The following is a 66035-nucleotide window of genomic DNA, read 5'->3' as shown; positions in this document are numbered from 1 at the left end:
ACTATTTAATTATATATGAAAACAACAATTTCTTTAAAAAAAGCAGCACAAGAAAATTATTATTTTAATTTACTCAATATTGTGATGAAAAATCACAATCAATGAATCCATTTTTTAAAAGATTAGATAGACAAATTGGTTTTTTGCACAAAGTCCGAACTATACTATTATTGTTAATATTATTATTATGTAGATGATGCTGTTAATGCATTTGTAGATGTTTTTTTCTGTCTAAAATAATAAAAAAATAAAACAGAAAATATATATCAGATAATTATAATAAAAAAAAATTGAATTAAAAAACATTATATCGACCCTTTATTTTTGCATACGAAAGTAACTCATTTCATACGGGGTATGCCGTAAATATAATCATGTAACTTAAAAGTTTGTCAAGGTTTTACCAATTTCTTTGCAGTTTCTCTGGTGGAAATATTTTAGCGGCATTACTCCGTTTTTGACCTATTTCCTGAAAAATTACTCCAGCATGACATCACTGACAGAGAAATTACTCCGGCACGAGATCAATGCTGGATTTTTGTCTCTTTCATCTCATGTCGAATTTCGCAGATACTAATTTCATGCCGACGAAATTATTCCGGCATCAATCTCATGTCGGAGTAATACTTCCACCAGGGATTCTTCCGTATTTATAACCTGTTAAGGAAATCACATTGCAAGCAGCGAGAACTCGAGATGACTATAGAAGAGACGCCGGGCCCGGGATTGCCAAACGTAGAAAATCTTGCGAACAATTCCGAACTGAATCGAAACCCCGTCGCTGACTACTTATTTGATATTTTTGTTTTTTTTTTTAAAATTCTAAAAATAGAAAAAAAAAGAATTCTATGATGATTCACGTGGTTCGTACGTGATATTGTGATAACGCATTTTATCATTATATATTTTCAGGCTCAAGTTGCATCGAAGAACGAAAAAACAAAATGTCTATCAAAAAATATGAAGTTAAATGTTAACTTGATTAATTCAATTATTATAATTTTTAAATAATTGACAAAGTAAATTTTAAAGTTTATATAATTGTATTATTTATTTATTTTTTTATATATATTATTAATTATTTATGATTACATTCAACACGGAAAAAAATTTATAGTTTTTATTACTATACTTATAGTAAATTCGGACAGTGACAAAAGTATGGTTGAATTTACTATACCGTATAGTAATAAAAACTAAAAATACAATTTTGGTTACTATACTAGTATAGTATATACATGAAAAAATGTTAAAAAGTACAGTTACTATTACTATACTGTATCGTAAATATTACCATACTGTATGGTAAATATTATTGTACTGTATTGTAATCATTATTATACTGGTACAGTTCTTTATTTATATGAATAAATTTATTTAATAAAAAAGAAAATTTTTACCAAATAAACCATTTGAATAAGTTGCTTAAAAAAAACAAAAAATAAATTTAAGGCAAGACATTCAAAAATATTTAATAAAATTTAAATTTATTTATAATAAAAAAAAACTATAACGAATAATTACTCGAATTTGTAGTTTTTTTTTTTTTTTCTTCAATTTTCTTAGTTTTATTTATAATTTATCTCAATTTATTATTTGATTACGTAAAAAATTACAAGTGAATTTAGAATTCCGTGTCGCAAAAATTCAACAATATTATTTCATATATAAAAACACTTTGTAAATAGGAGAAATTGTTCAAGTGGGCTGAATTAAATTGCAATAAAATATATTGGTCACATCGTAGTTTTGAAAGACATCGACTGAGTGATCATGACACTGATCAACATATTGAAAATATAAATAGCCATATATAAAATCTGTTTCAAAAAAAAATTTATCAATATAGATTCTGATAAATTAGAAGAGGATAGCTCTGATGAAAGATGTGATGAATTATTAAAAAATTTTCTATTTAGATTTAGATAAACAAACAACCTTATTCGTTTCTAAATTATATAATCTTTATGAATTACCACGAGTCAAAATTACTGACATTATTATTGAAGTGAAAAAATTATTAAAACTGGAAGCTACTAATATTTGAAATCAGTTAACTAATGAAATATCAAAAACTAATTCTCTATGGAAAAAAAAATTTAAAATATATTTTTTGACGTATATCTGAATTACTCAATTACAAAAAATAAAATAAATCATTTCCGTGCTGGGGGCAATAACTTCTTAATTTATTAACAATATTCATGACAATTGGTTTATTCACCACTGGAAAAATTTGAAACTAAACAACGTGCTTTTGAATTTCGTAAACAAAATAATATATATTTTCCTCGTAATGATTCCGTTTAAATTATTCCATCAGAAAAAGGACCATGTTTTTATTTGGTATACATTGTATATCATATTAAAAATTGAAAATAAAATTTGTATTGTAGTAAAAAAAATCAATTGATATTGAATGAGATGAAATTAAATGAGATTTTGTCAGGTAATGCAGTTATTACGTACGTAATAACTTTAAACAATCAGAAAAATTTTATACCTAAGCTGTAGTTATACATGCATGTATAAAATGTATAGTTTTTTAATGAATATTTTTTATTTTAAAAAGTAAATAAAAAATATATATTTTTTATATTTGATTTAAAAATTTATCGAATCCCATATATTATCAACATTGTTTTTTCTGAATATTAATATTTATTGAATTTTATCTTTATTATTATTTAACTAATAGAAAACATTTCAAATATATATTGAATATAAATTTTTTTTTTTTCAATAAACTATAATGTTTTACTTTGTTAAAATATTTTTTTATTTTTTAATTAATTTTTTTTTAAAAAAAGCATAAATTTACTATACTGTATGGTAAAAGATACTATAAGTACAGTTAAATTTACTATACCAGTATAGTAAATCTGTATAAAATTTTTGTTTTGTTTTACTATACCGGTATAGTTTTAATTACCATACCAGTATAGTAATCTTAACTGTACTTTCTAGTAAATCTAATTATACTTTTGCCGCTGTCCAACTTTACTATAAGTATAGTAAATTTAATCATAAAACATAGTAATAAAGACTATAAATTTTTTTCCGTGAATGAACAAAGATTTAATTATTATTATAAAAATATTATTTAACTTTAATTTTCTTCTTGACGATATATATTTTTGGACGACTATTAATTTTTAAAATAGAATAAAAAAATAATTACATAATAAACGATTAATTTTAATAATATTTTTTAAATTCTTCAGTGTATTTATTAAAACCAGTTGATTTACTAATCTTCTTGACACTTTTATTTGGAAATAATTTGGAATCATCACCTCTGATGTATAAGCCAACTGGCAATACAACATTTTTGAGATCGTAAAAATCATTCCATACAATACTATTATTATTTATTGATGATTGTAAAGTGCTTGATGTATTTTTTTTCGAATATAAATCATTTGGTCTTTTTTGATGATAATTTTTAATTGATGATGGTGTTTTTTTTTTACAACCACAAAACACTTTCGATGTATCTACACTTTTATCACTATTTTCAGAATAACTTAGAGTTGAGGTATTTTTAGCAGAATCAATTGAATATGTTGGAGAAATCCAATGATTTTCCAAGTCTTGAGCATTTCGTAAAGTAAGCTTAGCAGCTGGTGTTTCTTTACTAATACCAGCATCGAAATAACCAACTGATGGTGACAATATATTTGTTGATTTTTGATGATCTACATCAATGCTTTTATCATTTATTATTCTTGTTGTTAAATCACGTATATTTTTTTTATTTTCATTAAGAAAATTAGAATAATCATTTGTTTTTGATAATATCTCAAACATGTTTTTTATTTTATTAAAATTATAGTGTTTTTTGATATTGATAATGGATTGCCTTTGTTTTTTATGGTTATTATTATTATTATCATCATTTGGAAATTCTTCTTTAATTTCATAACAAGCATTACGTTTTTCAACAGCTTCAATCATAATTGAACGATTAACTTCATCTTCTTCAATTAAAAATGATTGATCTATTGAGCTATGATCTAAAGTTATTGATATTCCAAAATCTTCAATACCATTAGAATCATGCTCATTTGCCAATAATTCTCCCGGTATATTATGACTAATATTTGCATATTTTTTAGATAAGTCACATTTCTCTTCATCAATATAATTATTTAAATCATCATCATCATCATCAGATTCTTCGTTATTATTATTATCATCAATTTGTTCAACTAATCTTCTTAAAAATGGGTTAATTGGTTGTGACTTTTCATCACTATATTGATTAACAAGAGTTAATAAAGCATTACTATTTGATACATCAGCTAAATGAGCTGCTGATGTTGATTGACTTGAGCATGAACTTGATGTATTATTATACTTTTTAAGTGGTTTAAAATATTGACAACTAGCTGAATTTGTTACTGATTCTTTTGAGCTAATATCTAAATCGTATGATGGATCATCATACAATTCTGTACTGTTACATGGACTTTTTTCAATTTCATTACGAAAATGCATTCCAAATAAATTTCCAGCTAATATTGAACCTCCAACTGTTGTATTTGGCAATTCTTGATTACTGTCTTGATTGATATTTTTAATTCGTTGACGTTTTTCAAGTACCATTAAATTTTTGCACGAGCACATATCTGTCAAGTAGTAGCTACATCCATTCATATGAATCTTTTGTTCACTAAATGATGATAAAATTTTTCTGATGAATCATTTGTTCCATTATTATTAGATGATTTTAAAAATTTACGATGTTCAGTACTGCTGTGGTATTCACGTCTGACACATGGTGATGATGGAGTTTTTAAAGACATGTATTGATTTGATGGCGAATTTGTGATATTCTTGAATGCTGATGTTTTTCCAAAAGAATCAATGTGTATTCTTGGTTTTGGCTTTGGTGATGATTCTTTATCTATAGACATGTGTTGTCTTGATGGTGAATTTGTGATATCCTTGAATGCTGATGTTTTTCCAAAAGAATCAATGTGTATTCTTGGTTTTGGCTTTGGTAATAATTCTTTACCTAAAGATAATATAAAAAATTTATAGAGTCTATACCTATAGTTTAGCTGCACCAGCAGCAAGATAAAATAAAATAATAAAATAAAAGACAAACCATCAATTGGAGGTAAATTCTCAGATCTTTTAGCTCCTCGACGATCCATGTTTTTATTTCTTTGAACTCAGATCATTCTATAAACAGATTTTTTAATTATAATAATATCTTTTGTCATTTGTATACAAATAGACACTATATTATTTTTTTTTTTATAAATATTTTAAAAGTATTATGATTAAAATTTATATTATTATTATTATTATTATTATTATTATAAATAATTAAATGATTTACCTTGAAAAATAAATGCTTGGTGAACTTTTTCTCATCATTTCATTTGACGAATATATTGACCATCATTTTGTCTGTATGAAATTGATTGTAAATGTCTGTCACTCACTTTGTTGAAAAAATAAAATAATGATTGCATGAAAAAACGTGTGACGATGAAAAATTAAAAAAATCGTTTTGTTTTGTCAATTAAACTCCACAGTTTAATATTAATACACAGGTAATAATGATATAAAATAACTGATGTTTACAAATAAATCATGTAATATTGTATGTCAATAAATACACCACCAGAGTTGTCATAATTAGGGTCAAATTTTTTTATATCAGGAAGCCACTGCATTGAAATAGTTTATTCATGTTCTGAGTTTGGTTTCAAGGCCTTGAAACACAATGATTGACGAATAAATAATTTTGTTTTTAATTTATCTGCAAATATATCTATGGAGACTATGCATAGTCTGATTTTAATGAAGGTTCAATATCAAGAAGACAACCTTCATATAGTCTTGCTTTAAATAATACAACTGAACGATTTGTATAAGCCAATGATAATTCATTGGATACAACTGGTGCAAAAGCTCTTGGTCTATGCTTCATTTAATTCACTCAAATAATATTTATTTCTTTTCAGTAATGTATTATTTGTTACCAATTATTGTACGCCAAATTGTTGAATCATCAACTGTCTTGTTTGTTTTTTTTCTATAATGTTGAGCACAATAGTCTGTTTGAGCTATAAATTTCCATAGAAGTTCGAATGCATGTTCAAATGTTTTTATTTCATTTTATTTATCTTTTAGGTCGAGGTATGCTTTCTTTGAAGATTGATTAAATATAATCAATTAATACTTATAGTATGTCAAGACATCATCATCATCGAAATCATCGATATATTGTTGAAAAATTGAAAAATTATAATAATTTATAGTAAAAATAAAACAATAACAACAATTAAACAAAAAAACTAAAAATGAAATTATCATAGTTTGAATATAATTGTAAATTGTACAAAATAATTTTTTTTATTGTTATTTGTGTTAAAAATATTCAAACAATTTATTGAGAAAAAAAAAAAAAACTAAAGCTTAAATATGATATAAATAAAAACTTACTTGATACTTGATTTTGTTTACTTGAAAATTTAAAATCAAATTCAAAATAGTATCGAGTTGTTATTTATTCAATTTGATAAATTTTAATTGAACTGTTTAAACTGAGTTACAAAAATCTACGAAAGCCTTGTATTCAAAAATATATCACGCACAGTAGCCACAGTTTTTTTCTAACGTTTCTCCAACCATGGTTCATTTTCGTGAAAAGGTGGAGAAAGTTGAAAAAATATAAATAAATATGTGAAAAAAATAATTTTACCGCGGAGAAATTCTTCCGAAACCAACGACGAGAAGAAAATTTTTCCGCTCATTTCGCCGCATGGGTTAATTTGGGAGAAATTCGGAGTAATCACGGAGAAGTTCGGAAAAATATTTTCACCAGAGATGGAAAAAAAAAAAATATAGGTATATTTCACAATCAAAACCTGGTAGTTTCTTCAATTTTTATTTTTTAATTATTTTATATAAATTTATTTTATAAAGTCGTCATTTTTTAAAAAATTATTATTGATAACATGTTTTTTTTTTTATTTTTCAGGTAATTTCAGATAAACAAAATGACTTTTCAATTTACTCCTACATCAATTATTGATAAATTAGTTGATAAACAAAAGTGATGAAACAATGAGTGGTTACATACGCATCTTACATTGTGTGAAATCAAACTATCGTCATTATTACAAAAATGATTTAATTGATACATTGACGGTACAGGTATCCAAAGACACCGTGGATGGCTTTTTCGGTATTACTTTTTTTTGAAAAGATGCATTGGAGTATATTTCTCCGAATTTTTCCGAATTTCTCGGTGATTATTCCGAATTTCTCCCAAATTGACCCATGCGGAGAAATGAGTGATAAAATTTTCTCCTCGTCGTTGATTTCGGAAGAATTTCTCCGCGGTAAAATTATTTTTTTCACATGTTTCTCCGCGTGTGTTTTTTTTTCGCGGAGAAATATTTCCGAACGTTCCCTTACCCCAAGTTGATTCGAAGAAATGACGGAAAAATTTCTCCTCGTTGATTTTAGAAAAAAGATCTCAGCAGTAAAATTATTTTTTCATGGCGGACAAATCTCTCCACTCTTTCTCCACCATTTGTTCAATTTTTTTCTAACTTTTTCAATTTTCAATTTTTCCAAAATAAAAAATGACTAATTATTAATTGTTACATAACGCAAAGCATAATGTTGTTTGTTTTTTTGAAAAAAAATGTAAAACAATTTGAATTTAAATAAAAGACAGGACCAGTATTAAATAATATTAGTACTGATATATTTAATATTAAATAAAATAATAATTAAAATAAAAAACTCATTAAACATTGGTCTTTTTAGGGAATTTTAATTTCCTATTGTTTTCGCTTTTCTTCTGGACCCCCCCCCCCCCAACCATGGTAGACACCCCCCCTAAAAAATTTTCTAAGTCCTTTAATCTCAACCATGGTAGACACCCCCCAAAAAATTTTCTAAGTCCCTTAATCTTAACCAATACAATATATATGGAAAATATAAAGAAAAATATAGAAAAGTCACTGAATATAAAGAAAAAAAAGATAAATATGGGAAAATATCAAAGAAAAATCGGTAAATATAAAGGAAAATATAGAAAAGTGACTGAATATGAAGAAAAAAACGATAAATATGGGAAAATATCAGTAAATATAAAGAAAAATAAAGAAAAGTGACTGAATATAAAGAATAAAACGATAAATATGGGAAAATATCAGTAAATATAAAGGAGGATATAGGAAAGTGACTGAATATAAAGAAAAAAACGATAAATATGGGAAAATATCAGTAAATATAAAGAAGAATATAGGAAAATATCAAAGAAAAATCGGTAAATATAAACGAAAATATAGAAAAGTGACTGAATATAAAGAAAAAAACGATAAATATGGGAAAATATCAGTAAATATAAAGGAGAATATAGGAAAATATCAAAGAAAAATCGGTAAATATAAACGAAAATATAGAAAAGTGACTGAATATAAAGAAAAAAACGATAAATATGGGAAAATATCAGTAAATATAAAGGAGAATATAGGAAAATATCAAAGAAAAATCGGTAAATATAAACGAAAATATAGAAAAGTGACTGAATATAAAGAAAAAAACGATAAATATGGGAAAATATCAGTAAATATAAAAGAGAATATAGGAAAGTGACTGAATATAAAGAAAAAAACGATAAATATGGGAAAATATCAGTAAATATAAAGGAGAATATAGGAAAATATCAAAGAAAAATCGGTAAATATAAACGAAAATATAGAAAAGTGACTGAATATAAAAAAAAAAACGATAAATAAGGGAACATATCAATTTGGCCCCCCCCCCCTCCCCGAACATTTTCTAAGTCCCTTAATTAATCTAAACAAGATGAATATGGAAAATGAAGAAAAATATAGAAAAATAAAGAATATATAAACGAATAAATGAAAATATAGAAAAAACACTGAATATAAAGAAAAATACGATAATTATAGGAAAATATTAGGAAAATATGAGTAAACAAAAAGAAAAGTATAGCAGAATATCATGGAAAAATCATATTTAACAACAAGATTTTTCAACAAAAAGATTTAAAAAAAAATTATTAACATGATAAATTATTAAATATTCAAGTTAAACAAAATATATACGATCATTGGAGGATTAGTGAGAAAAATTAATGAACAATACCCATCAATAAATAATAAAGAAATAATGATACCAGTAGAAGCTAATATAAAATTCGATGACGATGAGGAAAATGAAAATATACCAAAAATTAATTTCGAGATTAAAAAAATACAAGAAATTGTACATCTACCAATTAAATCATTTGCAGGCAAAATAATTTTAGCGAAAAAAAAAAAAAAAAAAAAAGAGAACTATTCAATAATAATAATGACATTATTTAGATATCATCGCAATCATAATAGCAATAAATAAAGTGGAATTTATATATGCAATGTCAGTACGGTTATTAAAATAAAGAACAATAACATTAGAAGACGACAGTGATTATGAAGTAAAATAAAATTTAAATGAAAAAAAGTTTGATTAAACTAAACAAAGATAATAATTTTACCAAAGGAAATATATTTTAGATTGGACTAACTTTATGGAATGAAGAGGCAGAAAATTTCTAGCGAAAAAAGGGTGATGTGATAGCATCAAAGGAATTGAAAATAAATGAATATAAAAAAATTAAAAATATAACGACGACTTCAGCAACAACTAAAACGTTAAATCCTTATTCAACCGAGAGAAAAAAGTAAATAAAATAAATACAATCGAACTCGACAATTTCGTAATAAATATTTAACATTGACAGGCTAAAATCATAGTACAACAAAATGAATAAAAACGGAGAGTTTAAAAGGTTAGAAGAAAGCGATTCTGGACATGGAGATGACCCATTAGAAGGAACAAGCAAAATGAATGAAAATTAAATAAATTTTAGTTGTAACAATAATCATTGTAACGATAGAGAATGAAATAAATTTGCAGTCACGAATTTCGATATATATTAAAGAAGAAATTAAAATTCCCCCCGCAGGGAAGGCACAGTTGCTTCAGCAACTGTATGATCATTTTTTTTTTATTCTAAAAGTACTCGATATTCGATATATCGAGTACTTTTCAATCCGATGTATCGGATAACCGATATTTGAAAAAAAAAATATCCGATATATCGATACTGAAAACTTTTAAAAGTATCGCACATCCCTATGCGACAGAGAGATTGTCTGCACCGTAATGAATCCGAACAAAATCATACCCTATGCGCAATATAGTAGTATTAAATATATATGCATAAAACATACACATTGTAAAAAATTAAATTTGAGCTCTGAGGACGTTCAAGCAAGAGGGTAGTTCTTATCACATTGAACAAGGAAAAAATTCCTCATTGTTTTGAGAACATGTAATAAATGAGATAATAAAAATGTGCCTGCAAAAAGAAGGCGAGCTTTTGTGAATTTATATAGCTTTATGATGTGTTTAATGACAATTAACTCGATCCAACTGCTCTTGGTGTATGCTTTAATTTATTTGCTCATATATACTCTCAAGATACGTACGCTTCTTTGAGCTATTAATAGTTTTCTCCGAGATTTTCCCTCATTGCACATCAATCTCTTTCTATATACAGATTTTCGAGCTTCAATGCTGCAATAGCAACAGTGAAAGGTCAGTGACGATAGTCAAAATTACATGAAATTTAACCCCTGAATTATCATATTTTTTATTATCGTTATCATCATTAATGTCAATTCATAACTTTTACACTTATCGATTGTATCGAAAAATTCATTATCATTACTTGATTTACTTGTAATAAAATATAATGATGATCTTGAACAATTATTATTTATTATCTAAAAATTTCAAGGAATTTCTTGATACAGTACTTACAGTGTTTAAATTGTTTTTAATTTTTTTTTTTTTTTAATGAGTTTATGTATTGATAAAGAACAATTGTTAAAAAAGAAAATATTATAACTTTAAATTATTTTTTGACACTAAAACTCAAACACTTATTAAAACGGCTAAATTTTTTTTCTTTTTCTTAAAAAAATTATAATTATAATTATAGTATATTAAATAATGCAACGTGGAATAGAGAGTTGATGATACATAAATCTCAGTAACTGTGAAAATACAGAAGCTTCTTGGCAAGGTAGAGTAACGTGTTGATAAAATTTATTAGACATTTCAGCCAAAGTGTCTTTTATTTTAAGCAATTTTTCGGCATCTCCTTCATCAATAAGCTCAAGATAATCAGCTAATTTAACCATGAAACGATCGAATTCTCTTTGAATTTTATTCGACAAGTTCAAACTCTGAAAAATGAAAAAAATATAAGCTTTAAATTATAATCAAATTGCTAATAATGATTTATAAATAATCTAATTATTTATTTTTAAAGAAATAAAAACTTTACCTTATAAGATGGAAGATATTCCATCAGTGGTAAATCTTGTACACATGCTGGACATTTGCATGGTGGAAGATTAGATAACGCCATTTTGATTCGACGTTCAGATAATGTTACGTGCTGGTAACATCCAACTGATGAGACACATATCTAAAATAAAAAACACAAATATAATTAATGGTTTCATGAGTTGATATTGATAAATTAAAATACATGTTGTTTAAAAGAAAACAAGTACTTTTTCTCCTTTTTTGATTGGTCGTTCAGCTAAAACTGCAACATTCGATTCATAGCTGTACCAGTTGACATGAGGATCACAATTCTGTACCAACATGTGTTTAAATGGCATTATAATAGCATGAACCAACGACTCCCCTTTTGATATATCATCATTGCACTAATTTATAAAAAATAAAATCATAAGTTACATTAATAATTACAGTCTTCTAATTATTTAGAGAATGAAAAATATTTTATACTTACATAAACAACATTGTGCTTGACAATCATAAAATACCTGAGTATCAAACCTCCTAAAATTGTTGATTGTTTGTTTGAATAAATTTCAGCAATTTCCATTTTTTGACCAAATATATTTGTTTCAAGACCAAACATTAATACAGTTTCCAGAATTCGAACTACTCGAGGTAATGAACATTCATCATATGTTTGCTTGCAATAATCAAGACGATGAAAATTATCAATAGTATTAAACTCAAAAATACCATCAGTATAAATCATTGATTTATCTTTCATTGAATCAACATCATTAATTTTTTTATTCAATTCATCAATACCACCAGCAGTTTTGAGTGCTTTTGATAAAATTTTAATTGTTAATTGGAATTGCCAATCGTCTCCAATACTCATTTCTAATTTCATAGAAAAATTTAAAAGTTGACATTCAAGATCATGGTATTCATTCCAAGCAATATCTTTACATTCTTGTGAACAAAATACTATACTTGGACATTTGTCACATGGTACACCAGCCAACGTTTGACGACAACAATGCCAACAAGTGTTGTAACGTTTATCATCACAAGTACTCATTTCAAATGGTTTATTGATGTAAATAAATTCACCAGATTTAATATCTCTTGTTGTTACAATATACTGTTTATTTTCATTTGTTTTTTTTAATTTAATTGCATCAGATCCACCAGCTATTATTGAATTATTATTTTTAATTATTGGAGTGAATTTAACAATGTTTGTATCACGAGGTTCTTCAAGTTGATTCATCATTTTTAAAAATTCATCTTTGATGTTGTAATTTGGATTGTTTTTTTTTAAATTAGGTAGCCATTGCTTTGCACTGGCCATTGGAATATCTGTTTCAAGTTTTGAGTTTGGTTTCAAGGCCTTGAAGCACAATGCTTGACGAACATATAATTTTGTTTTTAAATTATCAGGATAGCCTGCCTCTAATGAACGTTCAATGTCGAGAAGACAATCTTCATAGAGTCTTGCCCTGAACAATACAGCTGAACGATTTGCATAAGCCAATGACAATTCTTCGGATCCAACTGGTGCATAAGCGATGCTCTTGGTGTATGCTTCGATTGACTTGCGTAAATAATCTTCATTTTTCGCAGTAGTGTATACTTTGTTACCAATTTCTCTCCACAACTTTGAGTAACTAACCTTTTTATCAATTTTATCACTATTTTCTTCAAAATATGGACCAACAATTGAGTTCCATGCCACTTCAATTTTATCTTCAAATGTTTTTGTTTTGGAAAATAGTCTTTCAGCAGTTCTTATAGCATCACCAGGAATAGACATTCTACAAGAGAAAATTAATAGTTTACATTTTTTGTTTAAACAATTTGATTATTGTATATTTTAAATGAATTTAAATGTATTATTTTATTTTCTTCTCCTATCAATTTAAAATCAATTTTAACAACTGATAATTGAATAAGAATAATTTTTATTTGTAAATTAATTTTCGATCTTTATTGTATGAATAATAATTTCAAATAGTTGATGTTAAAAAGAAAATCATTAAATAATAAACAATGTTAATAAAAACTTACTTGGTCTTTGTTGATTTTTACTTGAAAAAATAAATATTTTTTAATGAAACCAAATATAAAATTGCAAAAGAAATTTATTAATCCACTTTGGTAAATTTTTTTTTGATGAATTGTTTAACCTTTTAACAGAAATCAACTGTATAACAGTATTGTTGTTAGTTAATGTGAGATGGATGATGTAAATAATGAGACACTTAACAAAACCACTTGACAGAACGTTGCATAAAAAAGAAAAAACGAGAAAAAGCAGAATATCAGAACTGCAGTGATGTACGGGGGGCACTACAGGGTGTTTATTTACCTCTTTTTTCAACAGCGATGCTAGCGCCAATAAATAAATCACATTTTCTCTCTAACTCTCTCTCTCTCTCTCTGATTATATTACTATATCTAGAGTACAATAAACAATAAATATATTATAGTAATAAATTTGATATAATATTTGAGAACTATTTATATAATGTATATTATCATATTTCAAATGGAAAAAAATATATTTAATTTCATCAGTTGAATATAAATTTTAATAAGGAACCTTGTTTTTTCTTTTTTATCGCAATACACGTTGATAGTAGGGCTTCATGCGGTACGAGACGAGACGAGATTCAGCGAGTCTCGGTATCGGTCTCGCTCGTTCGCACCAGGGGGGCTATTCTCGAATTCATACGAGTCGACTCGTTCACACGGATCGAGGTCCGTTGACGGATCTTGCCTTGAGTAGAGATGTGAGATCCGTTCACTGACCTCGGTCCGTGTGAACCAAGGTCTGTAGATTAATAGACGGCTGGGATAAGGTCGTCGCACAAGCGTCAAACATGGCCGACTTTTAGGCGCGCATTATTTAAACCATCTTTATAGCTTACATCTGGTCTATTACAGAAACAGTATACAACAAGAAGTTAACACTTAATTTTTTTCAATTAATAATTAATTAAATATTCTGAAAAATTGACAAAGTTATCAGACAGTTTAATATAAATAGTTGTAAAAAAGTGAAACAAAATTTACTCGAATAATATAATTTTTTCTTTTTCAATATAAAAATAAAATAGTCGAATACAATTTTTTATCTGACAACAAAATATATTTTTCTGGCTTTAGTAGGCTTTTGCCTGTCGCATACTATAAATAAGTGAATAAAATAACTCAATTAAAAGGTTTTTTAAAAATGGACAATTTTCCGAATACATTAAGAAGCTTGTTAAACTTGTTTTTAATTTTTTCTCGTTGTCTTTCTGACAGTATCCTTTTTTCTTATTCAACTCGTAATTCGCAGTCTAAACTGATATTTATTTTTTTTAAGCTTTCTACTTCCTAGTTTAAACTCGAAATTTCGTGGTGATAAAGACAATGTTGATTTTGAAGCATGAAATTAAATTTGATAACTCCTTCATTATATTTTTTTATTATTTCTGCTTGTAATTCATCAGCAAGAATTGATACTATATGATCCTTATCCAAGTTTACTAGTGGCAATTCAATCTGCTGCTCATCACTTGTAAACATTTATTGGTATTATTAGACTTTGGTAACTTGAATAAACTCTTTTTGTTGTCAGTGGTATATTTATCTATGATTACATCAAGCAATGGTCTGAAAAGATTCATCTAAGTTTGTTGATGAAAACTGCTTTAGTGATTCACATGAACTCTAATTAACATCATGTTCTAAAAAAAAAATAACTATTAATATTTTTTTATCAAGACAACTTTAATATAAGTTAAAATTCAATGTTTATTCTTACTCACGTCACTTGTATTTTGGTGAATTTTACTTAAAAAAACTATCAAAACATCACCAAACAAAGTTGGTACTGCATTTGGTTTTAATTTTTTTTGAGCCATCCTGACGATGTTGTTCATATTGAGATTCATTATGTTGGATCTTTATAAATATATCTGTAAATATCAATATTTTTTAACTAGTAAACTAATAATTTTGATCAGGAAAAAGAAAATCATGTGAAGAAATAATCTTACCTCACATAACGTTGAGCTTGGTTTTATTTGGCTCACACCAGCACCAGTAGATCATTTTCGACGATGATCTGAATCTCTGGGGGAAGCAACCGATCGCACAACGTTGACGTACAATATTTATTCAATAAATAAATGATTAAATTTTGATGTTGAAATTTTTTTGACATGCCATACACTGTTTGTTTACATTGTGTGGTGAACATTAGGAGTGGGGAATAGCATCAAACATGGCTGACCGCGCATGCGCACTGAGTCATGCGACGACCTTATCCCAGCCGTCTATTAATCTACAGACCTTGGTGTGAACGAGTCGACTCGTATGAATTCGAGAATAGCCCCCCAGGTCTCGGTCTCGGTCTCGGTCTCGGTCTCGGTCTCGGTCTCGCCTCGCAAGTATCGCCGGGTTTCGCTTTTATACTAATATTTTTTCGTTAAGTAAAATATAAAAGAATGGAAACCAATTGGTTTATTTATATATTATTCAATCATTTAAATGATTGAATAATATATAAATATTTTATTAAAAATTCATATAAAATAAAAACAATTAATATTATATTATTCAATATTTTAAAATAAAATTGATAAATTAAATCATACAAAATTATAACATAATTTAATAATTTTTAGAATTTCTAAAATAATATTTCCGAAAAAATATAAAAAGAAAGAATGTTCGAAGTTGAAACTTCAAATTTTAAAAATCAATGAAGTAGTTGGACAAAAGTCTTTAGAAATTTCATAAACAAATAATAGATTTTTTTCTTTTTTTCTCTTCATTAATATGTACACGGAGAAAAAAAAACGACAAATATTGTTGAGAAAACAAGACAAAAATTGTCGTGCCGCACAACAAAGTAGAGGCGAAGTTGAAACTCTATAATATTTGTTCTGCCGGTAGTACAGTTTTTGTTCATCTGGCAGAGTAATAATTACCGTGCTGTTTAACAAAATTTGTCATGCTCCAAACAAAAATTAATAGACATACAACAAAATTTGTTATGCTCCAAACAAAAACTGTTGAACATACAACAATTTTTGTATTTAGTTTAATAATTTTTATTATTCCACATAACAAAAATTCTAAAACCATATTAAATTTTTTTTTTTTCAAAATTACGAAATAAATTTTCATTATGATAATTAAAAAGAAGAAGGAAAACAATTAAGGAACAAATTAATTCAAATTAATTAAAATGACAGATGCAGGTTATGTTTGTCATTTTCATATAATTTCATACTTTATTGTTGATGTGATTTGTTAAATATCAAGTTTGGTTATTTATCTAGTTGCTCACAAATATTTTAGTTTATAATTCAATGATTAAAATGTTATTAAAACTTGACATCTTGGGATTAATTAATTTATTTTTAAAACGTCAGTCACACCAAAGCTGATCTCAACTTATAGACTGACTTAGAAAATTCCACACAATGCCATGTAGATATACCGAGGCACACGAACAAGACCGAGTCTTACCGATAACACCCGAAAATTAAATTGTTGTGCAGCACGGTAATATTTGCCTTGAAACTGGACAATATTTATTGAGCAGCCGAACAAATATTATTAAGCAACACAACAAATATTATTGGATGGTAAAAATTGTTGTGCAGCTAAATAAAATTTGTTCAACGATACAATAAAATTTGTTGTAGCACAACGAATTTTGTTTAACGATAGAACAATTTTTGTTGCAGCACAACAAAAAGCGACAGGATAGGATTTCGCCTCTAGTTTGTTGTGCTCTCACAACAATTTTTGTGGTTTTTTTTTCTCAGTGTATTTTTCCCTTTCCACGAAGTAAAATACTGCTTTTAAAATATCAGATACAAAAAATATCAGTTTAGGAAAATATAAGTGGCGTAACTTTACAATTTTCATAGGTACATAAGGCTTGTAGATATCTCGTTGTGACTGTAGCGTCAATGTCTTACTGTGCAGTGTCTTACTGTGCAGTATTGTACTGCATAACAGTTCTTCTTTTCAATACGATTCGTTACGAGAAAGAAAAAAAAAAAAAAAAATTCGATCTGAAATTTTCAAAGTCTCGCGATACCGGCGAGACTTTCAGTCGATACTCTCGGTCTCGGTATCAGTATCGTTTTATTGACTGAAGGCGATCTCGGTCTCGGTACCGCATGAAGCCCTACTTGATAGTTGTTATTTTTTAATTAAACTACATCTAACTAAAATCTCTCATTTAAAAATCACTATAAATTGTAATAATAATTATGCAATACCAAACAACTGTTTTATAAACTATTCATCTAAATAATAATTATTTTTGTATAATAAATTTTCTTGAAGTCTCAGTTTTTTACACTGGGCCCAACAGGCTAACGACATTATACGCGAAGTATCATCGAATTCTCTGCCTCGATCGGGAGACTGAAAATTCTCTACTTACACTGATGCCGCTTAAATTAATTAAATTAGAAAAGAGTAAAATTACACTCATCCTTAATAGAATATCACAATTTTTGGTCAGAAATTGATATCCTAGAATTAGTGTAATTATGTTGATGATGATGATGATGACGACAATTCAAGTTGAAAAAGCTGTAATCATAAAATGATAAAATTGTTAATACATAAATATACATGTATATAGGTATAATACTTGAAAAAATATAAAAACAAAATTATTTACTTTATGTCGAAAATTTGAATGACCGTTTAAAACGATTGAAATTATTTATAAAATTTTCAGGCAATAACCCTGCTCTTATTAGTGCAAGAATAAGCATGCTCCTCATGCATGCAACCGAAATTTACTCCAACTTTTTTCTAACTTTTCTCCAACCATGGGTCATTTTTGTAAAAAGGTGGAGAAAGTTGGAAAAAAGGCGGAGAAAGTTGAAAAAAGTTGGAGAAATATTTCTACCACGGTGAATTTTTTTCACAAAAACGTTGTTCTTTATCTTTTTTACCAATATCAGCAAGTGATTGAACTTTAATACCAGCCATTGGACATCTTGCTCCAGGATCAGATCCAATAAATGATACATTATCATTCAATTGTGGTAATTCCATTGTTGTATTATCATCATTTATTTTTTTTCATTTCTTTTTTGCATGTCAATGATGCAGATACACCATTTGTTGAAAAGAACAATGCAAATTTTTTTCCTATCGAATTTTATGGTCTTCTATCGAACCATGACTGCCACAATTCTTCTGGTGTCTTTTTATTAACTACTGCGTATGTTATTTTTTCCAAATCACGAAGAATTTCTCTCAATGTAGATGTTGAGGTTCTTATATTTTTTAATCCACAATTGTAAGTTGGTATTAATAGAAAATTGTTATTTTTTTTTTGCATCTTTAATAAAAATGGTAAAAATTTCCACCACGTACTCTTGATTTTTTTAAAATTGAGATGAGTGCAATTTTCAAATACATCTACATTTGGTGAATTAATATTTTTGGTAAATAAATCCTCCATTAATTTAAACCAATTTTTTATTTTTAACTTGAAACGTAGACGTACCATTATACGTTGCCATATATGGGTCGTTACATTTGTTTCTAAGTTTGTGTCATATTCAACGCATAAGTTTTCAAACAATTTTCTTTTACCTTGTAAATAAAATGAAGGTTCAATGTTTAAATTATTGTCAGTCATAATTTTGTCAAATTCTTCTTTTAAACATATCAATTCTTCTGGCACTTCCTTGACTCTGTTTTGATCCATATCCGTGCGTAACATATTAAATACAAAATTGATTTTTATGTATTTATTTTGGCTTGCAATATAATTGACAAGTCATTCATTTTTATGATTGATTGAACATTCAAAAAAATAACTTACCATTATGGCAAATTTTGACATCAATTTAACACTGTTTGTTATTGTTTGGTACATCATTAGTTTTTTATTATTATTATCCATCTCCATTTCTGGTAATAATTCAATAAATTTTTTAGACCCATTTGAATAGTCAAATGTCTTGTATTTTTACTATGAAATTTTTCTTCACCAGCTGATAAATTTAATCTATATGATGATTTTAATGTTGATGTTTGATCAGAATTTTGTGAATTATTCACAAAAAAAAAGTGTTGTACATCTTGATGTTGATGGTGTTGTTTTTGTTTTTGTTGCTGTTGACTTATTTTTAAAGTATTCATCATATTTTTCACAAATTTTATGGTTTTTTTTGATGACTTTGTTTTTTACAAGCTTAGCATGGAGTCCCTGGTGAAAATATTTCTCCGCGATATTTCCTAAATTTCTCCGCAATTACTCCGAATTTCTCCCAAATAGACCCATGCGGAGAAATAAGGGAAGAAAGGTATCAAAATTTTTTACAAATTTTCTCCGAATCGACTTAAGTAGAGAAACGTTCGGATCGTTTCACATTTTTTTTCAATTTTTTTTAACAAGAAATAATTCATTTAACCAACATTTCGATATTGAACCAATTTTTTTTAACCAACCCTGGTAGAAATATTTCTCCAACTTTTTCCAACTTTCTCCGCCTTTTTTCCAACTTTCTCCACCTTTTTACGAAAATGAACCATCGTTGGAGAAAAGTTGGAACAAAGTTGAAGTACACTTTAGGTTGGAGAAACGGCGGAAAAAAGTTGGAGAAAAGTCGGAAAAAAGTTGGAGTAAATTTTTGGTTGGAGAAATTTGTCCGCCATTTCTCCAACCATGAGTCATTTTCGTAAAGAAGTGGAGAAATAGCGGATAAATATTTCTACCAGAAAAATTGTTAATAATTTACCACTATCATGTTGTTGTCCGATGGTAAAATTATCTGGTAATATTTTTTTAAAATATTTATTGTCAATTACTATGAATTTTTTATCTTGCTTCATTAATGCATCGAATATACTTTTTATATAACTTAATAACTTATTGACGTTTAATGTATTGCAGACTTTTAATTTTTCATGTAATACATTTAATGAAAACAATCCTTGAATTACTGAATTAAAATAACAAGTATTCTCTGAATTTTCAATACCCGTATTTCTAGACATTTTTGTAGTATGTATATAACAACAATTATGTAGATGAGTAAAATATCTGCAACAATCATTAATAATTAATAAAATTTAAAAATAATAAATCTCAATAATGATAATAATAATTAAATTTACGGGGCTGAAGTTGGCGGCCACTTTGGCGGTCTAATCAGGGACGAATAGGGTGCTGGGGCCCCACTCATGGAAATTTTAGAAAAATCAAGTAGAAATGATAGAATTTTGTTAGTAAATTTTTCAAAGCATAAAAGACATAATTATTAATTTTTTAATACCCTCTGAATAACACTTGGGGGTGGAAAATTCACTGAACTAACATTTTTCCCCAGTTATTATTTTTAAATTGAATAACTATCCACAGCTACCTCTTTTTTTCCTTTGTAATTGAAAGACAGTCATAAAATACACGTTCAATAGTTTTTTGAGCCCCCCCCCCCCGGTGGTATTAGAGGGTAAGAAAAATTAAAAACCAATTTTTTTTACACTATATTAAAGTTTTATTTAAAAAAAAAAAAAACTATCCATCCAGCTACATTTTTATTTTTACGGCAATTGAAAGAGGGTAAAAAAATACGTAATTGAGAATTTTTTGACCCCCCCCCCCCCCGGGTGGTACTAGGGGGTGGGAAAAATCAAAAAGTGATATTTTTTTACTTTATATTCAAACTTTATTTTTTTTTTGAAAAAACTATCCATAGCTACGTTTTTGTTTTTACGGCAAATTTTCACGCTTGCCTCCTCACTCCACTGGCAAACAGTGATGAGCTGGCTCTGCGTATGTGCGAGAAGAGGACAGGAATAATAAAAAGTCGGGGCCCTCAGATTATTCTATGAATCCCTGCATATTGGGATTTCGGCCGCTAAAGTGGCCGCCAGCTTCAGCCCAACTTAAATTTAGGGGTCTTCGATTTTTGCTGTCCTTTTACTCGATAATTTATTTTAATTTAATAAACAAAAATAAATAAAATCCTATTTTTTTTTTTTTTAATATTTCTAATTTTTTAATAAATATATATACCGTCATGGCACCAATACTCGGATGGTAGAGGCGTGATTTAAACTATTTAAACTTTAAAAAATATATTTAAAAAAAAAAAATCATTATTATTTTTAAATTATTTATAATAATACCTTTAATTAAAAAAAAAATAAAAAAACTCGAATAAATTATAAATTCAATGGAAATTTAAATAATTAAAAAATTTTTTATTTTCTCCAGTATCCGGACATCTGAAATTAATGAGAACCAGTTATTGCACACGTTAAGTACCAGTTTCTAAATAGGCAAAAAAATATTATTTATAGTTATAAAATTTTTATCAATCGGAAAATTCAAACATTTTTACGGAAATTAATATCAAACACTAAAATTAATTATATTTGATAGGCGCATAAATTGATGGTTTAATTAGTAGCAATCACTCGACGACGACTACTCACAGTGCTCTCTGAAGCCGTTTCAGTCTCACATAATTTTATTCTACTTTTAATATTTATCTAAAAATATTTCTATTATATATATAAAAAAAAGAATATGAGACGTAGAAATATTTTAAAAATTTTTTTGAATTTTAAAATAAAAACTATCAGCATAATTACTGAATAACAGCCAAGTGTCTGACTACTAGGGGGTGTCCGAGTACTGGTGCCATGACGGTAGTTAAAAAAAATAGAAATATTATAATTAAGAAAGTAAATTAAAATAATAATATTATTGGGTAAATAAAAGAAATGATAAAAATTTAATAAATATTAGTATTGGGTATACAACAAAGTGTTTGTCAGAAAAATAACATATTATAAATTGTTTAGATATAGTTTTTAAATTTTTTTTTTGGTTGTCTTCGAATTTTTTTTTTATTTAAAAAATAAAATGATTAAAATGTAAATTGGGAATTTATTTAATAATGTTTTTTTATAGATTTTTTTTTTGATATACATTTACAATAAAATAATATTTTATGAATTAATATAATTGATGAAAAACTAATAATGAAAAATTCAATAGTTAAAAATTTTATGGGCATAGATTATCAAAAAATAAAACAATATAATAAAATAAATAAATGAAAGTAATAATTATATTGAGCTAAAAAGTTGAATTTTTTAAATAAAAAATTAATTTAAAGATAAATACAAGAAGCGACATAGATTCTCGAGGAAATATTTATTCAAGAGGGGATATATATTTTAGAGGATAAGTTCTGTTAGGGGTTGATACCTCGTCATCTACTTACAGTAAATTCAGTATACTTAAATGTAAAGAAATTATTAAATTTAAAAATGTATATACTATTAATAACATGGGCGTAATAAAAAAGACATATAGAACCCTGGTGGGCAAAATCATAACTACTCAACATTGTACATTAAAATTATCTTATTTAATTTTATTTAGGGTGTTTGTCAAAGCAAAAAAAAGTTAATAATTGTACATAATAAATATACTTATTTATTAAATTTTTTTTTAAATAAAAAATTATTATTTTTTAATTTATTGTCTGTGTTTTTAATATAATATTTTAATAATAATAGTAATGTTAGTTTATGTACTATGTAACAGAGGGCGAGAAAAAAGTAATAGACAGCAACAAAAACTGAACACTAACCTCAAAATTAAATGTCAAAACAAATTGTAAAATAATAATTGAAACATGAATATTATATTTCATTATTCTCTTAATCAATCCCTGGTAGAAATATTTCTCCAACTTTCTTCCAACTTTTTTCCACCATTTCTCCACCTCTTTACGAAAATGACCCATGGTTGGAGAAATGGCGGACAAATTTCTCCAACTTTTCTCCAAACAAAAATTTACTCCAACTTTTTTCCGAATTTTCTCCAACTTTTTTCGGCCATTTCTCCAACCTGAAATTTACTCCAACTTTTTTTCAACCTTTCTCCAACCAAAAATTTACTCCAACTTTTGTCCATTTTTTCTCCAACCATGGGTCATTATCGTAAAAAGGTGGAGAAAGTTGGAAAAAAGGCGGAAAAAGTTGGAGAAATATTTCTACCAGGGATTAATAAATTAATTATTTATATTTAATTAAATTCTCTTAATTATTCAGCTATAAAATACCATGAAATATATCTCAATCATAAAAAAAAATAATAATAATTTCTTAATACATTAACGTTTTGAATCGTCTCTTAAAATAATTCTCGTCATCAAAGTTGATTCAATACTTGTCTATATAAATTATAAAAAAACAATTTAAAAAAAAAATTAAAAAATAGAAAAAAATAAAATAGATAAAAACTTTAAATGTCTTTAAAAATAAACATTAAAATAAAACATTAATTTTATCTATATATAAAACTGCACTAAAATCATAAATCAAATATAAAAAAAAAACATATATAAATTCTTAATATTTTTTTTACATATTGAGCATCAACTGTATTCCCTTTTTATTATTGAATGACAATAAAATGTTTTTTTTTTTATAAATTATTATTGAAAATAATAAATTTATTTATTACAGAAAATATATTTAAGAATTGCAAAAGTTTGTAAAAAAGATCCAGGTAGTAAACCAATGCTGAAAGATGTTGTAACGTGACATTTTTGCATGTTACCTTCTCGGACTAATTATCAAGTATTTTATTTGGTTTATTTATTAATTTATCATGAAATACAAAACTAACCAAAACCAATATCCAGAAACGTAAATTATTATTATTTTAGTGTTAAAATCGTGTAGTTTTCAATTCACCCTAAAACTCGAAAAAGGTATGAGCTAAAATCAATGAGGTTTTCAATTCGCCCTAAAACTCGAAAAAGGCATAACACATTCATACCAAAAATACCCAAATAACGACAATTAAATCCAACAACCGAAACAAAGACCAAAACAACCAAATAGCGTATCAATAATTAGCCTAGAGGGACGCTAGAATCACTCAGTGTGCTGGTTATGGTAGAAGGGCCGGATAAAGTCACAAGGAAAAATATTTAATACACAAATTAAATAATCAACAAAACACATTATTATTTTTATACTCAAAAACCCAAAACGTGATATTTATTATCCAAAACTTAAACGTAAATCCAAAATGATTCACACGGCCAACGCCCCAAAAACTAACCTACAAAAATACACATGTCTGCTGTGTCTCCAGCTAGACACATGAGTACCCTAATAGGTGTATTCTTTCATGGCGGATTTTCTGGCGGATTTCCACCTCGACTAGATGTCCCTTCTTTTTTTTACCCCTTCTTTGAGTGTTTGAGCATAATTAGTTGAGAAGAGGAGCTCAAACGCTCAAAGTAGGGGTAAAAAAAAGAAGGGACATCTTGTGGAAGTGGAAATCCGCCAGAAAATCCGCAATGAAAGAATACACCTATTATACGTAAAACAAGAGCTGATTACGAAGCGTGTGCATCTTACCACGTCCCACAGCCAAGAGAGAGAGTTCAGCTCAAGATATTTTGGAGCAACTTGGATCTACCTAGCTGTCCCCACTCAAAGCTATCCCTCCTCTCTTTATCTTGATAAAAAAAGGGGGAAAAATACACAAAATAATAATAATAATACAAAAAGAAAATATTACATAATAAAACATATATATATAATAAATAAAAACGGAGTCGTTGGTTGAAGGATTCGTCCGCTTGGTGTCTTTACGTGTATAAGGCAGTGAGAATCACTACAATGTATGGATGTCTTTTAGCAAAGCTCGATTGAATTGTTCACAACCTGGTGAATTTCTGATTTATTATGATGAGATACAGGGTGCTGCTTACAGTCCTAATGAAGGATCACAATTCTGTTTATGCAATCATCACTCCGGAATTGCTCCAGATTACTCCAGACTATTCCGGAATTGCTCCGGAGTATTCCGAATTGCTCCGAATTACTCCGGATTATTCTGAACTGCTCCGGATTTTTCCAGAATTGGGTCACTTCGAAAAAATTCGGAAAAATACGAGAAATCCGTAGCAATTACAAAATACTCGAATTAATGTGTAAAATGAAAGAAAATAAACGACCAAAAGATTTTAATGGGCCAAATCCGGAGCGATACGAAGCTTTCCGGAATTTTACGGAGTATTTTCGGAATTTTACGAAGTTTTTCCAGAATTTTACGGAAAAATTATTTCTACCAGGGATCAATTGAATCATCATTCAATGGTTCATTCAAACATCAAGAACATTCTGGTGTAGCATGGGAAAAAAAACGTGTACCAAATCAATATAAACAACATTGTGATGTACCAGTAGAACGTCATCAAGTAATGGATAATAAAGAATACCAACTTATGGATGAAGCTGTACAAGGACCATTATATTCAACGAAAATGAAAGAAATACACATTTGATGAAACGATCCCGGAAGTTTTGTAGTCCAAGCACCTCAGGTATATCAATTTTTTTGAAAAAAAGTGACCTCGAATTTTCATTTTTTTCGAGGGGGAAGTCACTTGTGTAATCTGGTGTACATCGAGAGAAGAATCTTCAATAATCTCTTGTAATCTTACAGAACTGATTACGAAAAAATCGTGTCATCGATGTAATCTAAGGTACTCTTGTAATCTTTTATAATCATCAATAATCTTCAAAAATTTTATGTAATCACCAGTAATCTTACGTCGTATATCTGTAATCTGCGAAAACTTCTTGTAATCTTGACATGATTACAGAAAATCTCAGTAATCTTCCCTCCTCGTCTTCAAATCGCGCATGCGCGTGCATACATGCACACTAGGGTGTTTTTTTTTTTTCGATATTTTTTTTTCTCTTCACCCATCTTTATACAAGTTCATACAACTCTAAATCATGCCCAGTTTGACTCATTGAAAATATTTAGAGGTCATGGTTTTTCCGATTATTTAATAATCCACTATTTTGATCATGGAGGCTTTAATTTTCGACCGTTCAAGTTCACGTTGGTCTCATTTGATAGAGTATTAAATTCTATATATGCTATAGCATATCATATTCATAGTTTTGATCATTTACAATTAAAAAAAATAGTGAAATAATGCTTCAAAAAGGTAGTATTTACAATTTTTTTGAAAAACAAAATTGTAAATGATCAAAACTATGAATATTATATGCTATAAAATTCAATACTCTATAAAATAAGACCAACGCGAACTTGAACGGTCAAAAATTAAAGCCTCCATGATCAAAATGGTGAATGAAGTGTATTAAACCCATGTTAATCAAATGGAAAAAACAAATGACCCCTGAACCACCTCTAAATATTTTTCAATTGAGTTCAAATTTTTTCTGGGCATGATTTAGAGCTGTATAAACTTGTATGAAGATGAGTGAAGAGAAAAAAAAATATCGAAAAAAAAAAAAAACACCCTAATGCACACGTATAGTATGCTAATTTTTTTTTTTTATTAGTTTTTCATTATTTTTTTGTTTATTCTTTGAATTTTAAGTGTAATCATAAAAAATTACAGGGAATCTTTGTGATTACCAAAAAAAAAAGTAATCTTGTGTAATCATTAGAAATATTGCATGATTACAGGTAATCTGTAAACTGGTGTAATCTTCAATAATCTTCAATAATCTCGTGTAATCTTTTTGAAATCTTTGAATTTTAAGCGTAATCATAAAAAATTACTGGGATTCTTCGTGATTACAAAAAAAGTAATCTTGTGTAATCATTGGAAAGATTACATGATTACTGGTAATCTGTAATCTGGTGTACACTAAATTTTGGAGTGACTTCCCCCTCGTACAAGTATAATTATTTTGTGACTTTAATAAATACCGGTTGTCCTCGTTCGATTGGTTTGACAGCATAATACCCAACATTTGAACCCACATAAGTCCAATTGACGTTAGGATCACAGCTTGGTTTTATAATCCTACAAAATGATATCAAGGCAGAGGACCAAATAACATTATCCGTGTCTACAAATCTACAAACTGATAAATTTTGTTTAAAATATAATAATTTTGATAAATACTATCGATTGATTTATTATCAATAATAAATTAAATAAGTACAAACCGATAGACTATTGAAACAATCAATCATCATATATCGCAATAAAAGTTCTCCAAGAATGAGTATTTTTTTATTTTTACTTTTAAACAAATTTCTCAATGTCATTTTTTTACCCAATATATTTGTGTTTTGACAAAAAATTGTAACAATCACTACCACAGTTAATACTAAATCAAGAGAACACATATTTGATATTGGTGCATGATAATCAAGAAGAAGAAAATTATCAATCGTATTAACATCAAGAATACCATTGCTAAATATCGATCCTTGATTTTTTATCGAGTCAATGCTATCAACTTTTTTTTTCAATGCAAGTAAACCACCAGCTGAGTTTAGTGTTTTTAACCAAAATTTTACTGTCAGACTTTTCTCTGTATTAAAAATGTCAAGTTTTATAAGTTGGCCTAATACTAAACATTCAGTATTATGATATCTATCCCATGCTTTTTTTTTACAATTTAATTGCATCAGATCCACCAGCTATTATTGAATTATTATTTTTAATTATTGGAGTGAATTTAACAATGTTTGTATCACGAGGTTCTTCAAGTTGATTCATCATTTTTAAAAATTCATCTTTGATGTTGTAATTTGGATTGTTTTTTTTTAAATTAGGTAGCCATTGCTTTGCACTGGCCATTGGAATATCTGTTTCAAGTTTTGAGTTTGGTTTCAAGGCCTTGAAGCACAATGCTTGACGAACATATAATTTTGTTTTTAAATTATCAGGATAGCCTGCCTTTAATGAACGTTCAATGTCAAGAAGACAATCTTCATAGAGTCTTGCCCTGAACAATACAGCTGAATGATTTGCATAAGCCAATGACAGTTCTTTGGATCCAACTGGTGCAAAAGCAATACTTTTGGTGTATGCTTCAATTGATTTGCATAAATAATCTTTATTTTTTGCAGTAGTGTATTCTTTGTTACCAACTTCCCTCCAGATCATGGATTGACCAACTGTTTTATTAAGTTTATCACGGCTCTTTTTAATATATGGAGATATGAAATTCCATGCAACTTCAAATTTATCTTTAAATGTTGTTTTTGAGCAAATTGTTTTTCGGCGATTTTTCTAGTTTCACGAGGAGGAAAACTATACTACATATCTGTAACAAACAGTTTTTATAAAAGCAAAATTAAATTACAATTCTTCTATAATTGTACAGAATAAAGTTATTTTTTGATTGTTATTATGTCAACAATATTTGAACAATATTGATATTTTATTGATTAAAAAAATAAATGATAAAATGATTAACATGGATGAAAAAACTTACTTGATCTTTAATGTTTTTTTCCTTGATAAATTAAAATAGAAATTTGCAACAAAATTTTATTCATTGATGCTCAAACTGTGTCACTGAAATCACTTGTTAATTTTTAATTGTCGGTCAACTTAATTTATTCTAAATTAAAAATAGATGATTAAAATAAGAAGAGGAATGGTTTCGTTCCTTTTTTTCTTTTTTTTTTTTTTTTTACCTAATGCTCGAATATGAAATAAACAGAAACCATTTGTTTTGTGATTTATACAGACGAGTAAATTGAATTAATTGAATCAAATTTAATTGTCGGCCAACTTAATTTAATCTAAATTAAAAATAGATGACAAAAATAAAAATGAGTTAGTACAAAAAAAAAAAAAGAAAATTGATAACCTGACGATGCACAAAACATAGAAAATAATCAAAAAGCTATTTGTTCAATAGTTATTGCAGTATTGACTTGTATATTAATGTAAATATTTATCAAATAATAAATTAATTACTTTAATTTTTTATTTTAATTGTTTAGATAATTTATTTGTTATATTATGCACTGTTAGACACTATCGTGTAGAGACCTTGGGCAAGTGTTATTATGTTGTTGATATTGTTTTGCTTATTGCAAATTCGTTACTTGTTGGTCACTGGTTGGGTGGTGCGCACCCAAACACGAAAAAAAAAAACAGCGTATGCGTATAGCACGCAGATGTCCCTCCAGGATGCTTCAGGGCTTCCGCAGAAATGCAAGTCATCATATTGATTGATGCTGATATTGAACAGTTAAACAGCCCAGATAACCGAAGACTGGTATATGTACCAGTAATTTAATGGTACGCAGTACGCACTACGCTATACATATGTGGTACTGTATTACCAATGTGTTATCTGGGAGTACATCACAGATCTATGTTTAGGTGGCTTAAATGTTTATAAATAATGTATTTAATCATTTAAAAAGGAATGGTTTCATTTCGTTTCGTTTCGTTTTTTTTTCTTTTTTTTTTTTTTTTTATGAATGAAATAAACAAAAACCATTTTTTTTGTGGTTTATACAGTCGAGTAAATTCAAGGAATAAATGTGTCTGTATATATCAACTAAAAATGATCGATGAAAGATGGCTAAATAATTTTTTTAAATGTCATTAATAGCTCAACATTTTATTGTGCAATCATAAACATTAAACTGAAATAAAAAACAAGAAAAAACATTTTTTTTATTTTTTTAAATAATTGATTTAGTACTTTTATTGTAAAAATTATTTTTTATAAATAATTGTACGTATTGATCGTTGATCAATTTCAATGCCAATAATTTTATTTTCATCTTCATCAACAATATTCAATTTTTTCTTTCGGTTAGCTCTGAAAAATATTAAATTGAATAATTTAGAATTTTTCTTATCAATTAAAATAATTAAACGAAATGATTTATGAATTGACTTACGGATTGTGAAGTAAAATGACAATATTATTGTCAGGTGTTTTAAATGCTGTTGATTGAACCCATAAATTAAGGCCTACAATTTTTATTCTAACAGAACCAGGTGGTACAAATTTACTAACGTGAGCAAGAGCATAGTACATTGGTTGTTTAAAAAATTCGTCAGTCTCAGGATTAACAATAATTGGAGAATCCACAATATTATTTACCCAAGTTGGACCACCATTTCTGTCAAGAACCAAATCCCAATCTACCCAACCAGTAATCCAATGATTCATGTCCTTAAAAAAAAAAAAATCATCATAATAATTAATTTTAATATTAATTTAAATAATTGATAAATTACTTCAATGATTGATTTAATATAATTTTCTCCTCGTTCCCATGATCCTAATATAACTCCTTTAGGTTCAGGAAAAGAGCCAGAACAGGCTTCAGACATAAGTAGAAATTTATTTGGATATTTTTTATGAATTTTATCAAAAACATTGACACTTGAAATTATATCACCGTACCAATGTACTGCAATACCAGAAATATATTTATCTATATTTTTATTTGTTTTATACATTTGATCTATTGCCCATGGTAAAAGAAAACGTTGATCATCAAGTGCTAGAATAATTGTTTCACTGGAATTTGAATGTTCAAGTGTTGGTCCAAAATTATTTACTACCCAATTGGTAACACTTGCAGGAGTCCATAGCATATCATTTATTGGTACAAATGGAATAAGTGGATCTAGTGGTTCATTGCCTGTTGATATTGCCCATATGGGTAAATTTTGATTTTTATAAGCTTCTAAAAATTTAACTAAATAATTGGCATATATTTGATAATATTGGCTTTGAAGTTTTCCAAGAAAACCACGAATATTATTATTTGTTTTCATCCAAGCTGGAGCTGACCATGAAGCAGAAACAAATTTTAATTTTGGATTTATTTCCAACCCTTTTTTCATATATGGTATTTTGTATTCATGGTCTTCATTTGTGAGAGAAAATTTTTCAAGTTTATAATCATCTGGTGAGTCATCCAGTGTATATGGTCGTGTTGAAAAATCTGTACCACCAACTGGAACTCGACAGAGTGAATATGAACTCCCTCTTTTACTAAAATATGTTCTGAAATTTTTGAAAATAGCTAGAGTTTTTTTCCGTTTTTTAAAAATATAATATAATAATTATTTTTAATTTATGATAACTCACTGTAATAATTGTTCTCGAGTAGCATTACTTAGTTTATTGATATTAATTCCTGTTGAATCAGTAAATGCACCACCAAATCCGTTGATTGTTTGATAAGTTCTTGTTGAACTTAAACTAAATACAATTCCATCATTTGTTATCTCAGTGCTAAAATCACCATCTTCAACCTCAAATCGTTTGCCATCTTTACTCGATATATAGCTTCGAAATTTTTCTTTTGGTGGAACATCAATTTCTATTGAATCGCAATATGTCGCGTTACAAACACAGACTATTCCATCTGGAAATTTTCGAGGTATACAGTTATCAGCTTTGCCTGAAAACAAATAATGCATTTTATCGTTTAAAATATGTTTTTTATTTTTTTTTTTTAAATTTAATTTTCTTTTTTTCACTATGTTTATATATACTCACTGAATTCGATGATGCAAAAAACCGAAATAAGCAGAAAAACATCCATCATAAATGATTAAAATAAAATGAACTATTTCCGTAAATACGTTGCCATGAATTTTACCTTAAAAATATTAAACAATAAATTTTTAATGTAAATTAAAAGATTTCAAAAACTTTCCTTATCTCTTTCGTCACATTAGTCAAATGTTTTTCAGAAAATTATTATTAATAAAAAATAGACAAAAATAGTCTGATTGATAGTCTGAATTAAAATAGTCTGAATTGATCGTTTGTGGATATTTTATTATTTTTTTTCTTTAACTATATATACATTTTTTTAATATTATTATTATTACAATCAATCGTTTACATTATTATAAATTAATTTTTTTTTCATTAATAATGTGAAACTAGTATTATTAAAATTAAATTTGCCAAAAATGGTATGTTGAGACGGGGCGTATGCGCTGCTCGCTCTTGCTACGCCTCTGGGCAAAAAAGCCACTACGACACTACCTCGAGGTCGTTAGCTTCAGTGCAAATGAAGTTTTTTTATTTTTTTTTTTCTACGATAATATTCATAAGAACCATTCTTATCTTTGAAAGTTTACACAACGTTAGGAATAATTAATGTTCAACTTGCTGGTCAATCAACAAATTATTTCAAATGTATAACGTTTTTTTCTTTTTTTTTTTTTTTAACCGATAAATTTTTCATTATAACAGTATGAAAATAAAAAATAAAAAAACATTTGATATTAAAATGATTATATCATCATCCTTATATATATATTATATACATATATATATAAACCAACCATAGTTTTCCAATCTCACCTATGCCGGTATGTATTCCATCATTTTCATAATTTTTTTATTTTTTTATCAAGATCATAATTTTTATTAAAATATAATGATACTTATCGATGGAAGCAATAACCATTACTTTATAAATTGTTTTTTTTTTTTTTTTTTGTAATATACTTTCTTTACATTTTTTCTTCCTGATTCATGGAAACTCTAGAAAATCGCTCTTTCATTTGACAGATTAATTTTTCATGAAATAATAGTGTTAGAAGTTTATCTTTACTTCAATATATTGATTATTGAATTTATCGGTATCATTTTTGAACGATTTTTATGAAAGTTACAATTGATTAGAGTAAAAAATAAAAAACATTCAATACCTTATTTTTAGGAATTACTTTTGACAATAATGTATTGTGTGTATTTGACTAAGTTCAAATAATCAAAACTATGTTATTTAAAATTTAAGTTATATAGTATATTTTGATTATCTAAAAAACTAGTTTTAATACCATAAGAAGGGCAAGCATAGGGATAATGCGGTATATAGCAACTGGCGACCAGTGTTGTTATCTAGAGCAAACAAAAGAAAAATGGAAAGAAAGCTGCCATAGGAATTCGAACAATAATTAACAGTCAAATGGAATTGCAAATTTATTTTAAAAAAGGTTCTTGAATTCAGGTTGTATTCATAGAAGAAATAATTTCTGGTAATGATGATGATAAATTACAATTAATTAAATTAAATTGTACAATATTCAAATGAATTTTTCATCAAGTATTTATGTCTTCGGCTATTAGAATAATTGATTTCAAGTGAATTAAACTTTTATTAATAAAAAATATATCACATAAAAAAATTAAAATTTAGTTCATTATTTCAATTATTGAGAATAAATATATCCGTGTTAAATAAATATACATCCAATCACAGTGTATATATATATATAAATAATAGTAATTTATTGAATTACCGTCATTGAAAAGGCCGAAAACTTTTGAATATTCAGACTATTCCTTTCTTCAGACTTTACCTATTTCAAAATTTTTAACCTCAAAATTTTTACATAAACTAAAATTTAATCGTAGCCTAGTAGGGTTTAATTAGTAGAGTAGGGTTACATAGTAAAACATTCAGGATGGATTGAAGAAATGAATATTTTAGATAAGTATTAGTAAACGCGGCTTTATACTTATACAAGTAAACTAAAATAAAGGTTATTTAACTTAAATCTAGTAAAAAATATTAAATTAAGGATTCAAAAAGAAAAAAATTGTACTGAAGAATCCATCCACTTTTTTACAGGAATTACACTGTAAAAAAAAATTTCTGCGAAACAGAAATTTTTGTCTAGGAAAAAAAAACATTTGAAAGAAATAAAAAGCGGTTTGATTGAAGAAAACAATATGTCTTCTTGAAAACAAAAAAAATCCTCGACTATATATTTTTAAAGTCCAATTCGAGTATTAGAAACATTAAATACTGTAAAAATAAATTTATTTCAAACGACTAATATCCTTCATTTGAAACAATTGCAGGTATTGAATTAATTTTTTTTTTTCTTATTTAATAAATATATTTGTCTTGAAAAGAAACAAAAGTGTCTAAATTTTAGGCAATGTCGTCTTGCTTTATAACATACTTGGTTTTATTCATAACAATATTGTCTAAATTTTAGACAAAGTCGTCTTGCTTTATAACAGATTTGGTTTGTAGTAAAACAAAATTGTCTAAATTTTAGACAATATTACGTCTTGCTTTATAACAGATTTGATTTGTATTAAAACGAAATTGTCTAAATTTTAGACAATGTCGTCTTGTTTCATAAATAATTTGGTTTAATTCAAAACAAAATTGTGTAAATTTTAGACACTATTTGTCTTGATGTAAATACTTGTACGCCTTGATTTATGAATAAAGTCCCTCAATTTTATATACAATTTGTCTTCTTACATGCAATAATATTATATTATATAAAAAAAAAAAAAAATTATATATTTGTGATTATTAATTAGTCTTTATTATATTGATGTCTATTCAATGCCTACCTATCATGAAAAAACCTAAACCTATTGTTTTGTCTTAACCGGGAACCGAACCAACTATCTTCTAATTTCTAAACGCATATCTTAGCCCGCGCGGCCATCGCAAGATTATATTTTCAATGTGATTTTTGTAAACTTAAAGTACACGTTGGCTAACATAGAATAAATTTGCGAAGTTTTGTAATAAAAAAAATATTTAATTATATTTTATTGAACAAATTTTAAATCCTTAAAGGAACAAAATGTTAGGTGTCTTAATTTGAATTTATAAATTCGTTTAATCAAATATTATTTCCAGACTAAATTTTTTTTATTATTTAAAATTCAACCATAAATTATTTATCATTGTTGAGTTAAATTATTTTTAATGTCAAATTTGTTTCATTATAAAAAATTATAAAGAATTACCCATGTCTAAATATTTATAATTGATCATAAACGAATAGTTCTTTCAATAAAACAAATTTGACATTAACAAATAATTATATACATAATAATTATTACATAATAATTTAACGAATCAAATTAAGACACCTAACATTTCGCTCCTTTAAGGATTTAAAATTTGTTCAATAAAATATAATAAAATATTTTTTTTATTACAAAACTTCGCAAATTTATTCTATGTTAGCCAACGTGTACTTTAAGTTTACAAAAATCACATTGAAAATATAATCTTGCGATGGCCGCGCGGGCTAAGATATGCGTTTAGAAATTAAAAGATAGTTGGTTTCGCTTCCCGGTTAAGGTTGTTTGTAAATATTTGAGTTTCTACTCGATTTTTTTTTAATTAGGCTTATTTTTTAAATGAAATAATTATCTATCTTGACAATTTATTTCAATTTTTTTTGCCTCGGCTTTTTATAGATAATGAATGTCAAAGTTGACAACTTTTATACACGAGAATAGTGCGAAATAATTTTTTTTTTCTTAAACAGCATATAGTAGATTCGTTGTCTACTCGAAAACTTTTTTTTTTCTATCAAATTGTAGATAAGAAAAAAACGAATATAATTTGAAAATATAAGTTATGTTTGCCACGGATTTTAAAAGTTATTCAAGTTTTAAAAAAAAAAATATTTGCTTTCTCGCGGCAAGTGATGCGCACAGACGTGACACACACAAGCATATAATGTAGCTGTGTACTGTACTTGCTTGCTAGCAGTAGTGTTAGTGTCTGTCTGTATATGCACGGACACACTTAAAAGCCGGTTTTCGAGACAGAAGCGCAACAAAATTTTGGGTACCCGGGCATGAGATATAGCGTTACGATATACAGGCCCCTCAAACTACAAATATTGGTTCGACGATGTCTTTTACAAACAACCTTAAGGAGGTTATACACAAATTACTCTTTTTTTAAAAAATATAATGAGAATGTTCTGAAATTTTGTATACAAGTAGATCTTTTCATTCTGAATACAACGGTATAATTATTTTCTTATGTTGATCGGTTAAATTTTTTGTAATTAATTATTGAAAATAATATTTAACATTGGCTCTTATGGAGATTTCAACCATTTTTTTCGAATAGAAAAAATGATGAAAAAGTCTTGAAAAAAATCACACATATACTAGAAACTTATTTTTACAGTATTTAATGTTTCTAATACTTGAATTGAACCTAAAAAGTATATAGTCGAGGGTTTTTTTTGTTTTCAAGAAGACATATTTTTTTCTTCAATCAAACCGTTTTTTATTTCTTTCAAATGTTTTTTTTTCCTAGACAAAAATTTCTATTTTGCAGAAATTTTTGTCTTAATTTCAACTAAAAATTTTTACAGTGTATACACTATCTCAATATTATTTAAATAAAAAGAATAACTGCTTAATTATTCATTTATTTATTGAAAGCCAGAAATTGCAAGCATGAAACGCTATGATTTTCCGCTACATTCAAATATAATGATAACCAAATACAATAATGAAAACCCAAAATTTGGTCAAAAAAAACTTCACGCTAGACTTATTTCCCATATTATCAAGTAAATATAGGTTAATAATTGAATTATTTTCACTGGCTGCGTAAAGAAAACGAAAAAATCTAGACTAAAATATTTTGACTTTTTATTTCAATAATTATAAATTTATCAAGATTCTTTTCAAATAAAAAATTAACAGTATCAAAATTTATTTATTACATTCAAATAAATAAACAAGATAATAACATGTGAGATAATTTCATCTCGATAAAAAAAACATCAACTTTGTGCATAACTATACGACTAATATTAAGCGTCAAAAAACTCGTCTCGGTCTCTTATTCTCTTGAATCTAGTGTAAAATATTTGATGATTTAATAATATCCACTAGAAGCGTAAAAAAACAAAAAAACATAGACGAAAATATTTTGGTTTTTTATTTAAATAATTATCTATTTATCTAGTTTTTATTCAAATAAAAAATTAACCATACAAATCTTTATTTATGACATCTAAATAAATGAATCTGATAATTTCACATGAGATAATTTTACCGTGATAAAAAAAATATCAACTTTAGTGCAGTCACATCCGTGATCCGACTAATATTGAGCGTCAAAAAACTCGTCTCGATCTCTTTTTTCCTTGAATCTAAAGCAAAATATTTATTGATCAAATAATTATCACTGGAAGCGTAAAAGAAAATAAAATATATATACAAAAATATCATTCAGAAAAAATTTCATATTCTGTTTTGGAAAATATTTTTCAGACAAAAAAAAACCATTGAGTATACAAGCTTTATTCAATCAAACAAAAAGAAAGTGCGAATTCGTTTATGGATTGATTAGTGCTAAAACTTATTTACAATGTATGGACTACATATTCTTGTCCATCAGTGCTCATGAGCTTTATTATTTTACAAGGTTTATAGACAGATAATGTTTCTTGATAGATCGATCCCCATGTATTAGTCTTTTCGATTACTGAGCCTTGAATATGTTCTGAAATCTTTATGATGTTTAGTTTTTTGGAAAAAAATATTATTTTGGAATTTTCATTATTAATTCCAATTTCATTAATTTCCGCTATATCCTCTTCTTCGCAATATCTTTCAAGTCAATACATAAACCTTTTTCATAGTAAGCACCATGTATATTAACCCATTTGGTTAAAAATGTTTTGTTGGCGTCTTCAGGTGATATAAATTGTTTTAACATATTGAATTTCTCCGATTGAGTCAAATTTTCATGTATTGTTGGACCCCATGTTAATCTATCAGAAAAATGTGTTTGAGCTTGGAATTCTTGTGACAGTTGAATCGAATATTTACGTGTTATTGTTAATGGAGGATTAATACGGTTTTTAGTCGATGATGTTATATTCTTTAATGTTTGGTGTTTGCTTTCAAATCTTGCTGTATCGTAAAATATTAAAGGTCCCATTTTTTTTATTAAATCTTGAGTGTAAAAAATATTGTGAAATTTATATTTTAAATCTCCAAACAGATTTTTAAAAAGAGCGTGATGTTTTTTGATTAAGCTTTTCAGTTTTAAAATTTTTTGATTATCAAATGAAGAACTTCGGAGGCAGGCCATTAATTTCCTCAGTTTTAAATACAACTGCCATTCCGGATTTTTTTTCCGGTACTAGGAATCCAACATAAAAACCAAAAAACTCAACAAGTGTTTTCATCTCGGAACCAGTTATTATAAGCTTCTTTATATGTTTTTCATTAATATATGAGAGACGATGTTTGTTCCTTTGGATGTTCTACATTGAAGCATTTTAATTCTATCATTTAAATCAGCTATATCGAAATAGTGATACTCATAAACTATAAAACTATAAACTATAAAACTCATAAACTATAGTCTATTTATTATTTTTCCCATCACATATCTCGCTATACCTATATCAACATCATGGAATAATATATCAGTCGACATATATTTTCTAGAACATCATAATGTTTTAATTTATTGAAAATACATATTTCTTTGATTCCTTGATGTTTTTGATTGACGATAGTTTTTTTTATTTCGTAATAAACTACGATTTACAACTTCTTGAGTGTTTCTTTGCTTAGTCGCATTGCTTTACAAAAACGACAACAAAAATTTGCCCTGGAAGACGCCACAAAACCAAGTAAGTATATAGTCCAGTCAAAAAACTTCGAAGTTCGTCAAATTTCTGAACAAGAGAAATGAAAAATATGGGTAGGTTCCTTGAGACTAGCTGATTAAAGATATGTAAAAAAAATTGCATCAACCCCCGGGAAAGGGTTGAAAAAAAATAAATAAAGTTTATTTTTAAAAAAACACATAGAAAAAATAATTTTACAGGGATAAAGTATAGTAAGTTACTATAGTAACTTTTTGTAGAGAAAAAAAAGATCTGGTAACGTTTGTTGGGGCGTGTGGCCCGCGTTACCGTTGAAAATTAAAAATTTTCAATACTCCGGCTAGGGCCGTGTCAAATTTTATCTCTTAAATGGTTTTTGAAAGTAACAATACAATAATAGTACATTTTTTTTTATTTTTCTGAAAATCGTTTTTTTTTTTTTTTTCGTTCAAGTTAAGGCAAGCTATAACTTCTGTTAGAATCAACGGAATGACTTCATATTAGGCTCAAAAAACGTGGTTTTTAAAACTCTATCGCCCCTCAAGTTTATCCTGATTTCAATAGTCAATTTTTTTCTATTTTTGAAACAAAAGAGACAAAAATATTTCAAAAATTCTATTTTTTACTATTTTATGAAAACTATAATTTTTTTTGAAAAAAGTTTCGACTAAAAGTTGTAGGATTTTACCACACATGCTTTTTAAGTCTTATACAAAGTATCTAGGACGATTTTCTCGACAGTTAGAGCGTTATTCAAAAATTACTCGAAAACTAGGAAAGCAATAACTTTTGATAAAATTGTAGTAAAGACTTCGTATTAGGCTCGAACAACGCGTCTTTAGAAACTCCATCGCCCCTCATGAGAAAGAGCATTATCTGTTCAGTCACTTTTTTTTTTTTTTTTCTAAAAACTAAATTTTAAAAAAAAAAAAAAATGGTTTGATCCATAGATCAAAATTTTTCCAGAGAGGCGATAGAATTTTCGAATACGCATGTTTTAAACCTAATATGAAGTTTCTAACACCATTTCATCACGAGTTATTGTTTGCCTAAAAAATGAAAACGGCACAAGCTATAACTCAAAATGGAGTATAGTAGCAGAGGTTTCATATTAGGCTTAAAATAATCGTTTTTCAAAATTCTATAACTTTTTCAAATGAATTTTTATCGTACAACACAATTTTTTTTTTCCGTTTTTTAGGAAAAAAAAAAAATGGCTGAATAGATATCGCTTTTCTCTATCAGGGGCGATAGAATTTCTAGAGCCGCTTCTTTCGAGCCAAATCCGAAGTCTTTACGACAATTAGTTTAGAAGTTATGAACGTTTTTTTTTTTTTTGGGGGATAAATCCAATACTGCGGCTGAGCCTTTCGGCTCCTAGCCTTCGTAAAATTTGCAATTTTTTGGTCTTTTTAGTTTTTTTTTTTATAGAAGGGTTGATTTAATATTAGGGTTCAAAATTTGAATTAATCGTGTAATCGTTGTGAGTAGTGGGGGAGCTAAAAGTTTCAGGGGAAATTATTTAAATAGAAATTTAAGTTTTAATAATAATTTTACAATAAACAATTAATTTCATTATTATTTTTTAATTTTATAAAATCTTTTTCACAGTCATATTGAAGTTTGTCTTGTCTCCTTAAAAACAAAAGAGAAAAAAAAAAGAAATCGCAATCAATTATTAAAATAGAAATTCGATTTTTAGTGTTCCGTAGGACACTTATGTTTTCGCTTTTCTGTGACTTTTTGTTATTTCGAGATAAAACGTGAAGTCCTGAATCGAATTGGCTTGTGAGATGCTCATTTTCTTTATTTTTTTTGGCTAAAAGCAATCATCATATTTATTTCCAATTTTGGGGCCTTATTAGATTTAATATGCCCATTTTCGGACATGGCCCAATTCCAAATATTGACTGATCAATTCCGGCAATGTTTCAATCGACGACGCTCCATCTGTAGACTCTACGATATTTTTTTCAAATTTTTCGGTTGTTTATTTTTTTTTTTATTCAACGATATGTAGTGTCACAAACTGTTTTTTTATAATATTTTTTGAACCGCTGAACCGAATCAGTCGATGTTAAAACAAATTAAGATTTAATATGCCCATTTTTGGACATGGCCCAATTACAAATATTGACCGTTTAATCCCGGCAATGTTTCAATCGACGACGCTTCCCAAATAAATTAATTGCCGAAAATGAACAAACGTAGCAACCACACAACAACACGTAGCAACGTGTTATTATAAGAAAGTCCTTTTTATAATCGGAAGATTTTAAATTCCGATTTCACAAATTAATTTTTAATTATCCAAGAAAATGTTTAAATTACTTTTTACTTTAATATATTACAGTAAACTCATTCATTTTTATTTATTTTATGTGAAGCAAAAAAAAAAAATTTCATTATCACTACAACTTTCATTTTCAGAATTATGGTCCATATGGAAGCATGGTTTTAATACTACTGCAGTAGTATTGTAAAAGTTCTTAAATCTGGAGTTTACATTGACAAAACGAGTTATATTTATTGGTTGATTACTAATTTCGAACGAGTCCTGGTAGTCCGCCCGCGATGATTCGGTAAAACGTTAGGCATCGGTACTTTTGATTTAATATTTCGTGGTGAACTAGAAATCTTCAAAGAATATGGCTGCTACATTTCGGGAGTGAACTGGACAGAAAAATATCCAGTTCTGAGATTTGATTTCTCACAATTAGAGACAATCTGTATAGAACGCTTTGAAGAGGGGTTTATAGAACAAATTAAACAAGCTGCAATATGCAACAAAGTTAAAATTAAAAGTGATGGATGTTCCCCGATTACTCTATTTATACGATTGATGTTGGAGCTTAGAACAAAAAATCCTGTCGTGTTGATCGATGAATATATGATGCACCAATCAACGGTTTAGATGAAAACGTGCCAGTACTAGCGCCTATTAGACGAAGTATCCAAGATTTTTTCACTGGATTAAAAAAGAGCCAATGTAGATTCGTTTTTGTAACCGGTATTTGCAAATTTGCTATGGCCGGAATCGGTTCCGGGGCAAATGATGTCAAAGACTTATCATTATCCCCGAAAACAGCTTCATTATTCGGGTTTACTCAAAAAGAAATAAAAACGAAATTTCAAACGGACATTCAAAATATGTGCTCTAAAACACAACGCACATTTGAAGATTTAATAGAAGTCATAAAAGAATATTATAACGGATACAGATTTAGTAAGTGTGAAGAGTATGTCCTAAATCCAGAGGCAATCATCTCATGTATTCAGTCAGGCGAAGTTGAAAACTATTGGTGCAACACAACGGCTACAACAACCCTGGTAGAAATAATTTCTCCGGATTTTCTCCAGATTTCTCCGGATTTTCTACGTAATTGAGACTTCCGGAGATATTTACGGAGTAATCTCCAGACTATTTCTATAATATCTCCGGATTTTTTCCGGAATTTTGACTTAAAAAAACAAACACAAAAAAATGGAAAAATTAATAAGAAAAAGTAGAAATAAGAGTTTACATACGAAAAATAAAAAAGAAATTTTTTCCGAAAAAATCCGGAGAAAACCCGAAAAAACTCCGGAATAATATCTCCGGAAGTCTCAATTGCGTAGAAAATCCGGAGAAATCCGGAGACGATCCGGAGAAAGTCGGAAGAAAATCCGGAGAAATCGGGAGGAAATCCGGAGATCCGGAGAAATCCAGAGAAAATCCGGAGAGATTATTTCTACCAGGGAATATTGATTATTCTTTTTTCGAGCACGAATTATAAATGAAAGTGAAATAAAGGAATGGAAAAACGAATGAGGAACTGGTAAAAAATTTACGATGGATATATGTGATGAAAGTGACAAAATAAGATGTATTTTTTTTTTGGAGAAGCTGCAAATAAAGATCATGGATTTATTGAGGCACCGTTATCAATAAAATGTATAAAACGTAAAGGAAAATTATTAACATATGATAAATTATTAAATATTCAAGTTGAACAAAATATATATGATCATTGAAGGATTAGTGAGAAAAGTTAATAAACAAAAGATAATAAACAGAGGCTAATATAAAATTCGAAGACGATGAGAAAAATGAAAATATAAAAAATTTTTAGTAACGAATTCGTTTTATTGAAAATTAAAAATTTTCAAAACTCCGGCGAAAGCCCGTGTGGTTTATCTTGATTATTCCAAATTCATTACAGTTTAATTTTTTTTACAATTTTAAATTATATGATTGAATTTTTTTTTTTTTTTTGCCCTGACGTGCGCTGTCAAATTATGTACACAAATCAAAATACAGTGTTACGTACTGGTATTTTTAATACTTAAATTAATTAATTAATAAATAATAATTGTTAAAGTCAATGCTGATAAACAATATCGAGTAGCACATAAATTTTTTCTTTTTATTTTTAATAATTATATTTCACTTTTAGCATCATGGACATTTTTTATTTAAATATTATTTACTGTTGTGTAGTATATATCGAACTCAAATAATTAAATTCGAGGTTCAGATTTAGGAAGTACATGTTGTTGTTAATAAGTACACGCGAACTCGCTCTGTTTTATATTTAAATTTTATCGTTTATTTATTTGTGGTGGTGAAATATATATGAGATATGTGTAGTGCAATCATTTAAAAAATACGAAATATTGTAGCAAGATCCAATAGCTCGACCACTTGCAAGTGTGTCTTACAAGCTGGTCGGTATCAGACTGTGTTGCTGAGACGCTCAATCCCAGATATTTTTTGTTTCTCCCCATTTTCCCTTACATTAAAAGATGGAATTTTTCTGTAAATTATTTATCTTTGAGGATGGTTAAGATGTTGTAAAGGTTCGATTCTTAGGAAAAGTTTCTCTTTTTGTATTTAGGATGTGCTAGGTAAAAAGGGAGATTTTGTGACTCCCCGTTGACCATGTCTAAATAATATTCCATGTTGGAATATTATTTAATGTGTTTGTTAAATATAGTACCTTCGTACATGTTGCCATCATGCACTCAGGTCTATCCATTTGTACTACGATTTCGGCGAGTACAAACGGTAAGTTGCAAGTATGCTGTGAGCTACATACTTGTTGAGATTTCGAGTTTTCTTCCCAGGTAGGAAATGACGACGGGCACAAGCCTGGGACAAGCCTGATTACCCGGCTCTCGGGCCTGTGTCGGGCCTGAGACACAAGCCTGTGTCAAGTCTGGAATGTTCACGATGTATTTGCTGGTGTCGGACTAGTGTATCGGGCTTGACACAGGCTTGTGTTCCCAGGCTCGATACAGTCTTGTGTTCCCAGGTTTGACACCGGCTTGCAAAAAAAATTATAAAAAAATATAAATAAACAATTATTATTAATTTATTAATTTAACATTATTATTTTTTACGCGATACAATTTGAATTAACGATGATTATATGAACGAAAATAAACGGCGCAACGGTCACGTGGAACTCCAATGCTCTATCAAGTCGACCACGGGGGATTCATGAAAGAGTCAGTCAAAATTTTTTATATGAATGAATTTATTCGAGAGTCAATACACAGTCCTTGTAAAAGCCTGGCACGATAGTCAAAACCTAATAATTTTTATTTAAAATGTCTATTTACAATTTATAGATCTAATTTATTTATTTTTTTTTTTAATTGAATATATGCACAATTCAAGTCCCGTGTGAGGCCGGGGAAAACAAAAAACACAGGCTTGACACCGGCTTGAATTATTGAGGCCTGTGTGAGGCCGGTTAAAGACAACGGGGACAGTCTTGTGTCAAGCCTGTGTTAACGAGGCTCGTGTGAGGCCGGGGAAAACAAAAAACACAGGCTTGACACCGGCTTGAATTATTAAGGCCTGTGTGAGGCCGGTTAAAGACAACGGGGACAGTCTTGTGTCAAGCCTGTGTTAACGAGGCTCGTGTGAGGCCGGGGAAAACAAAAAAAACAGGCTTGACACCGGCTTGAATTATTGAGGCCTGTGTGAGGCCGGTTAAAGACAACGGGGACAGTCTTGTGTCAAGCCTGTGTTAACGAGGCTCGTGTGAGGCCGGGGAAAACAAAAAACACAGGCTTGACACCGACTTGAATTATTGAGGCCTGTGTGAGGCCGGTTAAAGACAACGGGGACAGTCTTGTGTCAAGCCTGTGTTAACGAGGCTCGTGTAAGGCCGGAGAAAACAATGGGCACAAGCTTGTGTCAAGCCTGTGCTCCCCAGGCTCGATACACGACCCTCGCACAAGCCTGGCACAGTTGTTCAAGCCCGAGAACTCCTACCTGGGTTTTGTGTTTCCTCGAAATCTCTATCCCTTTTGTCTCCTCGCCTGGCGAGGTGCGAGAGAGACAGGCGGACTTTTTCCTTGTCAATGTTCCGACGGAACATTTACTTTTTCAATATAATTTTTCATTTTAAATTTTATTTTCTCAAACCGCAGTTGCATTTTTAAATCAGCAACTCGATATTCAACATCCGTTGAGATTAACAATTATTTAGAATAATATCGCAGCAATAATTAAACGCTGACTACTATGAGAACCATCAATTTTGATTGGTCAAAGATGCTTCCACCTAAGATCATCCCTACTTTTTAATTTAATTTTTATGGGAATTATTATTTTTAATTTTTAAGGAGCTTCACTCTTGCGACAACTTTCGTTCTATTCAAATCATTAAAATTAAATTAAAATTTAAATCAAAATTAAATTAACTACATCTGATAAAAATTAAATAAAATCAATTGAACTTTTACGTTTTGAATAAATAACATTTTTCGAGTGAATTTAAATTAATTAATACTTGTGATAAATTATTATATCCTGTGTTATTTAACCTTCCCTAATCCTATATAAAAATTATTGACTGTGACATTTTTCCGGGGTGTTGTTTCCTGTGCTTTGAGTTTATTTTACTGTTTGGATCATTCGAGACTATCAACATCAAAAGGCGACCATCCAGATTGACACGCTCTCAACAACAATTGTTTCGGATTATTCTTACAATAAAGGTAGATCTACATTTATACACATTCCCTCCTAACCCGTTACCCTGTAGGGAATAACAAAATAAGAGGATTTTTTTATATTAACGTGAAATACCAAGTTGATTTGTTTTAGTTATTCTATGATTATTTGCCTATTAAATTTTGGTTTTACATATTCTTTCTTTTTTTTTGTTATTTCATAGTTTAATTTTAATTTTTCAACTTGGTACGTAACAACAGATAAAACAAATTTGAGGTTATACTTTATGTAGGTATTGATATCAATGATTCTATGAGATTTGTTCAAGAAATAAATCAATACAAATATTAAAAAAATAAATCGTTCAATTTACTTTTTTTTTAACTAAACAAATTTTTTTTTTCAAATCATTTTGTTCAATACTTTTATTTATAAAAATTTTTCCGTGGCAATTTTTTTTTTTTTTTTTAATAACGTGATAATTTAAATAACTATTTTATCGATCAAGCAAATTATAACCACAGCAAAGAAACTTTTACGCATGCGCGCATCTCTTTTTTGTCAAAAAACAGTGTTAAAATTTAAATTATTAGTTGTTTATACTTTCAATAACTTTTGAACAAATAAACATGAAAAAAATTTGTAAAGCCCGAAAAAATTCCTGATTAAATTTCTGAGAACCACACTCTCTTCTAAAAAATCGTTAAAAGCAATCCTTCATGTCTATTTTTTTATTATAACGTACCAGACACTACTTATTATTATAAAAAATTGTTGATAACTAATTAACGCGAGTTCGGAGCGTTTTTTATCAAAACAGTGTGGCTCTCGGTATTTAAAATGCCAACAATTTGAGACCAAATGGAAGTATACAAGTTAATTTTTTAAAAAGTTATGCAAGGTATAAAAAAACGTAAATTTTGTTTTTTTGTTCATTAACAAATTTCTAACAATAGCAAAAAATGATCATACAGTTGCTGAAGCAACTGTGCCTTCCCTGCGGGGGGAATTTTAATTTCTTCTTTAATATATATCGAAATTCGTGACTGCAAATTTATTTCATTCTCTATCGTTACAATGATTATTGTTACAACTAAAATTTATTTAATTTTCATTCATTTTGCTTGTTCCTTCTAATGGGTCATCTCCATGTCCAGAATCGCTTTCTTCTAACCTTTTAAACTCTCCGTTTTCATTCATTTTGTTGTACTATGATTTTGGCCTGTCAATGTTAAATATTTATTACGAAATTGTCGAGTTCGATTGTATTTATTTTATTTACTTTTTTCTCTCGGTTGAATAAGGATTTAACGTTTTAGTTGTTGCTGAAGTCGTCGTTATATTTTTAATTTTTTTATATTCATTTATTTTCAATTCCTTTGATGCTATCACATCACCCTTTTTTCGCTAGAAATTTTCTGCCTCTTCATTCCATAAAGTTAGTCCAATCTAAAATATATTTCCTTTGGTAAAATTATTATCTTTGTTTAGTTTAATCAAACTTTTTTTCATTTAAATTTTATTTTACTTCATAATCACTGTCGTCTTCTAATGTTATTATTCTTTATTTTAATAACCGTACTGACATTGCATATATAAATTCCACTTTATTTATTGCTATTATGATTGCGATGATATCTAAATAATGTCATTATTATTATTGAATAGTTCTCTTTTTTTTCTTTTTTTTTTTTCGCTAAAATTATTTTGCCTGCAAATGATTTAATTGGTAGATGTACAATTTCTTGTATTTTTTTAATTTCGAAATTAATTTTTGGTATATTTTCATTTTCCTCATCGTCATCGAATTTTATATTAGCTTCTACTGGTATCATTATTTCTTTATTATTTATTGATGGGTATTGTTCATTAATTTTTCTCACTAATCCTCCAATGATCGTATATGTTTTGTTTAACTTGAATATTTAATAATTTATCATGTTAATAATTTTTTTTTAAATCTTTTTGTTGAAAAATCTTTTCTATATTTTCCTTTATATTTACCGATTTTTCTTTGATATTTTCCTATATTCTCCTTTATATTTACTGATATTTTCCCATATTTATCGTTTTTTTCTTTATATTCAGTCACTTTTCTATATTTTCGTTTATATTTACCGATTTTTCTTTGATATTTTCCTATATTTTCCTTTATATTTACTGATATTTTCCCATATTTATCGTTTTTTTCTTTATATTCAGTCACTTTTCTATATTTTCGTTTATATTTACCGATTTTTCTTTGATATTTTCCTATATTCTTCTTTATATTTACTGATATTTTCCCATATTTATCGTTTTTTTCTTTATATTCAGTCACTTTTCTATATTGTCGTTTATATTTACCGATTTTCCTTTATATTTTCCTATATTCTCATTTATATTTACTGATATTTTCCCATATTTATCATTTTTTTCTTTATATTCAGTCACTTTTCTATATTTTCGTTTATATTTACCGATTTTTCTTTGATATTTTCCTATATTCTTCTTTATATTTACTGATATTTTCCCATATTTATCGTTTTTTTCTTTATATTCAGTCACTTTCCTATATCCTCCTTTATATTTACTGATATTTTCCCATATTTATCGTTTTTTTCTTTATATTCAGTCACTTTTCTATATTTTCGTTTATATTTACCGATTTTTCTTTGATATTTTCCTATATTCTCCTTTATATTTACTGATATTTTCCCATATTTATCGTTTTTCTCTTTATATTCAGTCACTTTCCTATATCCTCCTTTATATTTACTGATATTTTCCCATATTTATCGTTTTATTCTTTATATTCAGTCACTTTTCTTTATTTTTCTTTATATTTACTGATATTTTCCCATATTTATCGTTTTTTTCTTCATATTCAGTCACTTTTCTATATTTTCCTTTATATTTACCGATTTTTCTTTGATATTTTCCTATATTCTCCTTTATATTTACTGATATTTTCCCATATTTATCGTTTTTTTCTTTATATTCAGACACTTTCCTATATTCTCTTTTATATTTACTGATATTTTCTCATATTTATCGTTTTTTTTCTTTATATTCAGTCACTTTTCTATATTTTCGTTTATATTTACCGATTTTTCTTTGATATTTTCCTATATTCTCCTTTATATTTACTGATATTTTCCCATATTTATCGTTTTTTTCTTTATATTCAGTCACTTTTCTATATTTTCGTTTATATTTATCGTTTTTTCTTTGATATTTTCCTATATTTTCCTTTATATTTACTGATATTTTCCCATATTTATCGTTTTTTTCTTTATATTCAGTCACTTTTCTATATTTTCGTTTATATTTACCGATTTTTCTTTGATATTTTCCTATATTCTTCTTTATATTTACTGATATTTTCCCATATTTATCGTTTTTTTCTTTATATTCAGTCACTTTTCTATATTGTCGTTTATATTTACCGATTTTCCTTTATATTTTCCTATATTCTCATTTATATTTACTGATATTTTCCCATATTTATCATTTTTTTCTTTATATTCAGTCACTTTTCTATATTTTCGTTTATATTTACCGATTTTTCTTTGATATTTTCCTATATTCTTCTTTATATTTACTGATATTTTCCCATATTTATCGTTTTTTTCTTTATATTCAGTCACTTTCCTATATCCTCCTTTATATTTACTGATATTTTCCCATATTTATCGTTTTTTTCTTTATATTCAGTCACTTTTCTATATTTTCGTTTATATTTACCGATTTTTCTTTGATATTTTCCTATATTCTCCTTTATATTTACTGATATTTTCCCATATTTATCGTTTTTTTCTTTATATTCAGTCACTTTCCTATATCCTCCTTTATATTTACTGATATTTTCCCATATTTATCGTTTTATTCTTTATATTCAGTCACTTTTCTTTATTTTTCTTTATATTTACTGATATTTTCCCATATTTATCGTTTTTTTCTTCATATTCAGTCACTTTTCTATATTTTCCTTTATATTTACCGATTTTTCTTTGATATTTTCCTATATTCTCCTTTATATTTACTGATATTTTCCCATATTTATCGTTTTTTTCTTTATATTCAGACACTTTCCTATATTCTCTTTTATATTTACTGATATTTTCTCATATTTATCGTTTTTTTTCTTTATATTCAGTCACTTTTCTATATTTTCGTTTATATTTACCGATTTTTCTTTGATATTTTCCTATATTCTCCTTTATATTTACTGATATTTTCCCATATTTATCGTTTTTTTCTTTATATTCAGTCACTTTTCTATATTTTCGTTTATATTTACCGATTTTTCTTTGATATTTTCCTATATTTTCCTTTATATTTACTGATATTTTCCCATATTTATCGTTTTTTTCTTTATATTCAGTCACTTTTCTATATTTTCGTTTATATTTACCGATTTTCCTTTATATTTTCCTATATTCTCATTTATATTTACTGATATTTTCCCATATTTATCATTTTTTTCTTTATATTCAGTCACTTTTCTATATTTTCGTTTATATTTACCGATTTTTCTTTGATATTTTCCTATATTCTTCTTTATATTTACTGATATTTTCCCATATTTATCGTTTTTTTCTTTATATTCAGTCACTTTCCTATATCCTCCTTTATATTTACTGATATTTTCCCATATTTATCGTTTTTTTCTTTATATTCAGTCACTTTTCTATATTTTCGTTTATATTTACCGATTTTTCTTTGATATTTTCCTAATTCAATCAATATTATCCTTAAATTAAACGATTTACCCATTAAGTAAAATCAAATGTCATTCAATTTTAGCAACTTTTGTCTTAACTAGACCGCTTATTCGCTTGATTTAAAGGATATTTTTGCTTCCTTTTTAGTAAAGTTTTTCTTAATTTAATTCTCTTTTCTCTTAAAAAAAAAACTGTCTTAAATTAAAGTAATAAATTGCTTTAATTAAAAAATATTTTGTTTAAATTAATACATTTTTTTTTTAAATTAAAGCCTAAAACTTTCAAGCAAAATTTTGCTATATTTTAGCAACTTTTCTCTTAAATGCAGACATTTTTTTTCTCAGTGTAATAAATAGTAATTGAAAGATCTCTCGTTGCATTAATATATTTTTGACTAGTTCTCTTTTTCGCTCTCATTCCGAGTGAACTATTATGTTCATTCAGTCATTAACAATTATGATAGAAATTTTTAAATTTATTGATTAGTTATAATATTAAGGTTCTATGTAAATGAAATTCTAATTTAAAAACTTAACACAGAAATATAATTTTATATAAATATTTATTTATTGAACCACTAGTCAGCTGAACACTTCTATTTCTATTTTATGTATACATTCATTCTGTTTTATGTATATACGAGACTGAGCGCCCGCTTGCGCGCTCGTTTCTTGAATGTCGATGTCATATGTTTGGGAATAGTTACGTTTTTTCGTATGTTTTTTTGTATACATATAATAATTGGATATGCACTTATATACTTTAAGTTTGTTATTGTATCAATGGCCTTTTTCATTTAACTGTACATATATATAAAAATAAATAAACAAAAAGAAATATGATGAATATTCCGATATTCAGTGCAAATATTTTATATCAATTTCATTAATATTAATTCCGAATGAGTGACAGTTTTTTATCTTTCACTTAAATCATTAATATCTATAAAGTTCTATTTCAATAGATAATTTTAATTATTGTAATGTTGATCAACATGTGATGTTAAAGGAAAATCAGAAAATGACATAGATCAGTTCTTCGGGCACTCAACCCTTGACTTTCTATTATTCGTTTTTTAAAAAAAACTATTATGTGAATGAGGTGCGTGAACCTGGCCTGCATAAGTTCTAGAAAAATTATCTAGGATACTCATTAGAAGCGTCTTAATTTGTACTAATTTGTACCGCCATTGATTTAATTTGTACCTCAAAATTAAAGGGTGGAGAAAGGGTTAAAAATCGACTTTTTTTCTAGATGACTTGAGGGGGAAAAAAAAATTGCTACATACGCAGAATAATTTGTACTAATTTGTAGCACCAAGCCCGGAATTTGTACCTAGGGCTTCACTCAAGACTAAATATGCCAAGACTGGACCCAGTCTTGTCTTGGTCTTGTCTTGGTACGAAATATGCGAATCTTGTCTTGGTCTTGTCTTGGTTTTAAAAAAGTCATTCTTGTCTTGGTCTTGTCTTGGTCTTGGTTCAGTCTTGGTCTTGGTCTTGTCTTGGTCTTGGGTCGGTCTTGGTATTTTCTTGGTCTTGTCTATTGTATTATTAATTATTTCACTTTATAAATTATAATATTTTAAATAATAATTAATATTTAAGTTATAATATTAATTATTATTTAATAAATTTTATTTGCCAATCATATTTAAACTCAAACAGATAAATTTAAGTAAAATTCAAATTAAATAGATCTAAATTTATAAATTAAATGAAGTTAATAAATTGAAATTAAATCCAGTCAAATTTCAAATAAAACTTATCAAGAGTCCCAAAATATTATTTCTTTTTTATATATATGAAAATATTCATATATTTTTATTCGTCATGTAATACGTTATGTTTTTTGATAAACCTGACATTTTATTTATAATAACGGCTGTGCAATAAACATCCGCAGGGTAACGTCTCATGATTATGGGTATATATGTAAGCGTCTGGTCCACTATAGTATTCGTGTGAGTCGCCTTTGTTTCTATTATTATGTCTACTAAGTGTGATATGTATTTTATGGAGCTCTATGCTTAGTTTATTGTTTTCTTTGTTGATAACGATTAAATATATACACTTGATATATGATGTATCAGTTTATTAATTTGTGAGTATGTATCGAAGATCAAATTACTTTCGTAGATTTTTAATATTTTTATTTTTTATTTAATTATAAAAAAATGACACAAGACTGACAAGAGTCTTGTGTAATCTTGGCCCAAAATAAGAGATCTTGTCTTGGGCTTGTCTTGGTTTTAAATACATCAGTCTTGTCTTGGTCTTGTCTTGAAAACCAAGACAAGACCAAGACAAGACCAAGACTGGTCTTGGTCTTGAGTGAAGCCCTATTTGTACCTCAAAAATAACAACAAAAAAAAATTATTTACTCCAAAATGATAATTAACAATTGCATATCTGCTTCAATTATTGGTGTACAAATCCCGTTTTAATCGGTACAAATTAGCTCACGTTCTGCTCTTTAAAACAAAAAAAAATTATTTAAAAATATTGATTTTTGAAGGTGCCATGCAATTGTTAGTTAAACATTTTTATTAACAAATACATGGTGTCTTTAAAAATCGATATTTTTAAATAATTTTTTTTTATTTTAAAGAAAACAATGTAAGCTAATTTGTACCGATAAAATTAGAATTTGTACCTCAATAATAATAATAAAGTATTGTAAATTGATATTTTGGAGTTCCGGGCTTGGTGGTACAAATTAGTACAAATTATTCTGCGTCTGTAGCAATTTTTTTTTCCCCCTCAAGTCATCTAGAAAAAAAGTCGATTTTTAACCCTTTCTTTACCCTTTAATTTTGAGGTACAAATTAAATCAATGGCGGTACAAATTAGTACAAATTAAGACGCTTCTAATGAGTATCCTAGATAATTTTTCTAGAACTTATGCAGGCCAGGTTCACGCACCTTTGTGAATGCCAATCTTTTTTTGTTCCAATTGTATTATTGGTGCTGATGGTGTTATTCAATGATTATCAAATTAGTCAATACAATTTGACCATTATTTTGGCTCGATTTTACTCAATGTATGTGTGTAAATATTTATTACTTTCTCATTTATGTTTTTCGACAAATTATAACCTATCTTAATTTTTTATCAACTGATGGCATTACTGATCAACTAAACGTTGCTTTAAGTTCACTAAATTATTTATCAAATGTGTTTGATTTAATAATATTTTCAATTAAGTTTTGACCATTTTAATGTTGTATATGGTGTTGTTGATGTATTAATAGTTGGAACAACATGTTAACACCGCGAATACGACGACACAATAACAATGACACTTGACGTTGATTTAATTGTTGCATCTGGTTAATGTTATTTAATAATATACTCCAATGGCACTTTTATTGAAAATATTTCATAAATAAATAAAATATATTTGACATTACTGCATCTATGACAATGAGGCAAGGTATTTGTCTATTACTTTGTTTACAGTTTACTCAATAGTATTCATAGCCCTTAAATTGCATATTAAATTAACTTAACCACTATTTTAAATATATCGATTTATTGAATGTATCGAACGTATAACGTGTATGTGTGTGTGAGCTAATGAAAATGAATGTGTCGACAGCGTCAGCCAATAGAATCACGAATAAAGGTGCGACACATGAAGTTAGCTATTAGTACCTTGTTCTTTTTTATATAGGATTCATGAAATACTGAGTTTTTTCAGTTGCTCTTTTATCTTCAGGATTTTTGTCGGGATGATATCTTTTAATATTTTCCCGATATATCAACTTTAGATGACTTATGCTTTCAATATTTTTGAATATTGAGTCAATTTCAGCCTCGTAATCTGACATGTTACAGCCTGAAAAATATAAATAAAATCAATACAAATTATAATGGAAATAAATTTAATTTTAATTTAGTAGCTATCTCTTCAATATTTGAATAAAAAAAAAAGACCTGGTAATATTTGTTGGGTCATGTGGCCAGCGTTACCTGTTGAAAATTGAAAATTTTCAATACTCCGGCTAGGGCCATTGTTATTTTTATTGCTTAGACATATTTTAACCGTTAATTAACGAAAACATTATTCATATTTAAAAGAAAGGCAATAGAGTTTTTCAAAGCTTTTTTTGGAGCCTCATAAACATTTTATTTCAACTCTATGATGACATTTTTTGGTCCGTTTTTTTTATTTTTTCGGCGAGCCATAACTTTTGTTATAATCAAGATAGGAATTCGTATTAGGCTCAAATTATGCGCCTAAAAAATCTAGTGACGGCATTACGGTTTTTTTCCTCAATAACAGTTTAAAACTTAAGACAGATCAGTCTCGGTCTCAGATGCGTCGTCTCGCGAGACGCGAGACCGAGACCGAGACCGGGACCGAGAGTATCGACTAAAAGTCTCGCCGGTATCGCGAGACTATGAAAATTTCAGATCGAATTTTTTTTTTCTCGTAACGAATCGTATTAAAAAGAAGAACTGTTATGCAGTACAATACTGCACACTGAGAGAAATATTAACTAAAAATTAAAATCACGGTTGAATAAAAATTACTATACTACTTTGTAATTTTTGTTTTATTTCTGGGACTGGCCGCCAGAGATGGAATTCTACAATAAAATTATGTAAAATGTGTAAAATGTCAAAAAATTGTTGAGTTACTTCAAGCCTCTATACACCCTTATCTATTACAGATGGACATGGGGTTGAGTGAAGTTTATTATTGAAAATTCAATTCTAAACAATTTATAAAGAATTACTTTTTTTGATTAATCTCTTAGATAATGAGTTATGAGTTAATTAAAATAAAGACATACCCACGTGGAAAAGTATAATATAAATTATATATAAAATTTACATAGATTATGTATAAGTTTTACATAGATAATACATAGTTTTGGGCCTATTTAGTATGTATAATCTATATATAATCTATACACAATCTATATGAAATATACAGAAAAATTTTAGAAAGTAATAAGGGTATATATAAGGGCATAAATGTATTAGTATAGTTTATATACAAGAAGAAAATTTCAATATATTAATTTATATTATTATTTATATATAATATATTCAATATACTATTAGTATATATAATAATTAAAATTACCCTTGAAATTTAATGACAAATTAAACATACATATATGTTTTTGATTAATTTTATATTGTTATATGGAAATTGAAAAAATTAAAAAAACAATCAAGAAGTCCATAGTCTATATACAGTCTGTATATAAAAATTTTATAGTGAAAATATGAATATGAATAAGAATTAATTGATAAAATTATATACAGATTATACATTGAATATATTTTGTATATAGCGAATACATATGTATTTTTTATGTCATTTTACTATTTTTACTTTTTTTTATTATATTATAGAGATTATGTATAAATTATATAGTGAAGTTTTATTATTGAAAATTACTCCTCAAAACAATTTATAAAGAATTACTTTTTTGATTAATCTCTTAGATAATGAGTTAAGAGTTATATAAAATAAAGACATACATGTTTTGTGAAAAGAATAAAAATTATTATATGGTTGAATAAAAAATACTGCACAATTTAATAAATATTCTTATATATATAATAAAAATTATCATGTAGACATATAAAAGTTAGCATAGACTTAAATATTTTTTACTATATAGCTTTGTAAAAATTCTGTTTGTGGGGCGAAATAACACAAAGATGGCCGACCGATTGAACAAATGATTGAACTGTCATGTAATTTCAAGCATTTCTACAGCCTTATCTGTTGAAGCTAGGTATGGGGTTACCTATCTAAATTACCTACCTAAATTAATATAAAAAAAACGAATACCAGTACCTATAATTCTAAGGGCACATTAAGATGCATTAATATTTCATTTATCTAATCTCAAAATTTCATAACATCCTCATTCCATCAAGTTTACTAGCGTTGTACGTTAAGTTATATTTTGTATGTTTTATTTTCTGGCTCGTTTCAACCACGTTTCAACCTCCGACATCGATTCGAGCGTCCAGCTCAGAAATTAGCCTCGATCGACGTCGTTGACTTTTCTACCTGGGTAATTACTTGATTTACTTTTCATATTATTATCAAGTTTATCTAAAAATTTTAATGAATTTTTTGATAAACCACTCACAGGGTGTTAATTTGTTTTTAATTATATATTTTTTTTATGAGTTTATTGATAAAGAACAGTTTTTAAAAATAAAATATACTGTAACACGAAAGTCGGTTGTGTCGGCTTCGCCGAACTTGGTTGTATATCTATTTTGATTTTTCAAAAGAAATTAAAATAGGTATGTAGAAAAATTCATTTTCTACATTCTGATAAACCGGACAACATTAGGAACCAATGCATTTTTTTATTTCTTTCCTTTTCGATAAAAGATATTGTTTGATCAAAAAAAACCCAGGAGATGATGAAAAAATTCAATATCTACATCCTGGTGAACTGAAAACCAACATTACAAACTAAAGCAATATTTTTAATCTCTTCTTTTTATAAAAATATATTTAATAATAAGAAAACCCTAAAGATAATTGGAAAAATCATTTTGACTCCTGGTGATCGTAAAAACCTGGGTGATTTTTCCGTGGACTTAAACCCTCCCAAGCTCAAACTAAATATCTATGTTAAATTTCATGTAAATCGGGCCAATAGTTTGCGTAAAACTGCGTTTCCAAGGATCCGGCCATGTCTTTTTATTATATAGACGAGTCGGCCGTGTTCGGCTTCGCCGAACTCAGTTGTATATCTATTTTTGATTCTTCAAAAAATTAAAAACAAAAGAAATAGGCGAAATAGGTATGTAGAAAAAATTCAATTTCTACATTCTGATAAACCGGACAAAATTAGGAACCAATGCATTTTTTTATTTCTTTTCTTCTCGATAAAATATATTGTTTGATCAAAAAAAACCCAGGAGATGATAAAAAAATTCATTATCTACATCCTGGTGAACCGAAAACCAACATTACAAACTACAGCAATATTTTTTCCTCTTCTTTGAAAAATATATTAATAATAAGAAAACCCTAAAGATAATTTGACCTCCTGGTGATCGTAAAAGGTAACCTGGGGGATTTTTTTCGTGGACTTAAACCCTCCTGAGCTCAAACTGAATATCTAAGTTAAATTTCATGTAAATCGGACCGATAGTTTGCGTAAAACTGCGTTTCCAAGGATCCGGCCATGTCTTTTTATTGTATAGATTATGCGAAAACTTATATACTTGGAGCAATTGCACGATATAATTGGATGAACCAAATAAATCGTAAGGCGTTTACAGGTATTCAGTTTTTATATAACATTATACAATAAACAAAATGTATGAAAACAAATTTAATATAAATAAAACAATAATATACATGTATAGGAATTACTTCAAATTAAGGTAATAATGAAACACCAATAGTTATATTTAATGATTACTATTAATTTATTATTTAATTTATCAATTTAAGTTATATTATAAATATATATATCATTTGGTAAAATTTTATTATTTTTGCTAATATAATTACAATACTCTTACAGTTTTAATATTTGATAGACTGTATCAAAAACTTGGACCTCAAAATTTTGTAGTTGATTCATATCTTGATTCAGATAATAAAAATTCAGCAAGATCTTTGATAAACTGGCAATTCGTTATTTCTGAGATCAAGTTATAACGTCATGAAAAATTATAAAAATGACTGAGTCAAGATTTTGTAGTCAATTTAAATTTAAATTTAGGATATAAAGCTTTGTAGACCATTGAATTTATCTTTTGGACAATAGTGTCAGATTGTTTTCTATTAAGCTTGTAAAATCCTATTAAAACGTTGCAACAACTTAAGATTGTGTTCAGTTTGTTTGCAAATAAAATATATTATATATATACATATATATAACTGCTAAAACTACTAAATATTGTAAGATTGTTTCCACTAATATATAAAGATTTTTTGAATTGAATAAATCAATAAAAGTACCTGACTCAATGTCAATCGATTGACATTGACATTGACAACCGATCGGTTGCTTTGAATTTAAACGTTTAACACATACATCTTGTAGACCGTTAAATATATCGTTTGGTAAAGTTACCAGTTTGTTTCCACTAAGATTAAGTTCCTGAAGTTGTAATAAATTATTGAAAATACCTGATTCAAGGTTATGTAGTTTATTTGAATTTAAATGTAGGATGCAGAGATTTTGTAGATCGTTGAATATATCTTTTGCTAAAGTTGCCAATTTGTTTTCGCTAATATTAAGTATATGAAGTTTTGATAAATTATTGAAACAACCTGACTCAAGGTTTTGTAGATCATTTGAATTTAAATTTAGTATACAGAGTTTTTGTAGATCATTGAATATATCTTTTGATAAAGTTGTCAGTTTGTTTCCGCTAATATTAAGTGTATGAAGTTGTAATAAATCATTGAAACAACCTGACTCAACGTTCTGTAGTTCATTCGATTTTAAATATAGTATACGGAGCTTTTGTACATCATTGAATATATCTTTTGATAAAGTTGTCAATTTGTTTTCATTGATATAAAGTTCCTTGAGTTCCGATAAATCATTAAAAATACCTGACTCAAGATTATCTAGTTTGTTCGATTGTAAATGTAGGTAACAAAGATTATCGAGACCATTGAATATATTTGTCGATAATGTTGTCAAACTGTTATTGCGGATATTAAGCTTTTCAAGTTTTGACAAATTACCGAAAACATCTGACTCAAGATTGCTTAAAGTGTTTGAATTTAAATCTAAGTTCTTAAGATTTTCAAGACTATTTAATACATCTCTGGACAAATTTATCAAATTGTTTTTGCTTATATCAAGCTCGAGAAGTTGTGATAAGCCATTGAAACAACCTGACTCAAGATTATTCAGTTTATTCGAATATAAATTAAGATGATGAAGCTCTTTTAAACTACTGAATACATCTTTTGATAATGTTGTGAGGTCGTTTTCACTGACATCAAGATCATTTAGGTTCAATAAATCATCGAAAATACCTGGCTCAAGGTAACTCAGTTGGTTTGAATTTAAACGTAGACGACATAGATCTTGTAGGCCATTAAATATATCTTTTGATAAAGTTACCAGTTTGTTTTTGCTGAGGTCAAGTTCCTTAAGTTGTAATAACTCATAGAAAATACTCGGCTCTAAATATTTTAGTTCATTGGAGTTTATTCGTAGTCTACGAAGATTTTCTAGAGCATTGAAAATATCTTTTTCAAGTGTCGTCAGCTTGTTACAGCTGATATCTAAATTCTCAAGTTGAAGATTCTCGAGACCATAGAATAAATCTTTTGGAAGAATAGTTAACGCTTTACCATCAATGTTCATTTCATATTTTACATCATTATTACACAGTGACTCATAAATGTCCGGATCATAATAAGGTGACTCTTGGTTACAAAAGTATTTATTATGGCTTTTAATACTTGAACTTATAATACTTGTGTCCATAACTAAAACATAATTAAATATTTAAAAACTTTATTAATTAAATTTCGTGGTTTCGATGGTATTTTAAATGAATAATAATAAATAAATTTACTCACCTCAATAGATATATTAATGTCTCAATGATGATCAACTTGTTCAGCTCTGATTGTGAAAATACTCTTTTAGTGTTTAATAGAGACTCGTTGATGGAGATGATGCGGTGGTTTTACAGTATGACGATGTTTAAAAACTTGAAAAAATCAAAAAAAATAATTCATCATTATTATTTTTGTAAGCTGATAACAAATACATATATTGCATTGTCTAAAATAAGTTTATGATAGTATGTTAACAAGTATTATGAAATAAATAATAAAAAATTCAAAATTTATTTAAATAATTAATGTATTAAAATTTATCTATGGTAATGTTTTTTTTTTTTCTATTGAAATGAGTCATCAAAGATAGAATAATATATATAAAACTTTATTTCTTTTATTTTCTTTTTTCGTTTTGAAAAGATTTATTGTGACTAATCTATTGACAAAAAAACCGTGTCAGCTATTAATGACAAAAATAACGTTGTTTTTTTTTCTCGATCAACTTTAATGTTTTGATTTTTTTATATTGATCAAGCTATGAATGTCACATGGTTATTAAAATGAGATCGAGATTCAAGAACACATTTTCAATTGTCTATCAATATTAATTTACGAATATACTATTGATATAAATTAAATTTTATACAAATTTAAAATTACAAGTATCGAATGATTTATAACTTACCCCAATAATGAAAATAGCCAAAAAAATTTAGCCAGCTTTCACATGACAACGATAGATTTCTTTATCGTAAAAGACCTCGATAATAACAGACACTCTTCGAAACTATATGGAAATAATTTCTTGGATTGCAACAGCTGATAAAACTTTTTTTTAAAAACCACGTGTGCGTCATCAATTAAGAAATTTTGGTGATGACAGAGCTAATGCGTATGCATCAAAGAATGATTCGTGAGTGAGCGGTGCGGCATTCAAGAAGACTAGAAATGTTAGTATTTTTTTTATCACTAAAATACATGACGTACTACATGAGTCATCGTTCGAAAAAAAAAAAAAAAAAAAAACCTAACTTAATCATTATTATTACCGTAAAATTGAAATTTATATAAAACGAACAATAATATATATAATATATATGTGTGTGCGAAATAATCAAAAAAAAAAAGTATTTGCTGTAAAGGGTTGACGATCTTACAACGCTACAAAACAGACAAGTATTATGTTAAATTAGGTCTACAAATAATTGTTTGTTAACTTTACAAATTTTTGTTTGTAAAATGAAATTTACAAACAGCCGTTTGTTAATTTTACAAATTTTTGTTTGTAAAATGAAATTTACAAACAGCTGTTTGATAATTTAACAAATACTTCTTGTTAAATTTTTTTTTTTTTTGTTTAAGCAAACAAAAAATGTATATTCATTTATATAATATTTTTTGATACGTAAATTTTATCATTTTTCATATAACTAAACAATGAAATGATTCACTCTGTACATATGAATATTTATACAATATTATTTTATCAATTACAAAATTTACAAAAAATAATCTGTTACAATAACTAATTTTTTATCTGTAGACTCGTTTATATTCTAACTTTTTGTATGAGGTATAGATTGATAACTTCATGTATACATAATTCAAAAGTATTTTCTACAATATATCCTAAGCATGATGGTGAAATACCTTCTGTCTTCCAACTTTGACAAATGATATAAAACTTTAAATTATGTGAAAAAATCATATGGATTTTTCCGAAAGTTGGAAAACTATTATAGTATTTGATGTACAAATAAATTTTTGTATTATCAAATGTTCACCTCGAATATCAACACTATTATATATACCTATAGAAATATAATTATTTGAATTTATATTTAACGTTTTGTTAATAATATCACAAAATTCACTTGACTTTAAACTTATTATTTTTGTGTTGTTAATTTGTGGTTCGTCTTCAGAATATAGTTTTCTATTATTCCATGATTGTAGCATACATTTTTGATGACGATTAGCCAGTGTATGTGCTATGTCTTTGAAATTTTTCAACTTGTATACGAAACTTTTTAAAAATCCATTTTTGCTTTCGTATTTCATGGTCCAATGAATTCTTGGTGGTCCCATTTTATTTATAATCATTGGAAGATGTGTTATCAAATGATCTTTCATTATCAATGATGAATTAAATTCATTAATAATAAGACTATGATGGTATTTAATTAAAACTGTTAGTCTATCTAACATATCATAGCTTATTGTTGAAGCAAATACAATTTTCATAATTTCTATTAACAATAAAATAACTCTCCATTTTTTTGTACCCTCATGATTCAATTTCATTATTTCATCAGTTAAAAGAAGTGGTAAATAAGTTATCAAATAAAACATTTGAGCACCACGCTGACCTACTAAATTTGCGTTTTTATTTAAATCTATTGGACATGGATGGTTAGATCTACATATTATGTAAGCCATAATCAAAAGTTGATATTTTATTATTTAAATTTGACAGATCGACAATACCTATCTTGATCAAATCTAAAAAGATCTAAAAAGCCATGGAATATATCAACAATTTAACTATTAACAAAATTATAAAATTCCAACTCTACCCAAAGATTTTATTTTTAAATACTATAAAAATTAAATGTATCATTATTACAATATTCTAACTGATGATATAATGAGATAAATTCTGATTTAGTTCGCAACAGACTTTCATTTAATGAAACACTTTTTCTAGCTTCTTTAATAGTTATTTTACAAATTCTACAAGAATACGTGGCTACGAAAGATTCATTCATACAAATTATTTTTGCTCCTCCCAAATTATCAAAACTTACAGATATTAAACTATCTTTGACAAAAGAATTAAGTCCTTTTATAAATATACCATCTGTTTCGAAAATTTTTGAAACATTAACTATTATTTTAAAACTGGATTTATACCAAAACTTTAAATATCAAAATCATAACCGAGGGCAAGTAAACGAATATTGTCTAATTTTGAAAGCATATGTTAAGGTAAATTTAAAATGGAAAAATAAAAAGCACCAATTTTGTGCTTTCGGACTCAAAGGGTTGCAAACCTCAAACTCGTCATAATAAATTTGTAGATGAATTGAAATTTTATTTATTTGAAAAAATGTATTATTTTTAAATACACTACCATCTTTGTAACTTTTGTATACGTTTTGTACTTAATAATTATTATCAGCAAATTTTTTAGTCAAACATTGTTGAAATTTATCTTGAAATAAAACCACATCTCTGGGTTATTTTTTTATGTTTTAAAAGTTCACTTGCCACAATATTGACAATAACTTTTCTACATTTTTTTGTTAAATATCCTAAATCATTGTATGATTCAAATATTTCATCTCCATATTAGTGATTAATGAGATGTTCTTTCAATTGCTTGATAAAATAAAAAAATTAGATATTCAGTAAAGTGAAAAAAAAAAATACAATTCAAATTCTTTCTTAACAACTAACTTGAGCTAAAACCACGTCCCCAATTATTTTTTTTTTTTAATTTTGGTTTTTTTGGTAAAGGCTCTTTGTCGTCATTGAGATCAATTGGTTTATCTGATGGTACTGGTATAACATTAGCACTTGTACTACCATCAGCATGCTTTAATCCATGAGTTTGTGTAACATTAGCAACCATATTTTTAGCTGAAAAAACATCACATAATATGATAATGTCAACAAATAATCAATTTTTTAGTTAATAATTTCAATAAAATAAAAAAGCAAAAAAATCTTACATATATCTAACAAATTTACTATTTTCTGTCTAAGTTTAGATGTCAAGCTATGACTACTTCAACGTCTAAAATTACATAATATATCTTAATCAATTAAAACATCATTTAGATCAGTAATCTCAATATCTTGCTCCTCAGGTAATGCAAATATTTCATATACTTTAAAATTGAAAAAAATATTTATGAATCAAACAAATTCTTAAGTGAATTAAACAAAATAAATAAGTAATAAACTTTTGTGGATGATATCAGCATATGTAAAATGCTCTGATAGCTGTACCCATTTTTTTTTCATTTTTATACTGAACAATAATAAAAACACATTTGCTCATTCGACAATTGACATTGATCAGGAAATTCTTCTGATCCATTCATATTCTTACAATATTACCTGATATTTAACAATTAATTAAGAATTAATTAAAAATATAAAATAACATTTATAAATAATTTTGAAGGGATTTATAAATCACTTTAAATTAACTTACTTGATAAAGTCATTGAAAACACGAATTATTGATTTATTATAATTATAATTTAATAATTATTTATTTGTTTTTGAAGAAAAAAAATACTTCACGTGTTGTTTATTATCAGCTGCTTATAAAAACACACATCGTCCGACTCAATCCGACCGTATGCAAGATTTTTTCGGATATTCTTCTTAATTTTACATTATATCTTCATTTATATGTTACGAGTTAATTTTACAAAAAAAAATTTGTAAAATTAACAAACGAAATTTGTAAAATTAACAAACGGAGTTTGTAAAAACATTTTACAAATTTTTTGTTGGTAAAATTAACAAACGGAGTTTGTAAAAACATTTTACAAATGTTTTGTTTGTAAAATTATCAAACGGAGTTTGTAAAAATATTTTACAAATTTTTTGTTTGTAAAATTAACAAATAAAATTTGTCAAATGATTTTACAAATTTTTTTTTGTTAAATTAACAAACAAAAATTTGACAAACGACTGAAGTCTACAAATTACAAACGAATTACCAACTTTTTTTTACTGTGTACATTTTGTTCGTTCAGTTGGTATGGTATAAAACTTTACAATAGTGATGCCATATTGGCTGCACTGCAGAATTTTATTTTATTATTTTTCATAACCTCCAGAATACGTCGTTGAACTGTCACGTTAAACGTCAAAAAAAAAATATACCTATAGGTATATATAATAAAAACAATATATATCCTATTATAAAAAAAAGAACTGTAATGCCGGTTCTTCGTTGTGTGATTGGTTGTCTCTCGGGTCCCTAGCTTGATATTGTTTTTCTCTCTCTCTCTTTATTTTAATTAATAAAATGAATTTATTATTCTGTTTCTTCGTCTGTTTTTTTTTTTTTTTGTTAATTTTATAATATTCTGGTTGGCAACGGTTGCTGTGGGGTCAAACATTTTATCTTTTTTTTTTTTAATAATTAGCTCATACCCGCGCTTCGCGCTTTAGACTTGAACGTGGTTTTTCCGGGAATTTTCAAAAATACAATATATAAATAATAATATATAAATTTTTAACACTTACGTTTTATTTATGATTCAAATTCCGCGCCACAAATATAAAAAATGCGCCATTTTGGCGCACGGATACGGTTTTTATAATAACTAGCGAACATGAGGCGCCTACAGAGATATTATGGAAATAGTCTGGAGATTACTCCGTAAATATCTCCGGAAGTCTCAATTACGTAGAAAATTCGGAGAAATCCGGAGAAAGTCCGGAGAGATTATTTCTACCAGGGCTCTAAAACAATTTGGTTTTATAAATCTGGTTTTCTTTCCAACTGGAACTTAAGTTCATTGACAAAAACTCCGAAATTCTCGAAACATAATAACCATTCGGATTTTTCAATCCAGTTTAAATGCATCAACTGCCTTTGAATTAGTACTTGGTTTACTTTTAGATGATCTCTCTTCATTAAAAAGACTAATATAATAATCTTTGTGGCTCATTTCGAGGAATACTCGTTTACTAAATAAATTAATATAATAATAATAATAATAATAATAATAATAATAATTTATAATAAATACATCATAATGATAATTTATTGGGTGGTCTTGATCTTGGTATAACAAGTCTTGGTGGTAATGTTGAGCAAAAAGAAAAAGACTTGTTGCTGAATTTCGTAATCGTTCAGTAAACCCGCAAGATTGGGAAGTATTTTACAAGTATGTTGTGTTATGTTATGTTATTTATTACTATTATTATTTGTATTATTTTAATTTAATTATTTATATTATTTATATTATATATTTGTGTATTTAGAAAAGGAGAAATAACAAGTGAACATGAATTTTTAAATGATAATACAAGTTGGGCATCTTGGGCAATAAATACAATGGTTAAAACACAATAACATCACCAGAAACAAATTACATTCATTTTAAAACACTTCAAGAAATTGCTGATTTAATATATTAAATTTATCTGTTAATGATAAAGATTTAATTCTTTCAGTTGCACAAATAACTAAAAAATGTTGTGATAAATAT

At 27.2% G+C, this 66035-nt stretch overlaps 3 protein-coding genes and 1 long non-coding RNA gene across 5 annotated transcripts; all 4 read right to left on the bottom strand.

Moving 5' to 3' along the window:
• Positions 1–11009: 11009 nt before the first annotated feature.
• On the bottom strand, positions 11010–13649 carry LOC122849517 (SET and MYND domain-containing protein 4-like). The gene is made up of 5 exons (XM_044148229.1): positions 13435–13649; positions 11876–13181; positions 11631–11789; positions 11399–11542; positions 11010–11297 (listed from the first exon to the last, which is right to left on the bottom strand). Exons 2-5 carry the CDS (start codon positions 13178–13180, stop codon positions 11055–11057), a joined length of 1851 nt encoding a protein of 616 aa, XP_044004164.1. The 5' UTR covers position 13181; positions 13435–13649; the 3' UTR covers positions 11010–11054.
• Positions 13650–14201: 552 nt separating this feature from the next.
• Positions 14202–15705, bottom strand: LOC122849516. 2 transcript variants are annotated; one of them, XR_006373579.1, is made up of 3 exons: positions 15414–15705; positions 15179–15332; positions 14202–15101 (listed from the first exon to the last, which is right to left on the bottom strand). It is a non-coding gene; the product is annotated as an uncharacterized LOC122849516 (long non-coding RNA). The 2 variants fall into 2 exon arrangements; XR_006373578.1 differs by having other exon boundaries at positions 15183–15332.
• Positions 15706–29864: 14159 nt separating this feature from the next.
• On the bottom strand, positions 29865–32178 carry LOC122849515 (lysosomal acid glucosylceramidase-like). The gene is made up of 5 exons (XM_044148228.1): positions 31720–32178; positions 31306–31621; positions 30444–31221; positions 30101–30378; positions 29865–30018 (listed from the first exon to the last, which is right to left on the bottom strand). Exons 1-5 carry the CDS (start codon positions 31766–31768, stop codon positions 29913–29915), a joined length of 1527 nt encoding a protein of 508 aa, XP_044004163.1. The 5' UTR covers positions 31769–32178; the 3' UTR covers positions 29865–29912.
• Positions 32179–37564: 5386 nt separating this feature from the next.
• Positions 37565–63427, bottom strand: LOC122850531 (leucine-rich repeat-containing protein 15-like). Its single transcript, XM_044149660.1, has 4 exons — positions 63253–63427; positions 62474–62653; positions 58222–59715; positions 37565–37935 (listed from the first exon to the last, which is right to left on the bottom strand). The coding sequence occupies exons 1-4, from the start codon at positions 63425–63427 to the stop codon at positions 37565–37567; spliced, it is 2220 nt and encodes a 739-aa protein (XP_044005595.1).
• Between the last annotated feature and the right edge of the window lie 2608 nt (positions 63428–66035).

The sequence above is a fragment of the Aphidius gifuensis genome, linkage group LG2 (assembly GCF_014905175.1).
Source record: "Aphidius gifuensis isolate YNYX2018 linkage group LG2, ASM1490517v1, whole genome shotgun sequence".
Taxonomy (NCBI): domain Eukaryota; kingdom Metazoa; phylum Arthropoda; class Insecta; order Hymenoptera; family Braconidae; genus Aphidius; species Aphidius gifuensis.
Note: the sequence above shows the minus strand (reverse complement) of the source record. Positions and strands in the feature narration are given on the sequence as shown.

What these genes read in the sequence shown, in the direction of transcription:
- LOC122849517 (XM_044148229.1), bottom strand. Translation starts at nt 13,180, where the DNA reads ATGTCTATTCCTGGTGATGCTATAAGAACTGCTGAAAGACTATTTTCC. An exon ending in TCAAGCACAATGTTGTTTAT is followed by an intron (nt 11,790 to 11,875) that starts GTAAGTATAAAA and finishes TTTATAAATTAG; the next exon opens with TGCAATGATGATATATCAAA. An exon ending in AATATCTTCCATCTTATAAG is followed by an intron (nt 11,298 to 11,398) that starts GTAAAGTTTTTA and finishes TTCATTTTTCAG; the next exon opens with AGTTTGAACTTGTCGAATAA.
- LOC122849515 (XM_044148228.1), bottom strand. Translation starts at nt 31,768, where the DNA reads ATGATGGATGTTTTTCTGCTTATTTCGGTTTTTTGCATCATCGAATTC. An exon ending in ACTCGAGAACAATTATTACA is followed by an intron (nt 31,222 to 31,305) that starts GTGAGTTATCAT and finishes CAAAAATTTCAG; the next exon opens with AACATATTTTAGTAAAAGAG. An exon ending in GTCATTTTACTTCACAATCC is followed by an intron (nt 30,019 to 30,100) that starts GTAAGTCAATTC and finishes AATATTTTTCAG; the next exon opens with AGCTAACCGAAAGAAAAAAT.
- LOC122850531 (XM_044149660.1), bottom strand. Translation starts at nt 63,427, where the DNA reads ATGGTTGCTAATGTTACACAAACTCATGGATTAAAGCATGCTGATGGT. An exon ending in GGGACGTGGTTTTAGCTCAA is followed by an intron (nt 62,654 to 63,252) that starts GTTAGTTGTTAA and finishes TTTTCGAAACAG; the next exon opens with ATGGTATATTTATAAAAGGA. An exon ending in ATCGATTGACATTGAGTCAG is followed by an intron (nt 37,936 to 58,221) that starts GTACTTTTATTG and finishes TTTACACTCAAG; the next exon opens with ATTTAATAAAAAAAATGGGA.